This window comes from Thermobia domestica, chromosome 13 (assembly GCF_964235325.1).
Source record: "Thermobia domestica chromosome 13, izTheDome1.hap1.1, whole genome shotgun sequence".
Lineage (NCBI taxonomy): Eukaryota > Metazoa > Arthropoda > Insecta > Zygentoma > Lepismatidae > Thermobia > Thermobia domestica.
The window spans coordinates 69,590,518-69,662,606 of record NC_137466.1 but is presented as its reverse complement, the minus strand read 5'-3'; the positions used below and the strand labels follow the sequence as shown (position 1 = coordinate 69,662,606).

At 35.4% G+C, this 72,089-nt stretch overlaps 1 protein-coding gene across 1 annotated transcript; it reads left to right on the top strand.

Moving 5' to 3' along the window:
* The first annotated feature begins 38,624 nt into the window (after positions 1 to 38,624).
* On the top strand, positions 38,625 to 59,569 carry LOC145668217 (degenerin del-1-like). Its single transcript, XM_081735867.1, has 5 exons — positions 38,625 to 38,755; positions 40,394 to 40,450; positions 48,299 to 48,434; positions 56,302 to 56,411; positions 59,301 to 59,569. The coding sequence occupies exons 2-5, from the start codon at positions 40,426 to 40,428 to the stop codon at positions 59,567 to 59,569; spliced, it is 540 nt and encodes a 179-aa protein (XP_081591993.1). The 5' UTR covers positions 38,625 to 38,755; positions 40,394 to 40,425.
* Positions 59,570 to 72,089: the final 12,520 nt, after the last annotated feature.

Below are 72,089 nucleotides of genomic sequence, written 5' to 3'. Positions count from 1 at the left end.
GGAGTACCAACCTCCATTTTTTAAATATCTTGATGAAAATTTTACCACATATTCTTGAAAGACTGGAAAATTCGATAAAATGATCTCCGGAAAAAGGGCATATAGCAATATATGCCCTTTTTCCATATACCGCCTCAATTATAGAATTGTTTATAGTGAAAGCACATATGCGAAATCTATGTCTTTAATCATCGGAACGCAAAGTCGCGGTAATTTTTGACCCATATATATTCTTCGTAAGAAATGAGTTTTCTTTTCCAGAATAGGTGCCCCTTATATCGAGCGACTCGACATACATATAGTGTGCATGTTGTGCTATCTAAAATCTTATGAGTTGTATAGTTTTAGCATCTATCCAGGAAGACAACCTCATTTATTTACGATAAACATACATAGATCACAAATGACCTGATCCTGACGTTTCCAGTGTTAAACAATATTTTTAGTGTTTCACTCTATGAACGTAAAATTAAGATGTTTGTACTGTGTATTGATTTGTTTCATTGCTAATTCAAAGGTGATGCCCAGATGTGAGGATCTGTTCTCGCATTGCTTTTGGAAAGGACAAGAATTTAACTGTTGCGGACTTCTTCATCGTCAACGAACGGAGGAGGGATTTTGTTATTGCTTCAACTGTCAGTTTACAGAAGATTGTTCCGATAGGTAGGCCATCTCTTTTGTGTTTATTAAAACTATTTGCGAGCAAGTTCATTTCTGCATTTAACGTATGACAACTTCTTAATATTCGTTTGTCAAAGCATGGAGGCAAACAATATTGTCTCTTTACTTATATCATGTATCTTCTTTGTAAAGCTTTCACATTGGATAAAAGATATATATATATATATATATATATATATATATATATATATATATATATATATATATAGAGAGAGAGAGAGAGAGAGAGAGAGATTGGATAATTTATATTATGTTGAGTTTCAGATAACAAGTTACAAAATATATTGAACGCCATATACTTGTGCTTTTATTGAATATGACGTTCCTTCAGTTGTGAGCACAACTGCTTAGCTACATGAGGTTTCAATGACGATGAAAGGAAGTAATTGTTTCAGTTACAAAGATATGGAATCAATAACTATGTTCTATAAATTTCTTATACTAAACATAAATTAAACATAACTTTTTTACAAGGCTGTCTATATTCTTTATTATAAATTAACGAGAAATGTAACAGTTTCGGAAGTATACCACTTCCTTCTTCAGACTACTATTTCAACTGAAATCATAGATAACATAACATAATTTGTTATCTCTACCAATCAAGAATCATCTTTTTCATTAAAATTCAAAATATATGCCCATTGTTGTGACAATTTTAAACTCTTAACAGAAATAATACATTGTTATCCAATCTTTATATTTCTTTTAATATATATTAACTAAATTAAATACTAATTAACTATCTAAATATAGAAATTTTCTACCTAATATTGAATACTAAATTTTCTACCTGAATTAAGATGGACACAAGGCCTTTTTATAAAAATATTCTTATACTAATTAAATTTCTATAATTGATTTTCCAAATTTTCAACAAGTACTATAAAAGACTTTAAAACAATGAAAACAAGACATCTGTATGATTGTTCGATCATCTGAAAGTACAATTTCTAAAATGTAAACTATGTAAATATTTCATTTCAAGGATTTAATCGTTGCCAAGATTGTCAGATAATTTTTAGATAGTGGAGTTTGTCAATAACTTAGCATAATTTAAATTCAAGTGGCTAATAGTTACCATATACTGTCTTTCAATACTGGGAATATAGAAAAAAAAATAATATATCTATTTGCGTATACTATGTGTTCAAATGATATCACATGAACACTTCATAAGTGTTGGAATTTTTTCAGTCGCATTATAAGCCAGGAACAACTTTTTCATTCTGTTGAATTGGAAAATATGGAATGGATGAAACTGTAATATTTTCATTCAACATTTCTCCTATCTTTTTCATTCTTTTTCTTGTATACTGCTTGTCTTCTACGAGAGTGATTCAAAAAGTAATGCCTCCAAGGTGATGCCTTTATTTGTGTTTGACAGATAGCACCGATGCAGGTATCAGTGGAAAGCTTGCAATGTCAGCTACAAATGGTGGAATCATTATCTAACATAGTCCCCATTACGGGCAACTCACTTGCGCCAACGAGAAACAAGGTTTTTCATGTTGTCGGCGAAGATTTGTAGTGGAGCTGGTGACACCATTGCCGAAGTACTGCTTCCACCTCCGCGTCACAACTTTAGCGTTGGCCCTTAAGGTGATCCTCAAGTTCGAGGAAGAGCCAAAAGTCGCAGGGCGCAAGATACGGACTATAGACAAGATGAGGCAGAATGTCAAAAACACTTTGCCAGCAGATGGGACAGCTTTGAATGTTTTCGGCGGAGGAGAGGGTGTGTAACGGTACTCCGTCGACTGACGCTTCGTTTCCGGGTCGTAATTGGGTATCCACGACTCGTCGCTGGCGATAAATGTTCCTGGGCGCACAACGTTCCACAGTTAAAAATGCAATGACATCCTGCCGTTTCAACCGGACGTCACGGATTACTCCATTACTCTGCAACGAGAAGAGATAGGAAGGTGAAACAAATGACATTCTATAACTTAAACATCATTGCATTAATGATAAACAGTTCAAAATATTTGCAGTATTATTGGCCAAGTAGTGAGCTTGGAGGCATTACTTTCTGAATCATCCTCGTACTATATCCTTTCTTCTTGGTCCTGTGCAGTGTAAAATTGAAACTTGTTTATTGTATCCAGCCGAAGATTACAAATACAATACTATGTGTGTCAGTGTTGGTAGTATGTGTTTTACTGTTACGAGTATGTGCACTATAATTAGGAAAAAAAGTAGCTGCTATTATTAATAATGTGTTCTCTACATATGCAATAGATAAATGAATAAACAATCTGCTCTGGTACGGTAAAAATTATTAATTTATTATTGGCAATGAATGAAAAACATTTTACCTCCATAAAATATTGTTACATCGATTTTTTCAAAAACTACGCTTGAAAATTTCCCCTCTCAAGCATCGAATTTTGTTCGCCTAGATGTCACCTATTGATTGATTTTAACGTTTTACCTTTGGGCAATATTATAGTTAAACAAAAATTGAAGTTTCAGAGTTAATCAAAATTTTGGGCTATATTTCATTAAAATTTAAACGTTAATCATAATTTTGAACTATGTCTTATTAAAGTTTAAGAGTTAATCATAATTATGGGCTATATATCATTAAAGTTTAAGAGTTAATCATAATTTTGGGCTATATCTAATTAAAGTTTAAGAGTTAATCATAATTTTGAGCTATATCTCATTAAAGTTTAAGAGTTAATAATAATTTTGAGCTATATCTCATTAAAGTTTAAGAGTTAATCATAATTTTGTTCTATATCTAATTAACTATACAGTATACTTCATCCTAGTAGAGGCATAATGAAAACCTTATTTAGTGTATACTTCAGTGTCAGTTCAACTTCATAAGTGACGTGGATATTGTACAGCATTAATTTTTAGGTATTTTGTATCATTTTGTTCATATCGATGATATCTATCGATTGGTATAACTCATATCTGAGCAATTTTCTTCCCACTAAAAGCTAATAATATTATAGAATTTGTGCCAGTAATATTAGTTATATAGGCTGCTACCCAAAACTTTGTTAGTTTCTCAGTTTCTTAGAGAAGACCCGGTGTTAAGTAGTGGATATATCTTTTAAGAGAATCCTGAATTCACAATAGGCCAATAGGTATAACTAGAGGGAGTAGGGACGGACAAGCCTCTTTTGAGCAGCATTTGGCTTTCCGTTTTTTTTTTTTTTTTTTTAACAGGAACATAATGATGCAACAAGTTTACCTTAGTTTACATAATGCCATTTTGAGTTGCATTTACATTTAGCATATGTAATATAAAGTGACGTAATCTATATTAATATTTAAAAGAGCTTGTGTATGTGTGTCTATCATAAGATTTTCACATAGAAACGAGTCAGCTAGAGACACTAAATTTTGTACAGAGGCAGATCTAATCGCGTACCAAGCCGTTTATTTCGATTTTCGACTCCAGGGGAAATTGAAGTCATACGTTCTGGAGGTTCAAAAAGGATAGAGTACTGTACTTCAAAAGCACTTCGAGTTAAACAATTCAAACTACTCTACCGTATTACAGGTTGCATACTGTTAAAACAGTACGAATAACGGACACTTCTACTAGTATAAATCTAAATGTAATGTAAGAAAGAATTAAGATGATCATAACAAGTTCTGATAGTTCTTGCAGCTCTTAGAAATACAGAATCACATCCCTTCTCTTCTAACAAAACATTCTAGTTAGGACTGCTACATGTATACACTATGAGATAAATCCTAGGAAATATCTTAGGAAAAATGTTATGACATATCTCGTACGAAATTCTATCCTTTTGTGCCATACACGTGAAGAGTTTTCCTGTCTGACCGAATGACGTTGCACATTGTAACGGCACTGGTAGGTACGTAAAGTATTGCAGGCCTAATGGTTAGGTTTAATCTCACCTGGAAGTTGTTTGTTGCAGGAACCGGAAATGTAAAGTTTAAAGTCACCTTTCGATGCAGTAACAATTTATTTTAACAATTAACGAAATTAATTCCAAAACACTTAAACGTTCAACAAAACAGAAATACTATCATTTCGAAAGGAAACATTAGCTTTTCTTAATGCACGCAATATCTCTATTTTGACGTTGCTAGTAGTGATTACATTACAAATTTCGATTCACATTGACTATTTAAATTTAGAACAGGTTATGCTAAATTGATATTCTTCAAATAGCCAACAATCTAATACTACAAGGTAACTAATCGGCAATAAGAATATGACCCTATGTTGAAACAACTTAAGAGTCTAAAAGGAAACAATACGCAACAGGAAAAAAAAGGGCAAAATAAAGTAATAATTAAGAAACAAATGTTCTACATACGGTCAGATCCTCATCTCTATTACACCTTTTACAGACCCTTATATCACACTTGTCACTTTCATCTCGAAATTATGTAACTCACATCGACTGAATGTGCTAGTGATATTGATACCAAGCGCTATATTGCTATATTGTTAAATTGCACGTCTCTAAAAAAAAAAAAAAAAAAAAAAAAAAAAAAAGCATAAAAATCAGAAGATAAATTAGCAAAACATACCTCATCCGTCCCTGCACCACTCTTCATTTTCTCAATTATATTTGCTCTTTCACCCACATACCATCGCCAAAGATGATTAAACTTCTGTTTGACATCCTCCGAAGTGGTGCGAGGTCTCACAATGCATACTCGGCCAGCAATCTTTTCCTGAATTTGTTTTCACTTTCTCTCACCTGGTGTTGTTAAAATCGAAATCTTACGGACTCTCTTTCGGAAGTAGAGCATGCTCTAAACACAAGAAATCTCATAGGATCGTTCAGATAATAGCAAAATGACATGCGATCTGATACCATATACGTTGAGATTTTGACTCTAGAAAAAAAAATCGTAAGAAATTTCCTAGGATCTATCCTATAGTGTATGGCAGGTCTTGCGGGGGAGAGCAGGGGGAAATTGTTCTCCTGACTATCAAAAATACACCTTTCTTAAATTATATACTGATATACTAATATAATACAGTATACTGATATGTTGATATAATAATGCGACTGACATCAATGATTGCAGAAACGAGCAATAGCGAACATTGCTATTCCATGTTTGCTGTATTTTCTACTTATGCATTTTTTTTCTCTTATATATATCTTCATGGAAATAATGAAGAGATGAGACAGTGCTTTATCGTAACAATGCTGCTGGAACAACCACAGGCCTAGAACTATTTATGAAAAACTTATCAGCGGAGTTCTTAAGAAACGACACGACTACAAGAGGATGGAATGTAAGTAAACATCATAATAATACACATATATTTTTCTTTGCTTAATTTATATGTTAGAGTTAATGCCTTTAAAATTGTATAATATTTTGTAATAAAGATCAAATTATATTTTTTTTTAAATAATTTTCTTCATTAAAGTGGTAGCTCGAAGTTGTAAAGGAAATTTACTGTCAATGATTTTAAAATAAATTTGATTGCGAAAAAGAAAAACTAGTTTCTAAACCTCACTTAATCACTATAGTTTTACTATATCAAGGGATATCAACTAGATACAATGAGAAGATTCAGGACCACCCAATCTGTAACATTTTATACAAAAATCCATAATACAGATTACACATTCGCATGTCAAAACTAAGAATAATGTTATTTCTGTGATGAAATGAAATGATACTACAGATAAACACGTAGGCAGAATTTGTGTTTCCTGTATCTTAAGTTCTAAGGCTGGGTAGCTAACGCGAACAGGGTAATCAATAGATTCGGGTGGTTCATTTGTTAACATGCTGATCAATGGATTCGAGTGATTCATTCGTTAACATGCTGATTAGTGAATTCGAGTAATTCATTTGTTAATATGCTAATCAGTGGATTCGAGTGATTTATTCGTCAACATCCTGATCAGTGGATTCGAGTAATTCATTTATTAACATGCTAATCAGTAGATTCGAGTAATTTATTTGTTAACATACTAATTATTGTTTTCGAACGATTCTTTCATTAACATGCTAATCAGTGGATTCGAGTGATTCATTTGTTAACATAATAATCAGCGGATTCGAGTGATTCATTCGTTAACATGCTAATCAGTGGATTCGAGTGATTCATTTCTTAACATGCTAATAAGTGATTCATTCGTTAACATGTAATCAGTGGATTCGAGTGATTCATTCGTCAACATGCTAATCAGTGGATTCAAGTGATTCATTCATTAACGTGTTAATCAGTGAATTCGAATGATTCATTCATTAAGGGGTTTATGAGTGAATTCAAGAAATTCTTTCGTTAGTTAGCATTGTAATCAGTGGTTCCGAGTATGACTCTTCGTACTCCTTTGTGCTAAGAGTGTAACGTTTGTACTTTTCGTATCATGAATTCTGATCACATCTTCTATGGGGGAAGTAGTCTCAGGTACAAATTTCAGTAATGCACCGGGTCCCACTTTAAGCAGTAGTCACTGTCTCATACAACCTATTTGTAAAAATTGAACTCTTATCTCCAACCAATCAAGGAGTCAATCAAGTTACTCCTTTTTTGAGCAACAATATATACACCGACTGAAATTCGACTTATTCCTTGAATAGGGTTATTTTACTACTAATTTGAAACAAATTTTCCCCATGAATTGGGGTTCGTAAATCAGTGTTTTGGTGTAATTTGCATGTTTGTGCTACTTTTTGAAATTTGCCGATTTACAATCAAAAAATGCATATTGTGAAAGAACGACTCCACTCTGATCACTAAATTGATATTTTTCTAATAGTTTATAAATTAGGTACTACTGTAAAAAATAAGAAAAAAGAAAAAAGAACACCCAAAATTACCTTAAAGTAAATTACTAAAATTACCATAAATGAATCAAAGATCACAAATCGTGTTATTATTTCTTTTTAACCTTTTATATCGCACTGAGTAACTCAATAAGAAATTACGACAATTGGCATACAAATTGCTAGAATGATAACCTCAGTTCACAAGCTTTCCACAAATGACGGCAATGACGGAGGCTTGAATTCTCAAATCGTCATTAATAATAATTAATAATAAACTTCATTTTACGTGCTGAAAACAGTTGTAATGCAGTACTTTGTCATATTCCACAACATTATTTTAACACTATAATATAGTAAAAATGATAAACAATCACTAATTTTTTAACGTAAATTGATAAGGTAAACACCGACAGTGTAGTTTATGACAATTCCTAAAACACTGAGACATCAAAAATTAAAAGTAAAGATAAAAACAACTACTAAGTTATACTAAAAAATTATAAAATGAAGTCACAGTTTAAAATATGCATCTATCATAGTTTCTTAAAAGTCTAGAGATTGAAGTATGTTTCCTATTATGTGGTTAGAATAAAATTTTACCTTTGTACCGTATATTGGAACTTTAAAATCCACATTGTTTAAAATATAGTCCGAGTTACATCGGTTGTCAAATATCTTTTCTACAAATACAGAGTCAATTAATTTTCTCCTGTCAGCCAGTGGTTCCAATTTAAAGAATGTTTTCCAGTATTCATACATGTTAGAGTAATAACCCAGTCCTAACTTAAAACAAAGTATTCTAAGAAAACATTTTTGGACCATTTCAAGTTCGTTCACGAGAGTATTTCTTAGGCTATTCCAAATTACCGATAGTTGTTCTAGTTTTGATCTTACCAGTAATTTATATGAGAGTACATAAGTATCTGACTGACTGGTTCATTAGTCAGGTAACCAATTATTTTTCTTGCTTCATTACATATGTTCCGTATATGGCACTCGGTCGAAAAGGTGTAAAAAGCTTTTTCAGTCCAGCCATCCTGAATGAGATTTTCCTGATTCACACCAGGCAAATGCCGGGGTAGTACCTGACTTGTAGGTCCAAGGCCGTTTCCTTCCTTCCCTTTCCTAGGATAGTGTGCTCGCCGAGGGACGTCATCCCTCACACGCAACGTGCTAAATGGCCTTAGATGTCGACAGCCCGGAAGTCTGAAATCTAAAATGCGATGCAAAATGAACTCTTGCTTTTAGTGCAACTTGCCACTCGCTGTCTGTGTCTCTTCTCGGGGAACCGACCTTGGCATTACTAATCCGCATACAATTGCTATTGCAGTAAGGTTGTTGTCCTTCCACCTAAGTTGTATCCTGAGATGGTTTGTTTACAATTTCAGCATATGTTGCATTTATTATTTTAGTGAATTTTTCTAACAATTGGACTAACTTCAAGTTTTCATCTGCAGAGGCGCATATTTGGATGGTTTTATTGATAATTGTGCCCCTTTTTATCTATTTCTCGTATTGCGATATGCAAGGTTATTATGAATAAAGTTGTCGACAGCCCGTCTCCATGTTTTACTCCCTTTTTGTACTCGAATTCTTCTCCTACTCTGTGTCCTACTTTTACTTTTGCTGTAGTTTGTTCCAGGATTATTTTAACTAAGTTGCTCAGTTTTGGGGGATCTTGAAGTGTTCTAGTCCCTGTAGAAAACCATTTCTATGTATACTGTCGAATGCTTGTTTGTAGACTATGAACAGAATATGTATATCTATCCCATGTTCATAGCATTTTTCTATTGCCTGTTTCATCACAAATAGCTGATCTGTTGTTTTTCTGTTTATTCTAAATCTACTCTGGTACTCTCCGATTATTCCTTCTGTAAATCTCTTTATTCTGTTATTAAGTATGCTTGTGAATATTTTATAGACTGTGTTCAGTAGCACTATTCCTCTGTAATTTAAGCAATCTGTTTTGTCTCATTTGTTGTGTATTGGATGTAGTATCCCCAGTTTCCAGTCTGATGGTATTGTTTCTTCTTCCCAGATTCGTCTGATCATGTTGCCTATTTCCTTCATCATCTCTGTGTCTGCATATTTTATTAGCTCCGCCGTTATATTGTCTTTTCGGGGGGCTTTGTTGTTTTTAAGTTTTCTGATAGCATTCTCTACTTCTTCATCGCTTGGTATTTTTATCTTGATGCTCTATGATATTTCCTCTCTCCATTAGTTCCAATTGTAGTATTTCTCTTTCTTCTGTTTCTGATGTTGGAATTAGCTGCTTTTTAAAGTATTCCGTCCATCTTTGTATGATACCCTGTTCATCGGATAGTATGTTTCCTTTTTCGTCTTTATACAATCGGTTGTGCCTGGAATACTTTATTCATGTTTTTGACTGCTATGTATAATTTCCTTGTTTCACTTCTTCCACTCATCTCTTCAATTTCTTCTATTCGTCGTTTTACCATGTCTCGTTTCTTCTTTCTACATATTTTGTTTGCCTGTCTTCTCATTTCTTTATATGTTTCTATGCTTGCTCTCGTTGATCTCTGTATCATTCTCTTTCTTTTCGATTGCCTCTTCACATTCCTCGTCGAACCAATGTCTTTTTGGTTCTCTCCGTCGTCTTAGCGTTTCTCCTGCTGTTACTGTTATTATTTCTTGGATTTTATTCAATTGTTCTTGCACTGTTGGTATTCTTTCTTCTCTTGATTTATGTGCCAATTTTATCCTTATCCTGCGTTTATATTCCTCTTCCTTTTCCTTGGTTTTTTAGTTGGTTGTTGTTTTCGTATTTTTCCTATGTACCAATTTCCTACTGATCTCTCTAAGTTTAGCTTTGGCCAGATAATGATCTGTGTCTCAGTTGTATCCTCTGTAGCTTCTTGTGTCTATTATAGATTAGGAATGTTTATTGTTAATGAGAACATGGTCTATCTGATTGACCGTCGTGCCATCCGGTGACGCCCACGTTCCTAGATGTACTCTCTTGTAAAGGAAGCATGTACTTTTAATTGTGAGATTGTTCTCTATTGTAAACTGAATAAATAGGTTGCCATTGTCGTTACTTTCTTCGTGCAGTGAATTTTGTCCTGTAACTTTGATTCGTGCATAATTTCTTCCCCCTTTTGCATTGAAGTCTCCGATTACTATTACTATGTCGTATCTGGGAATCCTGTTACCCGTCTCTTTTAGTTTCTCGTAGAAGTCTTCCTTTACTGCCATGTCTTTTTCTTCTGTTGCGGCATGTGCTGTTACGATGGTGATGCTTCTGAGTCTTCTTTTCATCCTTAGTTTACTTATTCTCTCGTTTATGGGTGTAAATTGCAGTACGTTATTTCTGACATGCTTAGCTATCAGCCTGTACCAAATTGACCGTTTTTTCCTTGTGTTCCGCTTTAGTAGATAGTGTAATTTCCTTTATTAATTTTTCCCGTGTCTGCCCATCTTATCTCTTGAAGTGTAATAACATTTATGTCCGTCATGACTGTTTCTCGTGCTATTTCTTCTGCTTTACCTGGTATTAACATTGATTGGACGTTCCACGTCGCTATACTCAGATCCTTCTGCCGTTTTCTAGTCCTATCTATTGTATCCTTCCCATTTTTCCTAGGCTCTGGTTTCTGTTTCTGAACGAATTATATTTTTCTGTGATTGGGTCGTTAGTCCTATGCACAACCCCCAACCTGGAGGACCAGGAGTTTTCTGTCGGGGTTGTTTTCCCCTAGCCTTTGTGGATCTATCCACTAACTGCAAGGCAGCAGTGCTGGTTTTGCTCCACCCCGGAAATTTCCGGTACCCACCATATCTGGTGGGCTTTTCCCTATCCGTCACCTGGGGAGGTGCCTGGTGGAAGTCCAGCAACTTCCCCAGGCTATTAATGTTGTTTAAAACTTCAGATACTTTTGTTGTTTTGACAATACTTGTGGTCACTACTGTGTTGTCATCCCTCTTCCTGATACAATCATGACATTTATATGTTTAATTGCCTTTTCTCATATATATTTCATACTCAACACGTCTATTTCATACTCAACACGTTCAAACAAATTTTAACATGAAATCGGTTTTTGCATATGGAACAAGATAAGTTCAACTATTTGCCAAATATTGGCTTCCTACATAAAGCACATGGATCCTCGGCCGGCGCCATGTTGGCCAATAATAATAATAATAATAATAATAATAATAATAATAATAATAATAATAATAATAATAATAATAATAATAATAATAACCCATATCATCACCAATTTATGTTTAGAAGAAGTGCAGGCAATGTGGATTTCTATTTTCAGTTTAAAAGACAAACTAATATCTGTCCAACTCTGTAGAACATATCTGTTGTAAAACCACTTTTTCTTTATTTGTCATTTTTCAATAAAAATTTCGCTTACATTGCATTCATTTTTGAGTCATTCCTTATTACATCGGAAGTGTAAAGTGGTAAGGTAAACTAGACCTCTGGAGTACTTCTTCCATCCATAACTGCTATTTCTCCTGTCACTTTAAATATGCTTTGTCAAACACTTCAGTCACATTGTAGTGAGTGATAGATCGACTTATAGCTCGGTCTGAGTTACGTTCCGATTTACTTACTATAGAAATGTTTCACAATTTTAATGAATTTCTTGTTTAATAACTGCGGTTTGCAGCTAGAATGAGGTGGCAAACATATCACAACTGTATATGTGTATCCAAGTTCTATACTGCAAATTAATTTCTACATTTTAAGTTAGTATATGTCAGTCATAAATCTACTGAGAAAGTTAGAAAAGAGACAGTTGAAAGCTCGCCAGAAGTAAATCCTGTTCCATTTTAGGCGACATCTAGGGGCCCACTTTAGCTGTCATCGGTGATTACCCATTTTTGCTTAATAATTTTGGTGTTATTCAATGCAAGATTATGCAAAGACGCTATAATATACAGCAATACGTTCTTCTTGATAGCGCATTGCATACACAATCCTACATGGACCAAGTACAGCATAAAAACTGTTAACAAATTTACCTGTCCAAGATTTCAGAATCTTCTACAGACGTACTCGTGTACTTGCATATTCTGACTCAATGGTTTCCTTACTGGTTTTCCCAAACAATTGCCACTCACTGAGATAAAGTCCACCAGAGAAAAAAAAAAGAAAAAAAACTGGCTCCACTTTACCCGACCGAGTCCACAACAACCGAACTTCCTCTATATTTATTACGTTTTAAATTAATTACATAGACATCTTGAATAAGAATAAGAAAAACAAAATTTCAAACATATACCATTCATGAAGCTCGGTAAAGCTAAATGGTAAATGGTTATTACAAGTAGGGCATTTATTTAAAATTTCACAGTTAATTTCTGTCAATAGCCCTTCAACCTCCCAGGTTGGAAAACACTGGCGTAGAAAAATACATTTAAAAAAATGTAAAGTAATCAAGTTTAATGAAACAAATCGAAAGTACACTTACAAATTACAAGCGTTGTTTTGCATTGCCTCCTTTGGCTCCCTTGCTGGTACTTCAGTCAAGACAGAAAATGATCAATCTGCTGGAGAAATGCTGCTACACACAAGAAGAGACATGGTTTTCCAGCATGAATGGCTAACCAGACCACTTTTACCGTGGCGTGCGATATTGGCCTGGCAAGGATTATCCACTCAGATAGATCGATCGAGGTTGTCCGATAGAATGGCCGGCGCGAAGTCAGGTTTTAACGTCATATGACTTCTACATTTGAGATCACATGAAAAGATCTGATATAGAGAACACCGCAATGAAACTATATCTAGCATCTTGGTGCTAAATGTAGCATGATTCGCACACACTTAGCATCTAGTATCTTGCCCATAATTTCATTCTTTCCTCTGGAGAGCAGGAGAAAAGCTTGTGATGGTTCGATTACGTCAGCAACTATCCCTTTTGGATAATAGCGACGCTCGGAGTATTAAATCCGGTCCGTATTTCCCTTGTGTTCTTAAATTTACAGAAATGTTCAGAAATAAATTAAGGAAGTTAAGCGTGATCCTACAAACGACTGTTTACTAATGCACTAATTTATTATTTTCAATTGAAAAGATGGTGCGCGGTTATATACCGTCTCACCTTGTAACCTGAAGAGAGAACAGACGGGGAGCATCAGGTTAGACATAGTAATATACAGTACAGCTAAAAGAAATGTTTCAGCACTATGACGGAATCGGCATTATTGTATATATTGCATACAATGTTCTCTTCATAAAACATAAATCACCTTTCTCCCTCTTTCCGTATTTCCCTTTTCATGTAAATATGAAGGGATCACAAGCTCTAAACTTGAGAGGAAAAAAAAGGTAGATGGGAAGCCGAGTTGGAAACCAGCTATTTATAGGCAAAACTATAAAATGAAGTGAGAAAATGAACCGGTGTTTAAGGTGTAATTGCGGCAATTAAAGATAGTCTTGCAATACATGCTAAACGAAGTGTGTTCGAGAAACACAATGAAACTGAAAGACTAAAAATAATGCTCAGTCTTCAAAAACTCAGTGTACTTTGAGTTCGCATAAAGTTATTTTCATTCTACCTCTAATATTAATTTATCATAGTTGGTTAGGAAATCCGGGGAAGAATCCTCCTAAAATATGCTTAGAAGAAGTAAGTGAAAACATAAAACGGATTTGATGGCCAAATTTACAATGCAACCTGGATAAGTCAGTATTTTTTTAAAAAAAATATTTAGTAGCTCTAATGTTAAATTAGAACAGAGTTTAGCATCACTTTCAGCAGCAAGGCTATATGAGACACGAACATGCAGTTTAACGTGGTACCCAAACTACATGAGCTTCTACTGGGAATCGAACCCGGGTTTCCTACCCCAAAGATGCGTAATCATATACCCAAAAGAAAGCTCAATATTTAGTAATAAGTACACAGAATTGTAAAATTGAATTTTTATAATGAAATACTACTCGTTTTACTAAGATAATCTTCGCAATGTAAAGTCTCAGCTGAATACGTTATATTGTTTAAAAAGAGAATGCTTCTTAATGCTACCTTTCAGCTGCGGGTTCGACTGTGGGATGAAAGAAATCCAAATGAATCTTGTTAGATCTTAGTCTACGTAGTAGTCCCGTTCCTTCATAATCTCGACGTTTGATAAGAATAGCTATAAACTACAAAGGTGCAAATAGAAATTTAAGACACATTCAAGATTTAAACTGCAATTAAATAGATAGAATGTGCTATCTATTAAATTTATTTCATTATCGTTCGTGACAGCCATGTTACACGATTACAGTTACTCTTTAGTACATGAATATAGTTACATAATGTTAAATGAGGGCGAATCTTCAAGATTAGTGCAGAAAGATAACTTGAAAGTCTGGCATAATTCAGGTTTGTGTTAAACATCATGGCAAGTCTCGAGTGTGGCAACCCTGATATACTGGTAGCATCCGCAAAAGAGTTGAGATAGAGGATCTTGGCAGGCATCCAGCAAAACACACGCTCTCCAACGCGAATGACAGTGACCGAAATAATAAAAACGTCGTAGAGTTTATTAATTGTGTTTTTTTTCTTTTCTGTCTTTCGAAAGTTGGCAATGTTTATACTTTTGTGGAAAGCTTATGAACTGAGGTTATCATTTTAGCTATTTGTACGCCAATTGTCATTAGCACCACGTGTATGTTTATAATTTTCTTTAGGTCCAGAACAATACTTTGGATATGAAACTTAATAAAACAAACAAACATAATAAATGAAGAATCAAATAATTATTCTGCATACTGGAAATTATAATTTTGCATACTGGAAATCCTACTATAAGTTTAAAAGTCCAGTTATTTCTTTCTCGGTTTTTCTCTTTCCGATATGGCAGTTGCTTTGATTTTCACAGCGTAAACAGCGTCTATCCTAAGCTTAACTCTTCGGACGGCATGTAATACAGCAACTCTAACGTAATGGTGAAAAATCAATTATAAACATGTGAATTATTATTATTATTTGTTATTTATCATATTCAGTTTCAATTTTATGTTACACTAATTGTTTCTCTAAGCCTTCGGCTCGCTGTAGGCTATAGGTTAAAATCGTGGTCAAATAAAGTTCTAATTGTTTACTTTTAACTTTCGTTTAGTTTTCCCATCAACTAACTTGCGGTTACAGAAATGTTAATGCTTAAGTCTAAACATAGTTTTGGCCTGTTAATGATAATATGATTCATGTGGATTGGCAGTAAAGCTTGTTAAAAATATTGCACTGTCCTAAAAGTAAACGGTAACAACTGTCTGTAGTTTATATACTGTGGTCATGTTGCTTAGTTAATAAATTATATTGTGCTCATTGTGCTTGGCATGAAATAAATACTTGCGGGTTTCATATAAGTAATTACAACCTTATTTATATTTAAAATAGCTCTTGTTTTAATAATAACTGCAAAACATATTCATGTTCAGCATAATCATTATATATTTTCAAATAAAGATAGGCAGTGAACGAAGCCTAGCAATGTATGTTAGCTATTGGATGATTCTGCATTATAAATATTTTTTTCACAACTTCTTCACTAATGTTGCAATGCAAGGTAATAACCATGTTTCGTATTTTATTATTTGTAAACGTATAGTTAATTATACTGTACTTCATTAAGTGTTTAAGGAAGCTTTGTAATAATTAGTATATTGAATAATAATAATAATAATAATAATAATAATAATAAAGAACATCGGATAAGTTAGTTTTTTTAAAAAAAAATCACGATCACAATTGCAAAAATAAGACCAACTTATATTTTCCTCAGATGCTTAGTGAAAAAAACCCTATTTATAGAAACCGTTAACAACACGAAACTTAACTAATACATCATAACATTTGCAATGTCTCTTGTTTTATAGGTATATGTTCATGAACCAGATAAATACCCAGACGTCCAAGCAGGGATCTTCGTTGAATCTCGTTCTGCCTATGTAATGCATATGGAAGTTGAGCCACTAGTCACCCTTAGCACAGATGACATCAAACTCATCAACATAGATAAAAGGAACTGTGTTTTTAAAGATGAAGTGAAGTTGACAACACTACCAGTGTACACATTAGCCAATTGCTACGTGGAATGTAGGATGAAACATATAGAAAATGCTTGTAACTGCTCGCCATATTATTACCCTAGATCAAGTAAGAATTTCCTTCATTCTCATAATCCAATGTCCAAATCATTATCACACATGATTCAGATATTCAAAGTTATTTGGGTACTAATATAAAGTTTTCACGTGTTTGATAGAGGTGTCCTATAGGTGGGCACTAGTTTTCAAATAATATTATACTAAGAAAAAATGTCACAACTTTAGATTTTGTAACTATACTTAAAATATATTGGAGCAATTAAGTTTTCCTTATTTTAAATAAAATATTTAGTCCATTGCCCTAATTACTACCTATTGTTGGCTTGCTTTTATACTAATGCCACCAGTGTGACAATTATATAAATTATTGAAAGTTTACCTTCCTGTCCAAACAGCTGTTCTTACATTGGTGCTGCTTTCCATGTTGCCTGCAAGGAGTGTCTAAGGGGAGTATTGACATACCCATGTGTATATACATTGGTTAAGAGCGAGTCGATTTTTAACTTGCTGTGTATTAGCGCTAGTTAGAAGTTGTAGATTATTTCTGCTAACTTATGTACTAGGTATACACACACACACTCATTCCTCGTTTTAACGAGTAAAAGTGAGAGACAATCGGTCTGATATTCACAATCAGCCGTAAGTTCCGTCAATAAGTTTAGTGGTTAAGATCTACAATTATATTACGAGAGAAGAGTAACACAGTACTAGTATTAACCATGCTCATTATCTAACCTGACAGTGTAAAATACTCCCCACTGAACAACAATATTTTTAGCGCCATAAAAATGAATCTTTCTCCGATTACTGGAAAACTACTACGCATTGGAACTTATCCTCGAGTATATTGTTTTATTAAATAAAATTTAAAGTTTGAGAGTTAATGAACTATATCTAATTAACCATATACTGTCATCGCCCTACCCAAGTAGCAAAAAAATTACGGCCAGTTGGCGTGTGCTTGGCTGTTGGCTTTCTACGCTTGCACTTTCAACGCGTGCTTTCATACAATCTATCTTTTGTTATACTTGCAAACGATGTTTTAGACCCTTCGCAGAGCGTTATAGCATCACTGGCCGTTCATTGCCCATTAACTTGACTTGACTTGTAAAACGCTTGCGTCAAGCTTGAATGGAATACTGAAGTTGCCCCCATGTAACTTCGTTACTGGAGTACAGCTTGCGGCATGCTTGAACGTTTTCCAATCAAACGGGATGCAAGCTTGGCCGACTTGCAATTCAAGTTTACAGCAATCGGTTTGCAAGTTGTCTCTGTTACTAAGCTAGTGTCATAATGAAAAGCTATTTTAGTATCAGTTTTTGTCAATAACTATACATGAGGATTTACACTTACCAATATTATTTTGTTTAGCTTTAGTAAATATATCGACTTGTGTGTGTGTGTTTTCTGTCAATATATTTCTTTTCATGTTATTAATATTGTATAGAATTTTATTTTTTGTGCTAGTATACAGTTCAAATTTCATGCAAAGATAATTTATTTCAATATTGTTTATTTTTCTACTTAACGTCCTACGTTTATACTCATTAGGCTAAGGGAGAACAATATTGTTTGTTAAGAATCTTACATGCCTAACTTTCTACTATCCTAAAAGAAACATTTATTTATTTCATTAGTTTCTTGATATTTGATTTTGATTTTACGTTTTTGTATGCAATGCATACTTTGATTTTTTTTAAAAAAAAGAAAAAAAATATTACACGATTAAAAATATAGACAAATAAAAAGTCTAGAACATCTCAAATTTAGATTAGAAAGATATTGTCCTTTTCCTTTAACTTTTAACATCTGTTGGGCACTTCCAGGCAAGAGCGCCGATCCTGGGGGGACCGCCCCCCACAGCTCATGTGGGCCCCCGATTGTATTTATGAATATACAATATTTGGCATAATTTGAATGCAATTTGTCTTAAAATGCTCATATATATATACCTTCTTCATCTGAATGGGCCTCCCAAATTTACAGAGAAATCGGCGCCCTTGTTTCCAGGCTGCACAAATACACTGTTGGGTATTATCTAAATCAGTGATTCTCAATCTAATTCCTATCACGAACCCCATTTTATCACATCCTCTTGTCAACGACCCCCTTATAATTTCTGGTTTGTAATAATCTTGAGTGGGATTTTTAATATACCTATTGCGGAGATCTCATGATATACATCTATTTCTATAATAGTAGATTCTATTTCTTGTATAAATCGGATACAGTAACTTTCCTGAAAGGAATTAGATTAAGACCAAATTTGGTTAGTTCATTCATATTACAAATAACAAATCCGATCCGTCATACTATTTCAAAATGAAGGTCGTTTGAAAATTTTAAAACTTCATAACTCTTTTAATTTTCTATTTATTTATTTCTATTTATTTCTATTTATTTAACGGCAGAGTTAAGGCTATATTTGCCTTTTCTTACACTCAACCAACTAAAATGTATACAAGATATACGTACTACTATTGTCGTCTAATCCATAAAAATTAGAGTTGAGTTGAGTTGATTTTAGTTTAGCGTCCCTTGCAGCAGCGAGGCTATATGAGACGTGGACCTACTGATTAATAGGGATGCGCACGAGTCGAGTCGAGACAGAATTTTCCTGAGAAAATTCGAGTCGAGACACAGCTCTTCCAATAGAAAAATATACGTTTTTCGAGTCGAGACATCACTTTTACAGCACATTTTCGAGACGAGACAGCCTCAAATCTTGTCTCGTGCGCATCCCTACTGATTAACGTGGAATCCGAACCACATGAGCTTCCGCCGGGAATCCCATATAAATTAGAATTACTACATTAATGCATATGTACACCTTGTCTCAAAAAGGTTGAGCGCATTCTTTATTGCTGTTTCGAGGCAAAAATTTTCTAAGTCAAACTTCGGGTATCTTCGGGAAAAAGTAAACCAGGTTCGAACCTCAAAGCCAACCTTTGCAATCGGGAAAAATCTTGCAGATGTGTTTTTCTTCTTTTAAATATAATAAGACTTGTTACCAATTATATGTAAAAAGCAACACTGATTGAAATACTTAATCATACAATATTTCGAAACTTTGTATTATGTCAGCACATGCTTGTTCGTCATTTTGCTCTCCATACTTAATGGAACATTTAGATACGTAAACGAATCTTTCCATATGTAAAAGAATGGTGAAAGTTAAGATATAGAACATTATTCTCTCCTGAGTACTAAAATAAAAGTTAAAGTAGAACAAAAGCAGCATTTGCAGTGGATATGAATGTAATTATTATCTTAAATACCCCTATATACTGCTAGAACTATTTTTCGAAAAGCGCTTGTGTTAGCTCAGTGGTACGCCGATGGATTATGAATCGTAAGGCTGAGGGTTCGATTCCCATGTGGGCCAATGCTTCTTTTTATGAAATTCTATTTTCTGCAATGCATGAAAAATTATATAAAATAATTACATTAAAATACGTCAGTTGTATATATATAATATATAATCATTGCAGAACATAGTGATTATTATGTTTAAAATATAACAGGTGTTCACAGTACGTTGGTGTTCTATGATATATGTGAATGTTAAATACAAATTAAGAAAATAATATCATCGCAATGAATAAATTATGTAGTGTATTTATTTGCTGCTATTTGTCATCGGAAGTTACTTCTGAATTTTCTCTTTACAGCAAGTGATTTACGCTTTCTGAAAGGTAAAGAGACTATTCGGGTATAAACAGAAATTATTATACAAACTCCAATCTTCGTTACAGACACAAAACTCCCGATCCCCAAACCATGTAAACAGGAAATTTACGAACATGAAGTCATGTCTAAGAGACTTATTTATACTCGAGAAAGAAGGCAGAATAGGATTTCTTTCCAAAGGATTTCAGTTCAATAATCTGCAAGGCTTTTGTATATGGATGTGGTTCCTGTCTCTCCGCCTCTTTTATATATATATATATATATATATATATATATATATATATATATATATATATATATATATATATATATATATAGTAAAAGCGATCGATATTAGTGTCGAATCCATAGTTCTCGTTGTTGCAGAAATTAATAATTACAACTCCAAAAGCAACTTACAGTCCAAATTTAACTCTCATCGTAAAGCTTCTTTGTGGTTAAGCGTATAGCGCACACGCTTTCGGTGTGGGAGACCCAGATTCGGCCCCCAGCGAGAGCTCATGTAGTTCGGATTCTACGTTAATTAGTAAGTCTACGGCTCATATAGCCTCACTGCTGACGGGACGTTAAACTCAAAATCAATTCAATCGATTCAACACCCATTATTATGGCGGACGATAAAGGATGAAAAATAAAATGTCTCTAGTGTCAAATCCATAGTTTGAGTTCGTGACACTATTACAAACAATATGTTATTGAATGCCACGTTTTGGTATGAGCGACTATGCCACCTGGATTTTGAATTTACAGGAGCAACATCGAAAGCATTGCTCACACAGCTCCAAATGTTTTGATGTATGTATACGTGTATATTCCAGCGAAACTCCGGAATGTCTGGAGCAACTTTTACCTAACATGGGAGACATATTACTTTCAATCGAAGAAAAAAAATATTGTGGAATTCAGATACCTCAAGGGATGGAAGTTGGGAGGAGTGACATGTAAAAATAGTGTAAAATGACTGATTGTAGAGTGTTATCCATTGTTTTCTGGGTCGTTGAGATGAGTAGTGAGGCACTCAATGGCGTTATATCCAAAGTCATAACCATCTTCACAGGATGAGGGGCTTGGAGATATGATTAATAAAATATAAAAACTTACTTAAATATTTGTCGAAGTAATAGTTTTCTGGGGTCGCGAAAGCGTTTCTAATAACTTTGGAATGTAGTTTGTAACCACTTCAAGATGGGCTCTTTAATCATATCAATTTCTCACCTTAAGAAGAAATTACCATCTCAACTCGTATATTTTTATCAAGGCTATTCGCAATCGAGAAAAAAATGTGTAGATGTGTGTTTCGTCTTTTAAATGATATACTAAATGTAAAATCAGAGATTGAGTTGGTCGGTGGGTCAAATGGGTCAAGATTTGTGAGTGGGTCAGTGGATCGTAGATCAACAAGGTGTGACCCACTGCGAAACACCATCACTGTGACTCACACTAACCCATTGACCCACCAACCCATTCTGCTCAGTGCCTTCTAGATAGCATTTTCTGAACACTGGCAAGTTTGTCTGCGTTTTACTTTCAAGATCTCTATTTTTCTTCTTTTTTTCATTTGGTTATAATGAAGAAAGAAGTTCAGGCTCTTTCGGATTTTGATATTTCCAGTTGTAACAATGGCAATAGGATTTACTACTTGGCTTTTGGGATGCAAGCTATGAGTTTTTAGAGGAGCTAACTACTGGAAAAAATTGGTTTAGTACAAATATAACCTCTTAAGTCAGTAAAGAGGATGGTGTGGATAATGGATCAAATTTAATGACGATGCATTTTAGTGGGTCGGAGTTCGTCACAATGGTTCAGAGTTTTTTATAGTTGGTGGTTTGTTCAGAGTGGGTCATGGTGGGTGAATGGTTCACGTTGGGTGTTGAGTCATTGTGGGTCACGATGTGTGCTGGGTCAGTATGTTGTGGATCAAGGCTTCATTGACCCACACCATCTCTGGTCAACATTGCACTCAAGAGGAGAGTTTCCGAAGGTGCGCGTCGGCGATTTTCTCAAATTTTGCACATAGATAGTACCCCACCAGAAAGCAATAAATCTCGAAACGGTTCACAGTACCATCTCACAGAACTCGAGATAGAGGGATTTGTTTGATTGGCTAAATTAAGACCTCAATAATTTATCCTTCTACAAGCGAGATTTTCTTCATCGTTTCCGTGGCAAAGTCAGAAGAATATGCGGCAAGTAAACTTAAGGTTGAAGGTTCGCGCACACCTTGGGATACTTGCTTTTTCCCCTAGTGTTTTTTGCACTCACCTGAATATAAACAAATCAAGCATATGGGCGATTTAACATATTTTGGGGGAGGAATTTTGTGGTTCGTTGGCGTTTCGTCGAGTCTCTGCCGCTGGTGGTATAATTTTTAAAACCGAAGTGGGGCCACCACGGATCGTAGCTGCGGGATCCAACTTTTGGCTAAAGGCCGCCAGTTGCGCATCGGTGGTCCACTGACGCTTACGGCATGGGGGCTTGTATCTGAAAACTAAGAGAATAAAGAAGCATGGTATCCATGAAGTCCGTTGACACTAATAAAAGTCTAAAACGATGAAACAGATTTCAACACCGGAAAACATGTATTTTATAATTTGAAAGGTACCCCGTGTCGAGGAAAAAGATTTGCCCCAAGGTTCCCCGGAGGGTCTCAGGAGGGGTGCAACTCAAAATTTGAAAATGGCAAGGGGAATCAAGTAGTATGTCATTTAAGAGTATTACTAATTTTTTTTTAAAATGGTAGGAGTCTCGAGTCTTTATGCTAACTTGTGCAAAATAGCGAGCGTTCAAGATGGTAATAAATCCTTCATTGAAAACTCCGTGACCACCTCTACAAATGTGAAACTGTGAAACTACCCAGAAGAGGTAAAAACTTGTCTTACCATTGCAAAAGTATAATGCACCAAGGTAAAACAAGAAGCGACCCATTATGGGCTTATTACATCACTAATATTAAATTCTACGTTCCACGATTGTGTCTTTAAGCTAAAGGACAGGGTGATTTCGAATTATGAAATTAATGTTAGAATACAGAATGGACCCACCACCAACTATGAACCACTCTGAACCATTGTGACCAACTCCGACCCACCAACATAATCAACTCTGACCCATGATCCACGTCCTTCTCCCCATTGACTAAAGAGGTTACACTTGAAATAAAACAAGACTGTGAAATTTTCACTTATCGGAGTTTGAATTCCTACCGTCAATCGCTCAAGCACCGCTCTGTTACAATACCGGTGAATCTGACCTTTACGATATACAATGGTAAAGTGTTTCTCATCTTTCAAATTAAGATGAATTTAAATTTATCATATATAATTATTTCTTTCTTGGCTTACATATACATTTCAGTAGAAAAGATAAAATAGACCAACGTAAGAAAAAAAGAAAGAAAAACTAGTTTTCCATATAATTAAGCATGCCGTACTAATTTAAAATGCCCATGAAATTAGGCTTGGAATACAAATGTTATGTCTATTTTTCTCACAACTTTGTGGTTTGATTGCCTTATGCTCTGAACGATCCATATATTAAACACCAGCTTCAGCAATTATTATAATAGAAAGCAGTGGGTATAAAATGCAAAGGACTGTAGTTTTCATTCCTCAATTAGTTCCTCAACTAATATCAATCGTTTTCGATAATTTTTACAACAAATCAACCCACTACCAATTTCCAATATATAGAAAATCCCCCCCTCCTTCGCTCATAAAACACATTTTTAAAAATGCCAGGACACGTTCTGTTTATTTTTATTAAAGAGTTATATACTGAATTTCAGCTCTTTAAGTTGAACGACTTGTAAGATACTCAGTTTCTCGCAAAAATTCGGACACCTACTCCCTACTAAGTATATGTGTTATAATGAAAGTGATACGCGTATGATAACTTCCCAGTTGGGATTGGGGCCTGATTATATACCAAATGTCGTTTCATTTGACTTTGCAATTTGACCGTGATAATCACGCAGACATAGTTACTTTCAGTTTTTTATACTAGGTATAATAATTCATATATTACAGGTGATTCAATTTTTTTTCCAGCAGTTAGCTCCTCTAAAAGCTCACAAGCTGTATCTCAAAATTGAACTCCTATTGCTATTGCCACTCTTACAATTGCAAATATCAAAATCCAAAAATGCCTGAGCTTTTTTCATTAGAAACAAATGAAAAAAGAAGAAAAATGGAGATCTTGAAAGTAAAATGTAGACAAGCTCACCAGTGTTCAGAAGATGCTGTCTACAATGCGCTGAACAGAATGGGGCGGTGGGTAGTTGGGGGTCGTTTCGTCCAAAGATATTTCGTCCAAAGGATTTTCGTCCGGAGACATTTAGTGCACACACTTTTGGTCCAGGGACATTTGGTCCAAAGGTCAATTTGTCCAAAGAACATTTTGTCCAAAAGACAATTGGTCCAAAGGACATTTCGTCCAAAAGACAATTGATCCAAAGGACATTTGGTCCAAAAGACATTTGGTCCAAAGGACATTTCGTCCAAAACACAATTGGTTCAAAGAACATTTCGCCCAAAAGACATTTCGTCCAAAGGACATTTCGTCCAAAAGATAATCGGTCCAAAGGACATTTCGTCCAAAACACAATTGGTCCAAAAGACAATTGGTCCAAAGGACATTTCGTCCAAAACACAATTGGTCCAAAAGATATTTGGTCCAAAGGACATTTCGTCCAAAAGATATTTGGTCCAAAGGACATTTCGTCCAAAAGACAATTGATCCAAGGGACATTGCGTCCAGGGATGTTTAGTTCAAAGCACATTTCGTCCAAAGAACATTTAGTCCGGTAACGCTTGGGGGTCAAGGGTTTGCTTCTCTTAGAAGAGTAAAAGTGATGCATATAACATTATGACTCACAAGTAATACCTCCCAAGTGTAACACTCCAATTTTGAAAAAAATAGGCAGGTAGATACTACACATAAAATAAACGAATACGTGTTTTTCTGCGGAAAAATGGTTTTAGGGGGGGGGCAAAAACCCCTACTCAAAATTTTGAAAGTTGACGCCCGAAAGGCAAGAAGAAGTGGACCGAAGTGAACGAAATTGTGCACAGATATTGCAGACATAAAATGAGGGAATACGTGTTTCGTATTTTCCTGGAAAAAATGGTTACGTGGGGCACAGACCCCTCCAAACCTTTGATCACGAAATATCAAAAGTACTTATAATTGTATGTCAGATGTGTGTAAAGAACATGAAGAATTGCAACGAAACTTTGAGTAGGGACAATACGCAAAAAATAAATAAATACGTTTTTTATTTTCTGTGGAAGAACGGTTTTAGGGGGCAAAAGCCCCCATCCAAAAGTTTGAAACTTGAGGCCCGAAAGGTCACAAGAAGTGAACCAAAGTGAATGAAATTGTGCAGAGATATTGTAGACATAAAATAAGGGAATACTGGTTTCGTATTTTCCTGAAAAAAGAAAAAGGTTTGGGTGGGACACAGACCCCTACAAAACTTTGATCGTGAAATATCAAAAGTGCGAATAACAGTATGTCAGAAGTGCTTAAAGGACATGAAGAATTGGAACGACACATTGGAACGACATTACGCAAAAAATAAACGAATGCGAGTTTATTTTCTGAGGAAAAACGGTTTTAAGGACAAAATCCCCCACCCAAAATTTTGAAATTTGAGGCCTAAAAGGCAAGAAGTGTACAGAGTTGAATGGAACTGTGAACAGATATTGTAGACGTAAATTAAGGTAATTGGGTTTCGTATTTTCCTTAAAAAAAAAAAAAAAAAAAAAAAAAAAAAAAAAAAAAAAAAAAAAAAAAAAAGCGGTTGCGTATATCACGGACCTTTTAAACTGTTGATTACGAAATGTCAAAAGTGCAAATAATTATACGTCAGAGGTTCTTAAAGAGTATGGAGAATTGCAACGAAACCTCGTATAGGGACAATTCGCAAAACAATAAACGAAACGTGTTTTAATTTGTGCGGAAACCACTGTTGGGGCCTAGGCCTCCTCCGAAAAAAAAGTAAATATTACCGTAATAGCGCAGGAAGTAGTGGACCAAAGCAAATGAAATTGTGGGTAGACATTTTAGAGACCCTATGTAAAGTAAGGTCTTTCGTGTAAGAATATATTTCACACATGTGTATTTTTCTATTCTCAGTATTTCTTCAAAGATACTTGACACATAATTTTTCACTTTTCTAACACAAGGGTTTGAATAACTAATATTTAGCTTATTCAAATTTAAACTCCATTAATTTTAGTTACCGGTACTATTTTAGAACTATTTTATTCACAACATGAAAATTTTAGATGTCATGTTAGCAGTTATTACAGCAACATACTTCACACTGCAACCTTTCCCTCACTCCTGTTGTTCGGCCATATTGTTTTCAGGCGTTTACATTTTTCTGAATATCTCAGCATTATTTGTTCTATCGAAATGAAAATTGCGGAATAAATCTCTATTTCAAATTTCCTTTAGAAATAAGAAGCTACTGAGTTATAATGTTATATGAATCACTTTTACTCTTCTAATAGAAAAAAACCCTTGACCCCAAAGCGTTACTGGACCAAATGTTCTTTGGACGAAATGTGCTTTCAACTAAACATCCCTGGACGAAATGTCCTTTGGACCAATTGTCTTTTGGACGAAATGTCCTTTGGACCAATTGTATTTTGGACGAAATGCAATTTGAACCAATTCTCCTTTGGACGAAATGTCCTTTAGACCAATTGTCTTTTGGACGAAATGTCATTTGGACAAATTGTCTTTTGGACCAAATGTCTTTGGATTAAATGTCTCTGGACGAAATGTTCTTTGGACGAAATATTTTTGGACTAAAAGGATGGCCACCCGGTGCGCCCGTGTGAGTCACGGTGAGTGGTGTTTCGCAGAAGGTCACGTCCTTTTGACCCACGATCCACTGACCCACTCACAAATCTTGACCCATTTCACCCACTTACCAACCGACCCAGTGACCCACTCCATCTTTGATTTTAACATGTCTTGTTTCATTTAAAAGACGAGACTCGGGTTCGATTCCCGGCGGGAGCTCATGTGGTTCAGATTCCACGTTAATCAGTAGGTCCACGTCTCATATAGCCTCGCTGCTGAACGGGACACTAAACTAAAGTCAACTCAACAACTCAACTCTCCTTATTAGATGTGCTGGGGAATCTCACTCCTACTGGAAGTTGAACTTAAACTTAAAGGTCATCAGAACTGCTCCCAATGAACTTGGCGGCCACGAAAGATATGGGTTGTACTGTATACTAACATTGGTCATTTTCAATTATTTCTACATGTCGCAAATTTCACAAACTCCTTCATTGTGTTAATGAGGGCTTAACTTACATGGCATCTGAAGTGCCACTCTTTATGTAAGAGACCTCCAAAATTATAGATTCGACACTAATGTAGGTCTTTTTTTATAATTTTGATGTCAGCCTCTTTCATTCCTCCTAGGACAGCAAACGGATACCGCCACCACTAGGACTAAATTTGGTCTTAAATCGCATTAAAATTTCTACCAATTAATTTAGCGAACAGTGCTGCATTTAGAAGCTCGGCGTGCCTACGCACTTTTGCTCTCGGCGCCCCCAATAACTACATATTTCTCCGCCCCTTGATCCCTAACTTACAAATAAAACTTAATTCGAATATGCTTAATTAGTGAATTTATTGCAGTTAAATACCACTCACTATATGCTACAGTTACAACTACGTAACAAAAAATAAATGGGAAATATGTTCTGAATTTTTTTCAGATTTCTTACGCTATCATTAAATATATTAGAATAGTAAAAGAGGATTGCTCATGAAATAGTATATTTGCTCTCGATTTTTAAAACTTTTTCATACGAAAAAAATTAAAATTTTAAACTTTGCGCTTTTCAAATATGTTGCCCTCTAGGCACTGGCCTAGTTGGACTAATGGGAAATGCGGCACTGAAAACTTACCCTTCAACTCTAATATCGGTTGATTTCGATTTTTTTTTTGTCGCTATGTAACCACCCTGGATGCTAATGGGAGCTTAATTGGACTTGAATTGAAAGTAGAACTGTTTACCTAAGCGACCACGAAACTATGGATTCGATACTAATATCGATCCTTTTCTAGCATTTTTAATATGTATGCCGACAGTATTCTTTTCCAGATTGTAAGAAATATGGTTAAAATTGCTCTAGACATATCAGAATTATGTCGAAACACACACATACATCCACTTTCATATATATAAATACAGAGTGAGCGAGCGAGAAAGTGAGAGAGAGTGACCAAAGGCATCACCACTTCCACATTGCAAAAGCATATCTCAGGTATTGAATTGAAAATCTATGTAAAGACCTTCTGCTGTGGCATGCTTCATAAGGACAATTCCAGTCTGCTCACGTGACCTTTGGGGTTCATGAATTTCTTGCATGCGTTCCGACTTTGGATTCTCTGTTTATACCCTCTTTTTATGCCTCGGATAATTTTTCAAGAATATCAATGACATGCTGTAATACGAATGTTGAGAAGTAACCTCTATATGACAAATACCTGCAAATAAATACACTACATAATTTATTTATTGCGATGTTATTATTTTCTTAATTTGTATTTAACATTCACATATATCATAGAATACCAACGTACTGTGAACACCTGTTATATTTTAAACATAATAATCACTATGTTCTGCAATGATTATATGTTATATATATACAACTGACGTATTTTAATGTAATTATTTTATATAATTTTTCATGCATTGCAGAAAATAGAATTTCATAAAAAGAAGCATTGGCCCACATGGGAATCGAACCCTCAGCCTTACGATTCATAATCCATCGGCGTACCACTGAGCTAACACAAGCGCTTTTCGAAAAATAGTTCTAGCAGTATATAGGGGTATTTAAGATAATAATTACATTCATATCCACTGCAAATGCTGCTTTTGTTCTACTTTAACTTTTATTTTAGTACTCAGGAGAGAATAATGTTCTATATCTTAACTTTCACCATTCTTTTACATATGGAAAGATTCGTTTACGTATCTAAATGTTCCATTAAGTATGGAGAGCAAAATGACGAACAAGCATGTGCTGACATAATACAAAGTTTCGAAATATTGTATGAATAAGTATTTCAATCAGTGTTGCTTTTTACATATAATTGGTAACAAGTCTTATTATATTTAAAAGAAGAAAAACACATCTGCAAGATTTTTCCCGATTGCAAAGGTTGGCTTTGAGGTTCGAACCTGGTTTACTTTTTCCCGAAGATACCCGAAGTTTGACTTAGAAAATTTTTGCCTCGAAACAGCAATAAAGAATGCGCTCAACCTTTTTGAGACAAGGTGTACATACACACATATATACCCCTACACACGAATATGCTCCCTTACATACCCCCTCCCCCACCATACTCTCATACTATTAATCATAAAAACAAGAAAACTATACATACAGCGTACACAGATCGATATATGTATTCTTAAAATATACTACCTTACATTCCCCCCTCCCCCATACCTTCCCACAAACCTAGTATTATAGATACATACCTCAAGTTTCTGTTTACATTTGGTTGCTACTGCTCATCTTTGTGAAGAAAGAAAAAAAAAATCATTCCCGAGATTGGTGTACATTGGCTAAGGCTATCAGATATTGCTTCAAATTTCTTTTGAATGTCGCAATTGAGGGTGAATTCCTTACATCTGGTGGAAGTCTGTTCCATTCTCTAATACCAGAGATTGTTAATGAATTAGCCATTTGATTCGTATTATGACGAGGTATCGACAACAGTGTTGATCTGCTAGAGCGAGTATCACGATTGTGGCTATCTCTAACATACTGTAGTTTATTGTAAAGATATATAGGCACACCAAATGTCAAAACTTTAAATAAAATTATCATTGATTGGTATATGTAGCGAGCTTGGATATTTAGCCAGCCCAATTCATTAAAAAATGACGTCAAGTGATCAGAACGTTTAAGATTAAAAACAAACCGAACGCATGCATTATGAACCCTCTGTAACTTTCTTAGCGCTTCTTTATTTACATTACCATAAGCTCCAATGCAATAATCAATATGTGATAGTACGAGGCTTTGTACTATAGATGCCTTAATTGGATACGGCAACATATTTTTCAAACGGTATAGAGAGTGCAGTGCAATTTTGGTTCATATGATTAAAAAAATAAAGTGGTTTCTAATTTTGGTTAAAAAATAGACGGTCGGTTGTTAAAAAGGTTGAGTATTTTAAATGACTTGATAATGTATTAAGACATTCCTCATTTTGAGGTTTAAAAATAATAATATAGAAGTACACAGTTAACGGATCAACTCTAAGTTTCTAGAACAATATAGCAGAGTGAAAACATTTTTAAATAGAACTAACAGCACGTTTGTAGGTAACGCGGACGAATTTAGAAAAGTGAAAACAAAAACAATTCCAGTTCCGTGAAATGAAGTATTATAAAAACCGTAGACAATTCAGTCTAGGTGTGCAGAAGAATCTATCAACCTACTAGTTACCACTCTTGCTTCGTAGAAAAGTGACATTGGGAAGGAGTAGTTCTGTTACTGATGGCAATGGACGTAAAGACATTGTAAGTACGCTCGCATAGAGCTCTGTTAGTGACTCTGGTGAAAAATACACATAGACAGTCCTGACATGTAAGACGAGAATGTGAACCCTTCAATTATCTTGTAAATATCATTCATTTAATAAGCTCTTTTGGTAATGGTTTATCTTATATGCACTTTGTTATATATTGTTGTAATAAATTAGTTTTCTTCATGTAAAGCCTATAAAAGTGAATTTCTAACTCTATACCACCTCTCTCAATCTTAGTCAATCATTCAATCAATCATATTATTTTTTAAAGATTTGTTATGGCTCCCCCCGAGGAATTTAAGCTCTCGTTGCTAAGACTGTCTTGTGTACATTTCACATACTTGTAAGGCAAGACTTTTATTTTCATATTTCATTATACTTATATTTTCTGTTATGATATGCCTATAACTCGTAGACAAGCATCTTTCATACCTCTCACCATGAATTCCACTTCAGACAACAATATCAATAATACTTCTGGTACAGTTTCTATCATTCCCGACATATATGATCCAAGTACGCACCCATCCGCGGAATTATTCTTAAAGAATTTTCTCAAAATCGCATTAGTGAATAATTGGTCAGACTCAAAATGTGTGCAGATTTTTGAGAAATCCTTAGTTGGACCCGCTCATTTCTGGTTTTCCACCCAGAACCTCTCATCCCAACCTTGGGCGACCATCCAATCAAAATTCTTACGTCAGTTTGGTCAAGATCAGGTCCCCCGTTCCCGTATTCACCAATACCGCTCACGCGTTCAGCTCCCCAACGAACCTCTCTCTCATTATGTCTTTTCCAAAAAGCATTTAGCAGACCAAGCTTATACCCAGCTAGACTTTCAGGAATTTTTGTTAGAATGTGTTTCTAATATGTTACCTGAATATATTCGTTGGTTCGGGACACGCTCAATTCCTGACTATTCTACCCTCCTAGATGAAGTAACCTTACTGGAACGGACCAACCACCTTGTTCACAAACGGGAAAACGAAACAAAGACACATTCCACAACCACGACCGATACCACAGCGCAGGCTATTTCCTTACTAACAGATCAAATATCTCAACTCCGTCTCCATGTTAATACTCTTTCAAATTCCCAATCCGCTTCTGTCCATTTTGCTCCCTCCCGTTCCCGTTCTCCAAGTCCTCATAACCGCTTCTACTCCTCCAAACCATCCCGACCTTCCTCCCCGAACCCAACTAACTCACCTTCCTCTTCCTTCCTCCCACATTCCCATTCCACCAATTCTCTCACAACCTATCAACACCATTCTTCGCCGACTCCTCCACCTTTTCATTCCACTGCTTCCACCTCTACCTCATGTGCACCTTGCACTACGCACTCCGCTCCCCTCCCACATTCCCATCCCACCAATTCTCTCACAACCTCCTATCAACACTGCTCTTCACCGACTCCTCCACATTTTCATTCCACTGCTTCCACCTCTACCTCATGTGCAGCTTGCGCTATGCACTCCATTTCCCTCCCACATTCCCATACCACCAATCCCAGTACACCCTCCTGCACTAACTGTATCACACAGCAACATCAATGTTGCCAACACGTTTCTTCAACCCCTTCCCATCCTTCTCATAACTTCACAAACGAACCTTCATCTACAAACAATACCAAACGAAAGAACTCCAAGAAACAGTGGCGTTCCAGTCAGAACAAACAACCTCCATCCCAGAATATTTTTTCCACACAATCTACCCAAATACCTATTCCTCCCTACCCGTTTTATCATCCTTTTTTCCAGTATCCCCCACCTCCGTTCCCTCCTTCTGCCCCTGGGACCACACTAAACACTCCTAAGAATTCAAAAAACGGCCAAAATTAGCGCGGGAGTCACCTCACCGCGCGTTAACCACCCAATCTTCGCTCCCCCCTTCCTCTTCATCTCCCACAGCGACTAGCCAGGACTACCATACCCTTCCCTTGCAATTTAAAGGAAATTCTCCGTATATACAGGGCACGTACGCAAACAAAGAATTACTTTTCTGCCTCGATAGTGGTGCAGACGTAGGATTATTTCCAATTGAATTATTGGAACCGAATGCTCATACTTTCCATCTCCCGTCCCTTCTTCACGGTTTGTCAGACAAACCCGTCCAATTAAATCGCGCTACCATTCTCACAATTAACTTTAATGGTCGTAATTACTCCATTCTTTTTCGGTTAGTTCCCTTCAAAAATTTCCCACCCCTTCTTTCATCACGTTTTTTGCAAGATCACCAATCAATTTTGGATTACTCACAAGGCACTTTGTCCTTGAAACATTTTGGAAAAATGCCACATACTGTAAAGGATAAAAACCCAGTTAGTATTAACATCTCGCATTTCTTTCAAAAACACTCCAAACCTCAGGTTGTATTTTTTTGCGCGGCGCACTACCGTTATTCCCCCTCATTCTGTTAGATTCATACCACTGGCTACTAATGGTTATTTCCCTGATGCACAGTTTCGCCTACATACACCGATTTCTCGGAATTTAAGTAAATGTTATATGGCACATACTGTAGTCTCCACACAAAACCTTGTTCTCCCGTTAGCTAATCTCACAAACAAAAAGCAAACGATTCAGGCTCATAATCCGCTAGTTATAGGTTCTCTCTTTTCCCAACAAGACAATGACCACAATATCCTGACTGTTAGGCAAATATATTTTCCTACAGACGAAGATGCGGCACGCAACAAAGAAAAGCGTCTTAAAGAAATTGGTCATCTCATAGATATTAGTAAATTTAAGCTGTCTCCAGACATGAATGAGGAACAACAAGCTCAAATGCGGGAATTACTCTCCGAATATGCCTTTTTATTTCAATGGGCAAGTGACCATTTTACCAAGATAGATTCTTTTGTGGCAACATTAGATTTAGAAGACAAAACTCCATTTCAGTGTAACTCTTTTGTCATTCCGCACAAATTACGTCCCAAAGCGAGAGAGTTAGTTATACAACTTTTGAACCAAGGGATTTTTGAAAAATCGGATTCCCCCTATAAAAACAACATCCTATTTGTTTTAAAACCGAATTCTGAATCTCTTAGAGCCGTATTTGATTTGAGGGTTTTAAATGGGAAATGCCGGACTTTAGCTTCTCCATTAGAGGACATACAGGACGTTATAGATTCGCTTAGTGATTCTACCTTTTTTTCGAGTTTCGATCTCCATTCCTCTTTTCATCAGTTATCCCTTCATCCTGATGATCGCCCTGCAACAGCCTTTAGTTTAAAGGGCCTCTCTTTGCCCTTCAATCATATGCAACTCACTTCAATTCCACAGGGTTTCAAAAATTCATCTATTTTATTACAACAGGTACTGCAAACTATCTTTCGGGACTTATATACCAATAACATCACTTCGTTCGTAGATGACATGTATGTTCATGCTGATTCTTTTGATCACATGATGACAGTTTTACGCGCATTTTTTCATACAGCTGCAAAACATTCTTTGCTGTTCAATATCAACAAATCAGTATTTGGCGCTAGACGGATTAAATGCTTAGGTCATATTGTGGAAAATCATACAGTCAAACCTGATCCCGAGAAAACCGCTGCCCTCGCCAATGCACCCAAACCAACCACCATCAAAGGGTTAAAAAGTTGGTTGGCTTCGGCTAATTACTTTAGGAAATTTTTCCATCACATTTCTCTCATATTAGCCCCACTTTATGAAGCTATTTCGAATGGAAATCGCAAATTGATATGGACACTTGAAAGAGACCGTGCCTTCGACCAGATGAAGCACCTCCTCACTTCCCCACCAGTGCTTGCTTTGTACTCAACAAAGAACACAGAACATATTTTAATGTGCGATTCCTCAGCCCTAGGCGTTGGCGCCGTATTGTTACAAAAAGACCTTAGCTCTAATGTCATTCAGCCCGTCTGTTATGTTTCTTCCAGGCATCCAAAAACTGTCAACCCACTCCCGATTTTTCATCAGGAATTATATGCAATTTTCTTTTCGCTTAAGAAATTAGAAAAATACCTTCTGGGAAAACATTTTACTTTGATCACTGATAACATTTCCCTTCTCGCTATTAGGAAAACTGTTATCCCAAACGCAAAAATTCTCCGGTGGATCACTTATATCAACACTTTCACTTTTACAATCAAACACGTAAAAAGTCAGTCTAATGCAGTTGCCGACCTACTTAGCCGTTTTCCTCTGGACGTCTCACCAGACGCCATTGCCTTAGAACAGGATGACACTCCCGATGCCGTCCTCTTTACCAATACGACCGATACTGACCAGACCCACCTATCCTTGGAGGACACTCCTCCTACTGTTCTAACTACAATAGGTGACAACACTGACCTACCAAATCTCCAGCTTCAGGACCGTTTTTTTGGCAAAATTATTACGACTCTAAATACCAAAAATGAATCAGACCCGGCCTTTCAACGTCTCACGAAACAGTACGTTCTTAAGAACAACATCTTGTACAGAAAAATGTATCGTGCCTCGCAAACCCGTTTGCTTGTCTGTATTCCGGACGCGCTAAAACCTGCTTTATTTCAGGAATACCACGGTGAACTTACTCATGTAGGCTTTAACAAACTTTACTGGATGATACGTTATAAATATTACGTACCACGCTTGAAATCTTGGTTAGCGAGTGAACTCAAATCTTGCAAACAGTGTGCAATTTTCAAACGCAATTATTTGCCCAACAACCCTAACATACAACGTTTTCCCCAAGCTCCCCTATTTTCGGTTTATAGCTTGGACTTAGCAGGGAAATTCATAGCCAGTGACCCAGAGAAATACCAATATTTCTATGCCGCAACCGAACATTGCACAGGCTTTACCATTACACAACCCATCACTACCCCAAATACTGACAATTTCATTTCCTTCATTACTAATCAAATAATCATTCCCTTTGGTGTTCCTTCCTGTATTTATACTGACCGTCAGTCAAGCCACACTTCCACTTTATCCCTGAGCTTTCTCAAATCCCTCAACATTACAGTTAAGTATGGATTACCATATCAGCATTTCACACTAGGAAAAGTTGAACAACGTCTGGGCACATTGCAAACCAGTCTTAAATTTCTGTGTCAATCTAACCAAAAACTGGCCAAAATATTTGCCTCACGCCACTTCCGCACTTAACAAGACTCCATTAACATCTTTAGGTGTCTCATCTCATGAATTGTTATATGGAGTACCTCCTCGCCTACCCATAGATAACTTGCTACATGTTGAGAAAGAACATCTAGATTTACAGGACCGCCTTTTGGCACTGAAAGACATGAGGGATTTAGTTGAATATAGGAAGCATCAAGCATTTCTTGACTTCAAGAAAAAAGTCGAATCAAGCAAACCACCCACAGAGTTCCTACCGGACTCTCAAGTTATGATTTTGGACACATCTTCTCAGCCTGGTACTTGTAAACCACTGTCCAGAATTTATAAAGGACCTTATAGGCTCATATCAACTGTTTCTCCAAACGAAGTCCTCGTTGACATAGAGGGTAAACCCACCCTTATAGGAAAGACTCGTTTGAAACATTACGTACCACCAACAACACCTAATTCAGAGTTCGAAATGAAATATAAGCGTTTTTTGAAATCACCTAATTAAAGTTTAAGCTGGCAAAACTTCCGACTTTGTCTCTCGTTCTGCCATGACTCATATTTCAAAAGGAACTTTATTTTCAAATTCCCTGTTAGGTAGGCAACACACTTCACACAAATCTTTCTCCCGTGCAATCATTTTCGGCCATACAATGCATTCATATCTCACCTCCCAAATCCTGATTTCATATTGAGGCATTGGTTCACTGCCCGACATACCACCTTAACCTCTTAACCCTTTTCCCCTTCCTTCCCTTCACGTACGTAACACGCCACTTAAACAATAGCGACACTGAATGTTCTCAACACACCTTTTCCTAAGCATGCAAGGAAAAGTACTTGTTTATATTCACGTATTTCCTTCCTGTATCTTAATCTTGAACAGCTGGTTCTGTTCAAAAACTTGAGCGCTCTAAGGATACATGAACGAAATCTGTTGAATACTTCATACAACTCACGCTCAATAGACATTGTTTATATCAGAATAGACACACCCACCCTTTACCATTTTCATAGCATCTTAATACAAAGCGACTAAAATCCGTTTCTTTCGATTCAAATATACGGTTACGTCGTGACCCACCCCCACGAAATACTACTCCGCCACTATGTCCTTTCCTTTCCTACGACCCCTTTGCCTTCGATACATCTGATCACTCACTAATTCAGCGTAACATACTGTTTATCTTTAAACTTAGGTGTTTACTTTATTTCCACAACAACAACAACAAAATAAATAAATAAAAATAAAAAGAGAATTTCTAGGTAATACGTACCAAATTTCTTCTTCCGGACGGTCATAATAACATCCTGTTTATGTCCTACTCACATACACATTAAACTTTCACCCTTGAACCTTCCTTCTACTCGCACAAAATTACGGTACAAATCACCAAGAAAACACTTTCGCACAGGTCATTTACCCTGAATTCTCTATGATGCAGTATGACCTACTTATGCTAGTGGACAAAACCGCCTCTCCATACCGTTACTCTTCTACCAAAATATTTTGTTTCTGTTGAGGACCACAACAAAAGAACTACACCAGATTATAGGGACTACCATAATAATAATAATAATAATAATAATAATAATAATAATAATAATAATAATAATAATAATAATAATAATAATAATAATAATAATAATAATAATAATAATAATAATAATAATAATTCACTCCTACTTTCATCCCTTTTCCTCCTTGCAGTTTATTGTGTTGTCCCTCGTTCCACAAATTCCTGCCTTCGACTCCCGATTAGCTCCAATACTTGCAATAATTATTGCCTCCTACAAACATCTTGCACTATTTTCTGTCTGTCGCCGGTTACATTTTTTTCAAACGTGACCTTTGTCAACAGTAATTTTGTGGTGCATACATGGTATCAGACATGTCTTCTCATTATTTTTCTTTTCACCTTTCTTTCCATTTTTTTTCTTCTTTTCATATACTGAAATTTGATTATAAACAGCCTTGCCTACAACCTAACAGAGATACTCGTACACAGCCGTACTTTCATTTTTTTTTTTGATCCACGTCCTTTTTTTGAGTTCCTTTCATTTACGTCCTACTTCCTGGACCCGTGCTCCACCCGCCCTGGGACAGCCATTTCCAGAACCCAGAGGGATGCAGCCAGCAATGTCTCCAGAGATTTCCTGTTCCTGAGAGATACAAACAGCCCTGTTCCTGAGAAATGCAGCCAGCAATGTCTCCAGAGATTTCCTGTTCCTGAGAGATGCAAACAGTCTTGTTCCTGAGAAATGAAGCCAGCAATGTCTCCAGAGATTTCCTGTTCCTGAGAGATCCAAACAGCCCTGTCTCCAGAGACTTCTAGCTTCAGAGCGACGCAGCCAGCCCTGCTCCTAGTGCTCCGGTACGATATGCAACCAGCACTTCTCCACGGCATTCCAGTTTGCAGCCTTCTGCATTTTCACATGGACCTTCTTCGCATGTCAGTGTTTTTTTTTTCATCCCATGTGTTCACACCCTTTAGTGTTTTATTTTGAGGTTTAAAAGTCACTAGTTCATAAGAACAGATGACAGACATTTTTTTGAGCCGAGGATTAAGACATTCCTCATTTTGAGGTTTAAAAATAATAATATAGAAGTACACAGTTAACGGATCAACTCTAAGTTTCTAGAACAATATAGCAGAGTGAAAACATTTTTAAATAGAACTAACAGCACGTTTGTAGGTAACGCGGACGAATTTAGAAAAGTGAAAACAAAAACAATTCCAGTTCCGTGAAATGAAGTATTATAAAAACCGTAGACAATTCAGTCTAGGTGTGCAGAAGAATCTATCAACCTACTAGTTACCACTCTTGCTTCGTAGAAAAGTGACATTGGGAAGGAGTAGTTCTGTTACTGATGGCAATGGACGTAAAGACATTGTAAGTACGCTCGCATAGAGCTCTGTTAGTGACTCTGGTGAAAAATACACATAGACAGTCCTGACATGTAAGACGAGAATGTGAACCCTTCAATTATCTTGTAAATATCATTCATTTAATAAGCTCTTTTGGTAATGGTTTATCTTATATGCACTTTGTTATATATTGTTGTAATAAATTAGTTTTCTTCATGTAAAGCCTATAAAAGTGAATTTCTAACTCTATACCACCTCTCTCAATCTTAGTCAATCATTCAATCAATCATATTATTTTTTAAAGATTTGTTAGTATATAACGAAGATTGAACCGAACATTGCCGTACTAGTGAAACCACGCCATGCTCAGGTGCTCATTAGCTTTTAATTTTAATTGTATTTCAATATGCAGGTTTTGTTGCAGTTGTATTTTTCTAGAATTTTAATATGCAGTTCTCATTAGTTTCCTATCTTACCTCTTTCATTTAAATTGATTTTTAAACAGCTCTGACCTGTTGAAACTCTTTAGTAGATCTATTTTTTGTTGTTCTTAACAGTACGTATAAACATAAAAATATGCGTATCAGAACAAAATTCAAAATAATATTTAAAAATATTTTCTGGTATTAGATTCTAATTATGTTGATCTCTTCCGTTTATCTTCGCGATCTCCCTAAGGGTAGCGACCCCAATTCTCGCGACTTGGAAAAACCCTGATCTATATCATGCCATGTCCCAGATAAGAATAACTCAGATAGTAAGAGTATTTTGATAGTATTGCTGAAATAACTCTAGCAGATGTGCCAGCATTGTTAACATTACAGTCCTTATTATTTCTTCCTAATTGAAATTATTTAATAATTTCATAATTCAGGAAAAATGTTGTTTTACGTGTTTGTGAATCTCTTCCTCATAGAGAAGTTGATTCTCTTCTGTCCACGTCGTGACTCTCTTTGTCGAAAAGACACTCTGAATCATATATTTGTCATACACTCATTATTCAGTCATAGATCATTTATATTGTCAGTCATTCATTAGATTTAAGTTGAGTTATGCATTAAACATTGTTAGGGTCATCAAGTCTAGGAGGCTCAGGTGGGCAGGTGATGTAGCCAGAATGGAAGAAAGTAGAAACGCTTTCAAAGTCTTAACTGAGAGTCCAATCGGCAAATGACCATTAGGAAGATCTAGGCGTGGATGGGAGGACAATATTAAGATGAATCTGGAAGAGATAGGAATACAAAGTAGAAACTGGATCCAGTTGGCTAAGAATAGAAGTCAGTGGAAAGCTTTTGTGAAGTCACTGACCCTCCGGGTTCCATACGCCATAGAGTTAGTTTAGTTACGCATTAAATTTGGTTTACAATGACTTGCAACGTATGAGTATGTTACTTTATTTTTCTTTGGTATTATAGAAAGTTTTTGTGCAACATTAGTTGACGAGTGTGCAACTAGAAATGTGTAAAGTGGAATAACGCTATTATTATATCCTAATTACTTGAATTTGAGCGTAAAGAAATATATTTCAATGTTAAATGTCAATTCATTGTTATGTTACCTTAGTTTCCATTCTAAATTTTAGGCTGTAAATATAGGATGCTTAAAGAGTATTTTCTAAATCTCACTGTAATACATTAATTTCCTATTTTATTTTGATTTCTAGGTGTACGAGAATGTAACCCAACGTTTGAAGATATGAAGTGCCTGCGTGATATTGATAGTAAGTAGTATATAGATAAATATAAATTTAATTGTACAGAACAGACGGTCGGCATTCTGCTTATGAATTCCGCACACATCACCATCAAGCAAAGATTTAATCATTGCTATTCATTATATTCCGTCGTTTTTTTTCTGGTTAAAGGGGATTTAATGTTTTCTTTTAATTTTGTTTTTAATAGTATGGTTTGGTATAAGGAGTAGTATATAAACGAAATGGCTAAATTCATTAATTAATATGAAATTTTCTCTTACAACAGATATACATATATATATTATTTAATTTGTTTCCAATCATAGTGTTATCGTTACGTAATGTGTTTTATGAAATATTTTTAGTGTTTATTTTTTTAACTTTACGTATATTAGTAAGTATAGTAGTAAGTATATAACTAGTTTATAACAATTGTATATATACTGTTCAAATTAAATTGTAATAGTTGTACAGATACGGGAATAGATTGTAATATGATGTGCTTTTCTCTTTGCGTTTTGTTACTATTTGCGTTCTATTACAGATCCCAAGGGACGCCACTCTGGCTCTCATGAGTAATTTTCAGTATGACAACATCTGTAACATCCCTTAATTATTGGATTGGTACAATTGAAATGTCCAATTTTACGTCTGGCGGGAATCTACCCTTTGTAAGGCAATCAATGAATAGACGGAGGTAACACGTACAACTTCACAAACTATGTACATATTCAGAAGATAATCTGGGCTGCCCAATCTGTCAGAAAGTTGTGTATTATGGAACAAAGTGGTGTGTAAGTGCACTATGGAGAATAAACAATTATGAGTGTTTTTTTTCCTTTACGAGTTCAAATTGAGACATCCTGAATATCTCTATCATAACATTGTCTTTAGGTGGGTCCGCTCAATCGAAAAGATGAAAAAAAATTAGACTTTTGGGAGACATGAATTGGCACCAGCCAACAAGTACCACCATCTGTGAATTTGCAGTTCTGGGTGTACGTAATGAGCGAGAAGGTTTCCTGTATCGAATTGCCATTTCTAGGAAAAAGTGGATCTAGCAAACAATCATAAACAGTTAGGGCAGCGGTTGTATCGTTATCAATGTTCAGTGCGGTTTTCAAACAGTGCCGTAACACAACTCTTCGGGGCCCCGGTGCAAGAGGATATCTGCCCCTCCCCCCCTCACAAGTGAACGTATTTTTCAATATAATAGTAAAAGCAGCAAACACAATATTATATAAACACACACACAGAAATACTTTCCTCCAAAGTAATCTTAAATAATGTAATAACATAAGATAGAAACGGTATGTTTACACACTACAGCATTTCACAATTTACAGAGCTTTTAAAAATCACAGTACCATATCCATCGTGCAAAGTAAGTGAAATGTCTTTTCAATATTAGTCAAAATGGAAAAGTTATTAATCACATACATTTTAAAGAGAAAACAAAAAATATAAGAAATGATGTTATTCATAGTGTACCATAGTTATACACTCTTCAAAGTTTCTGAAATGCTCAATTTCAAACACACCTTTTGTGGATTTTACAAGCTCATCATACTTTTCTCAAAGATCTTTCATTTGCTGAAATTATTTCTTCAGATTTGTCTCTGCCATTGCAGATCAATTTCAGAAGACTGCAAATTTTTGGAAGTTACATACATGGACATTAGGATCTTTTCCCAAATGACTAGCATCAACACAAATTGAAATGTCTCTATCTTCTTTAATGCCTCAGCTGCTTGCAACTCATCTGGTTTCTTACTTGTCAGACAAATCGCAAAGACTTTTGCAGCATCGGCAATAACACGATTCATATTATGCTCACAGCAATGAACGTACGGAGCGTTTGAAGTAGTATTACTAACTCTTCCTTCTAAACTACTATAAACTCTGCTCATTACTGATGATCCATCCCTGCCAGTGGCGTAGGGAAGGGGGGACCCAGGGGGGCCGGGCCCCCCCAAAGAGGTCCGACAATGTACTTTGGTACTTTTATGTTCGTAGTTTTTTATATATTTTTATGTTTATATATTTTTTTGTTTGTAATTTTTCTATGTGTACTTATAACAGCACTTGGGCCCCCCCCAAACACACATCCTGGCTACGCTACTGATCCCTGCCCTCTGTACGTTTGTATGTTGATTTGGTTGCTGAGTAAAATCTCACGAACGAGATGTTCATAGTTCTCGGCACCATGCGTATTTAACGCATAAGATCATACGAAACTTTCTTTTAATTTCTAATGTCGCTTCTTCATAGTTCACAACAACATAGCGAAGAATGACATTCACCTGATCAGTTTTTATGTCCAATGTTGAATCCACGATTATTTAAAAAAAAAAAGAAAAAGATTTTCAAACATCTTCAAAAATTGTTTCTCAAATTCCTAGATAGAATGTCAATGAGTTTGTTCTGAATTGCGCGATTCAGATATTTAACTTCCTGTTTTTGTAGCAGCGTGTTCAAAACCGGATCAAACTCTGCGAATAACTTCAATGTTCGTAGAAAATTCCCTTCTGTAAACTCGTTTTCACATTTTTTTACTTTCATTTCCTCTCAAAGCTATGTTTCCAGATGTTAAAGAAAGTATTGTTTTAATGAGACGCACCAAAACTTTTTTCCAAAAAGCACTTTCTTCTGAAATTTGATGCTGCTTATCAATTGTTTCATTTTTCATCCAACTAACTCTGACCGTAGCATCCATGTGAATAACACTTCTTTCATGAACAGTTATTTTCTGAGAAAGATGACCCCAATCATCAATAGCATCAATCCACTCTGTCTTAAAATGATTTATACTTCTATCGCCAAACGACCAACAAGTTTCAGACTACACTTTATCCATGAGAGGAGAATAACTCAATCACAATCGAGAAATTTTAGCCCCTGATTTTGTTTTCATAAAATAAAAATCTTCAGAAAACTTGTGTTTTGTAATTTCATTGACAGGAAAGTTAATGTATAGTCGGCAAGGCCCATAGGACAAAATGCTCCGCTTCAATCTGTCGGAAACGTTTTTCTACCTGTTGGGGAGAAAAAGGAGAAGGGGGTGCGTGGAAGGAGAAGAAGATCTCAGTCAGTGTTTACAACCAGCTATTACGATATTTTCCGCTATATCATGAACACAATGCAAATAAGCGAAATCAGTTTTACTTTCCAACATCACTTGCAACTTGACATAGAAAGGGATCCCAAAACAAACAAATAAAAAAGCTGTTATATCAAAGTTGCAATAGTAACCTAAAATTCTACAATGATTATTTCTGCTACGTAAGAAATAAACAACAGAATATAAGTATTCAGTAATAAACGGATTAGGAGGGAACACTGGCCTTGGGGGGCCCCAAGACAGATAAGAATGCTACAAAATTGCTAGTAATCTAGAAATTCACAATGTTTATTTCTCATACGTAAGAAATGAATAACAGAATATAAGTACCTATTCAGTACTGAGTATCAAACTGGTTCACTGGGTCCCTAGGGTTGGCGAACCCAAAAACAGAAAAAGTGTCACCAAAATTATTCATAATCTAAAATTTCACAATTATAACTTCTTTCACATAAGAAATAAATAACAGAATATAGGTATTCAGTACCGAGTAATAAACGGGTTCAGTGGGGCCCCCTGGGCTTGGGGACCTCCCAAAACGAAAAAGAAATGTTACAAAAGTTACTAGTAATCTAGAATTTCACCACAATGATTATTTCACACACATAAGAAATGGCCCTATAAGCTTGGGGGGAGAAAACAAAAATAAAGTTACTAAAATTGCTGGCAATTTTAATATTGACAATGATTTTTTCCCACACATAAAAAGTGAATAACAATATAAGTATTCAGTACTGAGTAATAAACGGGTTCAGCGAGGCCTCTAGGCTTGGGGGTCCCAAAAACAGAAAAAAAAAATACTAAAATTGCTGGCAATTTTAAATTGACAATGCAATTTTCCCTCACATAAGAAATGAATAATAACATTTCATGGATAATATTCAGTAGCCTACTGAGTATTTAACGGCCTCGATGGGGCCCTCTAGGCTTGGGGGCCCCGGTGCGGTGCACCGCCCATTGTTACGGCACTGTTTTCATAGCCACCATTCTACCCGTAGAAATTATTGTTGCTGATATGATAGTTTCTGGTAAAAGTGATCCATCATTTCCTTTCTCCGTTGAGTTAAAACTATCACTGTGGACCGATATAATGTTGAATTCGATTAAATGCATAGCAAACTAGTCCGCAAGATTCCAGCAAGGCCAGCAAACCTCATTTTGGATGAAAATATATGCCAAACAGACGTGTAGAATTTACACGAGTTTCAGTATCAAACCCTTCCTCAGACGCTGCATTCTTCTGATTTCTTCTCATTGACTATCAATCTCTTCCTTCATCTCGATCACTTCTAGATGATTGGCCAGTGCAATCCACGGTTGAGAACTTCTTCGCATAGCAACTTCATACTGCTTTAGTTATGGAATCCAGTTGTTAACTAAGCGATGTCTACAGCTGGATTACTAATTAGATATCATGATTTACTTTTTTTTTTGCCTTTGTCAGTGACACAAGTAAAAAAAAAGGACATTTCAATCGCACCTACAAAATAAAACTTTATTTTATGTATTGCTTGTCAGAATCATCCGCAAGTTCTGAAGTAAAAGCCGATTTTCATTCCTTAATTACAGTCTTGAAGATTTCAGGTCTATTTAAACATGACATTTATTAAACGATCTTAACTTGATATACATAGCTTGGGAAGAATACGTGTTCAACATATGAACATTGTTCATACTACATGCAGTGAAGGCATGTTTTGTTATTTAAAAAACAAAACGTAAAGTTACTTTTGTATACTATATATTAACCATTAATAGTTTTTAAAGCACTCTTGCATCCAGTTCTATAGTAAAACCACTTCTCAAAAGCATGGTCTTAGGTTCGATTTCTAGTACAACAGGGTTCACCTAGCCTCTTGACGATAATTGGTAAATTCATATACGATAATTAGTAGTGGAAGAACTGAATACTGATTAAGAAAGGCAGAGAAATACGACGAAAAGGAAAACTGAAATCTCAATATATGAAGGAAAATCATTTTCTTCTTTTGTGTTATAACTAATTCTTTAAGCGATAGTTTGTATGGTTTCTCAGTAACTTAAGATTCTTTTTGCAAAGTTTGCCCATGTCCTCAGTAAAGAAAGTGGTCAGATTTTTATTAACATATTTTGAAAATTTTGCAATCATATTTCTCTATCCAATAGTCATACCATTTTTTATATTTCCAGTATCGTCTACTATGTTCAGTATTTCGTTGAACAACTCTATTCACTTCAATAATCAGCGACTGAATCTATTGAAAAAATGAGTTTTATATTTTATATGATGATGAACATGGTTCCTTACAAGTATTGATTGTAATTTGTGAAACGTTCTTTTTTTTTTTTAAAAAAAAAAAAGAAAAAAGAAAGAAACGTAGCACGTATATTGAGAGGAAACTTGCTTTTCAGACATGATGAGAAAAGATCCATCTAATAACTCATTAAAAGAGACATTTCAGTAAGGCGTCGTTTTGCTTTTCCGGCATTCACATTTTCCGGCTTTTCCGGCATTCGTGAACATTTTACTGAGTATTTCAGCTGGTCGAATGATTTTCGATAAGTATCTCGCATATGATAAATAATACACAATAGCAGCTACGTGAGAACAGCAGCCAACAGTTCTGTTCACGGAAACCAAAATTGTTCCAGTAGTGGACGAAAATAGTGTTGAGTATTAATTTCTTTTAATTCATTCTTTATTTGATCATATTAAACACACATATACAGTAAAACCATCGAAACAAATTAAACACATAATTACCTATTAACAACAGGCATATTATTAATTAACTGTTATAAAACAAGAACAATTACTATACAAAGATCTATATATATCACAGAACATTGATTATATGCAAAATTAACACAAAATGCGGGAATGTATAATTTCAGTTGATGTACAGCAGTGGTGTAGCCAATGGAGGTGAGAACAGGGTCGAGAACCCCCTTCATTCTCAGAGACGAATTACCATTAAGACTAAAATACTTGTTATCATAAGATTTCAATGTTATAACAACTTCATCCCTTCCATTCAAAGGTATTGGTTATCCTAGTGGTGTACAGTGTATCATACGTATACCACATAGATGCTGACCTATGTCCATTTGCCTTTTTTTACTATGAGGTACACTTGCAAACAAAGTGAAAAAAATATATGTTGTTAGGGACCCTTTCAAGACAAAACTGGCAAAAAATTGTGGGTGTCCCAGTTAGTCTTCCACTATTTTTTTTTTTTGAAAATTTCAATTTTTTTTTTACTTTAATTTTCAACCCCCAAAAATATTTTCCGACTTTTCTCTTGTTGAGAACACCTAACATCTTGTTTTCATACAAATCGGTTCAGCCGTTTAGGAGAAAAAAATCATTTCAATTTTCCTTCCCCCCTCCTAGCATCCCTCCAAAAGCACTTGGGGGACTGAAAATTTTGGAAACTGAGTTTCTCATAAATGTTAATCGATACTGTAAATTTGGTGCAGATATGCTTGGGGGCAGTTTTCACATGCTTATTTCGCTGGGTCCTTTGTATTTGGTTAAATGAGGATATCACAATAAGAGATGAAATTGCTACAATACTTCCAAAGCGTTTTCTTTCAGAAAACATCCTATAGCTCCATTGCTCAGCATGCGTGTATGTACGTGTACATCATACTAAACTAGTAATAATGTAGCGCCAGAGCTTAGTGTCTCATTATAATTTTCATAATAACTGCATATTTGTTTGTTTACATTGCTAAGAGTGAACGCGGAAATTTGTGATAACTTCTTGTGCACAATGTGTTGTGATAACATCAAAGAGAAGCAGTAGAATATCCGTGTGAGGTCCGAATGAATAGCGTATTGGAGCAGGCATACTATCTTCTTGATTTGAGAATTCATTAACGTAGTGAGTTTAGTGTCTTATTAAATTAACTATTAATAGGTCGATAGCCGGATAATAACCAATCGACGATCCACCAATCAATGCTTTAGGCATTGATCACTTACATTAGTTAATCAATGAAATATATTATATACGTAGATGCAATAAAATATTATTTTGGACACAGAGGTAAATTGACTTAACGGATGGTGGATAATGTTAAATGTTTGCGAGAAGTTAAACTTTTGGAATAAGATTCCAGGCCTGTCCAAAGTTTCTTAATTCATTTTCTTCTCCGGAATAATAGGGGAGTAAGAATTTCAAGTGATGGACTTCAGAATGCAACTTTAAATGATGATAATAGTATTTGTTATTATTAATATAAATTAATACAATAATAAGTCAAATAATAGTTGTCAATTTGCACGCCTCGCTGGTCTAGTGCCAGTGTAACTAATACTATCGGGTATTCGGCCTGCAGTCACGAGGCGCACTCCCATCTGAAGACCATAGAAGTTTTTAACTGTCTTCGATATTTCTGTGTTCATGTCCTGGTCGTGTTGGATTAAGTAAAACACTAAAAAGAAAAAAAAACACACACACATACACAAAATGACTACGGAAAGAACTGTCCCGGTTCGGGTGAATTAAGAAAAAATTCTAGCTAGCGTGCGGGATTTTGGTGGATGGCGTCCCGGATTCAATTTTCAGTGGGAGAGCCTTGAAATTTAAATGCATTACTGTGGTTCGGATTCCACTTTAAACTGTAGATTCATGTCTTATATACGGTAGCCTTTGTGATGAGAATAAATGCTAAATCAAGAATAGTTCTTAATTTGTTTCAGATATTGATTCAGATTGGAAGTACGTTTAGATTTCTGTCCTTTATCATTAAATTTTATTTCTTCCCAGGTCAGTTACGGAAACACAAGCCTCCGGATAATATACCTGGTTTCAATCATAGTAGCGATGACAATGCACTAAATTGCAGTTGTTTAGAAGTTTGTGAACATGTCAGATATAACGTGCGAAGTGAACATACAGCGACGTAAGTAAAGCATTAACCCGTTGTATTATTTTTATTGTAACCCGTTGTAACCCGTTGTTGTATTATTTTTATTCATACATTACGGCAACGATGTAGCCAAAATTCATTTTAGGAATTTACTAGTAAATTTCTCTATTGTAGAAAAAAAGTCCTTAATTTTTAAAAACAATTCTTTAATATAAGTACACAACACATTAATAATATTCTTAATCAATTGTCTCATCATTTACTTTTTTAACGTTTAGCAGATATGCTACAAATATTTTTGTTCCAAACAGCAATCAGATATACCTATATTTACACTGACTTTCTATTATCAAAATATCAAAAAAAAAAAAAAATTGTAAATTCGTACAATTCGATGTTTTCTCTCTCTAACTTTAACATTTCACGCTATTTGAACTGTAGATTCCTAATGTCAACATCTAAGAAAGACTCAGAAATGCCAAAGTCATGTTACAAATTCTTTCCACAAATTCATTATCACTGTAAATAATGATAACTCATATTATACATATGTTAAAATTATAAGTTACTAGAGTTACTGAAAATTTCAGAGAACTGTCCCGGACACTAAAATTCTGATTACAGATTTGTATTTACCACTGTAAATGCCTTACTATCCATTCACATTATTGATATGTTCAATTACAATATAATTACAGGAAATAGCTGGAAAGAACAATCCCTGGCAGCGAAATTCTGATTTCAGATTTGTATTTACCAGAATTAGTGGTATTCATCGCAGGAACATAACCTTTTAACATAGCGTAACCTATTAGATTGACCCTTTTGTTATTTTATAAATGTTAACTATTATATAGGAAACCATGTTAAAGAATGTAATGGAGGCTATAATAAAAGAAGAATATACAAGTATTAAAATAAATTAAAATATGTTTTAATCATTTTCATGTCTATGGCGAACAGTGTTTGAGATCAGAATAAATGGAAATAATGAATACAGAAAGCTAAATATACAAAACTGCTAGAAACCAACAACACGTCCCAGCCTACCAGAAAGATTCAAAGTGAATGAGAATATGTATCATGCAATACTTGATACTGCAGTTAATAAAGCCAAGGAAACTGAATTTGTCATTCCTCTTATTGGGTGGGAATGGACGATTATAACAAGCCAGCTCCTCCATGGGATCGTAGTAGGGAATTCATGCTCTGATCTCCCAGAATACCGTCCTAGGTTGTCTTTTTACCATCTTCTGTCACAAACTATATACTAATATAAGCAGCTCTAAAAAATCCAAAATGTGCTTGTTCAGCTTGAAGACCAATTAATCCTGCCAATCTCCTGTGACGAAGGTATCTTTCGTATGGTCTCTGAGACTGTATGAACAATTCAGACGTATTTACTGATCTTGATCCAATGATGACGCTTTCTACATGACAAAGCCTTGCGGTGAGCAGAAAGTAATGTAAATGGATATGGCGTAAGGCATGCACTCACTGAGACAAATATTCGGAAGCAAAACTGTTCTGTCCATATTGAGGGGAACTCATTATGTTCGATCTTTGCAGGGTATAATAATCATCTTTGAGGCTATAGAAACATTGGATAACCTCCTGGAACAAAGTTGACAAATTAGGTTTCGTAGATATGGAAGGATTGTGCAGGGTACAGGATACTTTATTCAAAGGACATAATGCAAATCCAGGGAACATTAAATACAGTTTGTTTAATGTTACAAACTTTGAAAACCAAGTTTGAAGAGTTCTTCTAAGGATGTGAGGATATGTCAGGGTTTTGCAAGTACTCGGAAAATGTTGTATAATGGGTCTAGAGAAAATCTTAGTCGATACTGATCGGAAAGGGACTAGGAGCTGCACATGAAGTCACTGATTTCTATGTTTCAGGAATTCGATTATATAAACGAAGTGAGGTTGGATCTTGGTATTTCGAAAGAGTAAAAAAAAAAAAAACTACTGTAGAAGTAGAAAACAAGTATGTCTCCAGCAAATTCACCCAAAGGCATTTTGTGTCTGAAGACAAAGAAAGACGGTTCAGTGCTGTGCTCCCAATACGAAATTAGAATAAACCATTCAGATCACAAAATGCTTAAAAGTGACTACGTTAAAGAATAGCAGTTAATTTATAAGTGTTTTTTCTATTTACCTTGTTTTCAGAGAGGAGACTAATTCTAAATTAATAGATACCATGAAACGGTTCTTCTTCATGAACTTACTGGAAAGAAAGGGAATTGTTTTACTAGAAGTGTTGAGAGCCTTGTTCTTTTTTTTTTTTTTTTTTTTTTTTTTTTTTTTGCAGCAACAAGTAAATCCGATTGAAAAGACTGAACCTATGCATAACTTTGTCACAAAATAAGATTTGTGTAAAGACACGTCTACTAGATATATTTCCACATGGATCAGAGTTACACACACAGCTGAACGGGAGAGTTCTGCATTAAAAGTAAAATTCTTATTTGATGTAATCAACAAAGCTAATTTTTCATGCTTTAATTGGAGTAATGTCATACAGTTAGCAACCAAAAGAGCTCCACTAATGGTTTCAAGTAAAATTCCTTCCCAAGGCCGCAGAGACATAGATGTGGCATAAGAAAGGAGGAATCTATCAAAGACATTTTGTTGTTCCATGATCTTCTTCCAATAATCACGTTATTAAATGAAGATGCTGCAACGAAACCAGTGAAACACATGCTCGTTCAAGGATTGGGAAAGAAATTTTCACCTGACGATTGTTTCAAAAAAAAAACGTTAACTAAAGCTACTGTTGCTTTAGATTACATGTCCCAATTGCAAATTGGTCAATCTATCATCTATTGAGAATTTTTGGAGAAATTGCGCACAAAGTTCCTCAAACATTAAAGACCGTATGCACTCTGCAAGAACTGCACGTTGTGTTTGACAGTTATATTCGAATTGAAATGATATACGATAGTTGGAAGACAAGTTTGACAAAAAGTTTGTCATTATTTATTATCTAGAAGAGTAAAGAAGAAGTTTGAGTAGGAAACAGGTTAGTTTGATAAGAACTAGAAGGAATAGGATATTTACTTTTAGTAGATAAACCTGTCGTTGCGGAAAATGAATCAAAAGTTAACATAATGTTAGTAAAGACAAAGTATGAAAATAAATTGAGATTAAAATAAATATGAAAAATATTCAAGTGGTAGAGCGTTGGCTTCCCACTCGGGAGATCGTGGGTTCGAATCCCGCTGCCGACCATCCTGACTGAGGTTTTCCAGGGTTTCTCTCAGTTCTACCAGGCAAATGTCGGGATGGAACCTACTAAAAAGGCCTTGGCCGATACCTTCGCAAATCCTTTCCATTGTGATTGTTGTTGTTGGATATCCAGTGTAAAATGGCCTCTGAGCTGTATCTGGTGATTGTTAAATAAATAATAAATAAATAAATAAATTAGCTGGGATGACTGAGGCTACGACACTTGTATAAATTTGGGTAAAGACTGTAGAATAGATAGATTGATTTTGAGTTTAACGTCCCCTTTAGCAGCGAGGCTATATGAGACGTGGACCTACTGATTAAAATGGAATGCGAACCACATGAGCTCCAGCCGGGAATCGAGATTGTAGAATAGGTTACTAGTTTTCAATACTAAGTAGTACGAGAGATATTAATATAAGAGGTATATTCTATACCTCATGTTATTAATGAATATATGAAATACAAACTAAAAATAAAAGCAATGTGAGAAATGGTGAAATATGATAACGATTCTGGCGAAACACATTGCATGAGTCACTGAATGATGAGTTACAAAGGGGAGTTGAAAGCTGATATTGCATTGTGCGAAGAAGGAACGTGGACATCACAAAAAAGACAACAAATATTGTACTCCAATTCTCCGAAATTAGTATGTTGAGGAGAATGAAAAAAAAACTTAGCTGATTGTCACGATAAAACAATAAAGGACAATAGAAATAACAGAGGTAAAAGAATATAATGTGAATTTATAATAATATAAAAAAGTGTTATTACCAATCCCACTAACTCACGTAACTTCCCATTTAATTCTGGGTTTTGAAGTATTATAAATTTAATTGGGTTTATAAGAATTCCTTAATCTAGTCATCTGCTAGAGATTCCCATTAATGTGGCTTCAAAGACGTGAAAAAATATTTTGTGCGCGCGTAAATAACGAAGTGTAATGTTGACACTTTTGATGAACTTCAGTACAGTGAATTCAAGAGGTCAGTCACGCAAAGTTAAATTCCGCCAACATCATTATCTGTTCATGGACACGCTAAATGAGAGTTTTACTTGGTTAGAAAATGTGTAAATGTTTCGAATCTTGCGCATGTATATAAGAAAAAGAATTAATGTGAGTTTGAATGCGAAAACATTGAGGATGTTCTTGAAACTTATGCAATTTTTAAAGTCTCTTCTTAGTGAAACTACACGAACATATATCTGCTAAACGTTTGCTACGAAAAGATGCTGCTATCGATTCGCTCCTCTAAAATATTCGACATTCTGCAAATGTAATGCGAGTGTCTGTAAAAACACATAATTGAAAATAACATAATTGATCCAGGTTCCATTATATACCTCGCAAGAAAAAATCGTGAACTACAGAATTAAATTTTTGATTTGGATCATTATTCAATTAATTTACCATACATATTTCATCCATACTTAAATCATACAAATGTGTATTTTTGATTTCATGATTTCTATTGTGTTTTCTTTACATGTGCATACTTATACATGTATTTGTATCTGTATACTTTTGTATTATTTGTGTCCCTGTATTAATTACTTCTATTTATTCTGATCTCAAACAGTATTTTCCCTATACATTAACGTATTAAAACCTACTTTAACTTCGTTTGATACATGCCTATTCTTCCATTACATAGCTTCCATAACTACATCCTGTATTATAGTTTCATATACGGTATAAGAGTCATCATTTTCTAAATGACAGAGTAATTGCATTGATAGGTTATTTTCTACGGAGAGACTACTTTACTTCGAAAACTTATGTTTTGATACCAGAATATTGAATGTAGGTGTCATGATTCATGAATTATTAAGTCACTATTAAAAACAGCAAACAAAAAGTCATCTGCCAGAATTAGAAATGTCCACCCTACCCATACTAATTCAATAATAATCCAAAATTATATATTATAAAGTTAATCAAGAAAGTTCTGTCGCTCTTTCACCCACTACCTTCGAACATCGATATGTCACCTAAGACGTACCAGGAAGATCAAAAATAGTCCCCAACAGTATCGACTGCCTTCTGCCAACGTTCTGGAAGGCCATGGATTCCATCGCGGTAAAACTTGGTGGGCCGTGAAGCGAAGAAGGTATCAAGTGTATTTTGCACCTCTACTAACAAGGATTTAATTTGGCGTCCTCTAAGATGATTGTCCAAGGAATGGAACAGTGATAATCGGATGTTGCAATGTCCGGGAAGTATGGCGGGTGCAATAGTGTTTCACATACAAGGCGTATAATGGTGTCCCAGGTCATCCTAGCGACGTGAGGCTTAGGTTGTCCTGTAACAGGAGGAAACCTTTGCGATTTAAAAATGCTGGCTCCAGAATTTTGAGTTTTTCTTTAACACGGCTCAACTGCTGACAGTACGCAGTTGCATTGATGCTCTGACCAGCTGGTAGCAGTTCCCGATGCACGATGCCGCGAGCAGTCCACCAAACACACAGGAGGACCTCTTCTAGTGCAATGTTGGTTTCGGCTGTTTTGGAACCGGCTCATGGAATGCTAACCAATGATGATGGCACCGTGGAGCTTCCTACAAGACCCACTTCTCATCTCATGTCAACACCCTGTCCAGATATGGCTCCTTCCTCAGACAAGACAGCAAAGAAACACAGGTGTTTGATCTCGTTGCCTTCTGGTCCGAAGTCAAATCATGTGGGACCCATCGACCCAATTTATATTGTTTCTCAAGTTAATGGAGGTGCTGCTGAATGGTTTCTTCACTCACACTGAATTATAGTCCCAGTTCCACACATGTCTGGCCACTGTTCGCCTCAATTGCTGCCTGAAAATCTTCATTTTGTACATGTGTTGGTCTTCCGGCATGTGGTGCGTCTTCGATTGTTTCGTCACCGTCCTTAAACTTGTTAAACCACCGCTGCATTGTCCGCGTAGTCACGACACCCTCACGAAAGGCCTGGCATATCTTCCCCCGTTGCAGAGGCGTTTGGCCCCAGTTTGAAGTTACACAACATACACGCCGTTATGATGCTCTGTGGAGGGCCCATATTCACTCTGACCTTACGCAAGTTCACGCTGTAGCTGATCAGCCACAACCAGGTAGTATGTTGGATATACCCACACGAACAACTGACCTTCGCCTTATCTCCATTCGCATTCAACTCACGATGTGAGGGCCAATTAAACACATACCTCCACTAAAAGCGACAGAACTTTCTTGGTTATCTTTATAAGAATGAAATTCTGTGAGCCACGATTTTTTTTATGGGACCTAGACTAAAACAACCTTGAAGTGATAAACTGTGATCAAATGATGTGTTCGAGAAATTTTGCAAAAGCCATAACCCCATAAACTTAAATTTTACTTTATCACTGAGCTAGGTTTCAACTTGGAAAATCTCATCTGTTTACAGAGATGGCTTTATTTTGAGCTATAGTTTAAACTAGTTTGAATTTTATAAAATTATCACAGATCAATTTATATCTGTGGCGATGAACATTTTGTGTAAGTAAAAACTTGAACTCTAATTTATGAGTGACATGGAAACTGTGACTGACACAAAATATAGCCATTCTTTTTTATCCTGGAAATTTTATGAAGTTTTATACCCTGACTTTTGTTGAGGTTGTTAGAATAAATGGTCGTGGTTATGACGCATAGCTACGTGTTTTAAGAGCTAGATCCAGAAATCTGGGATTATGTATAGGTTGGAATTTGATAAGACGATGGAAATCTATTTAATGCAAGCTTCACGTAATGAAAACAAAATATATATGCAAGTTAAGCTGTCTTCAGCACTTAGACAAAATTCACAGAAGAGATTATATAACAATTTTTAACATTTTATAATGGATTTTTGACACTGAATTATGATGTACAGTAATGTTTCACTTTTAAAAAAAATAAGGCCGGTAATTCCGGAAATTTATACATATTACATAAATTTTTAGATTTTATAGTGGCATACTTACTGTTAGATCTAATTCGCTCGAAACATGTGCAGATAAATAGCTGTTAACTTTTCTTGTAATTTAATCTAACTGTATAACACCAAAGTAAATGCAGAATTGAAAGCTTGACTGGACCGTTCCGTCTTTTATGAGAACAAATAGGTCGAAGATTTATAAGGTGTTAGGATGGAAATTAAATTTGGTGTGAGTGCTTCATAATATTTTAGGAATATTTCGAGTATTAGTGGGCCAGTAAGTAGCTGTTTAGCGATAATGTTGAGTCTGATCATATATTTTCTACATATATTATGTCAGGTATAACCGAGAAAGCATGACTTTAAGCTTTTCTATTCACAAAGTAAACTCAAGTACTTGTATATTGTTGTTATCCATATGAAGATTATAGATCTGCTTGTAATCAAAATAGTTGTGAATCCTAACATGCTCGCCTTTGACGCGAGAGGCCTTGATTAAATTCCTTGTTGGAACTTACATAATTTGGATTCTATGTTAAGTTGGTGCACATCTCATATAGTCTCGGTGTTGGAAGTGATATTGAACTTCAAATTAAAAAAAAAACTACTATGAAAAAAAAATGATGATGTGCATGTATTATTGCAATAGGTTTTGTTATGTCCATGATAAGGGGTTTTCCATTTTAGTGATAATGTCCATACATTTTTTGCTAGTTTTCGATGAAGAATAAAATTATTTATTTTAATTTCAGAAACAACGCACTTAGCAGAAACTCTGCTGCATATATTGACGTATATTATAAATATTTAGGTGTAGTAAAGTATCAACATATGCCATCATTTGATTGGATTGGACTTATGTGTAAGTATAATACGGTGTAATTAGAATATTTGCCTGTGATTAAATGCTTCTGTAAGATTAGTACATATGATGTGCCTTGGTATTTCCTGAAACAATAAACTAGCACAAAAATGCGAAAAAGTTAATTCTTTCCGTAACAAATTACAATAATATATACCTGAATAAATTACCAGTACAACTTTGTTATGGAACATCTTGGAACTGTACGAAATCTGATTATGCGGACATTACAATTGCATGAAACTTTGAAGCCAGAAACAAAAAATAAAATATACATAAATTTCAGTGGTAGTACTTAGAGTAAAATTAGTAATATGTCTCCTTTATACTAAGGGGGTCAACTATTAAGAGGCCTCATCACTGCGAAATTAAAATACCGCTAAGTTTACAATAATTATGTGATATCTTCAAATAGATAAAAGATAATCAAAAAGTGGAACAAGACCTCCCTAGACAATATTATTTTGCGTGAGATACAGTTATTATGACTCATTTATCTGCTTTCGATTTCAAGCCATTTAGAAAATGGGCATTTATTTTCGCGTTTCTAAATACATGCAAACGGAAAGCTACTAGGTGACTCGTGATAACGGTACCTCATGCAAAATAACATCGTCTAGGGAGGTCTTGATCCACTTTTCGATTATCTTTTATCTATTTGTAGATAACACATAATTAGTGTAAAATTAGTAGTATTTTAATTTCGCAGTGATAGGGACTCTTAAACATGAAACTCAAAGTAAATAAATAAATAAAAATCCACACTGATTTATCGTTGAAGTAAATCATTAAATGAGTCTTTTCAATATTCAGACTAACGCGTGTACCACCTAATCCAACTATAAGAAGCAAATTAAAGCAGATACTTCAACTTTGTAAATGTACATCGTGAATGATAGTTATTTTTTATTAACCATATATTTCTATAGTTATGACATGAGAAAGAATAACGAATGTATAAATATAAAGAGATGAAACAACAGAAAAGTATTGAAATGGTGCTTTGCGAGTGATTTTTCTTTGAGTTTAAGCTGGAATCGGACATTCTACAAATCTGGCTATCGAAAACAAACACCAACAGTGTATTAGCCAGGAGTGGCGAATAAGCACACTAAGTATACATGAAATTTCAAACAAGTTATCCATATACCGTAACTCTGTCGTTCAGCGCTTCCGCGCAACACATAATTTGAAAAAGTTTAACTCATGCGTGCTATATAAGTTGTCACTGGAAAACAATGGTCGTCATCTGGAGATGTGACAGTTCCAGAAAACCAGTGGCTAAGTTTACGAAATAATCAGGAATCAGGTTTCCTGCATCGGATTGTCACTGCTGATGAATAAAATGTCCCCCTATGTCAATCGTAAACAGTTAAGAAATGGTTGAATCGTGATTAATGTCGAAACTACCCTTCCATCCGCAAAAGTTATTGTTGCTACTATGGTGATTTATGATATGTGTTTCTCTGTCGAGACGAAACCATCACTCAAGATCGTTACAACCCTGAACACCATGAAATTAACGTAAACTTACCCAGAAGCACCCACAAATAGTCGATATACAGGGCGTCTTAATTTTTTAGTTTAACGTCCTACTATTATAGCGTACCCTGAGGATAAGGGAGATGATGATGATAATGAATAAAATGGTAGAATGAGTAAGGTAATGGGGAAACAGGGCAACCCATGCACACAATACTTGTCCACCATTTGGCGCGAGCTGATATTGAACCAGGGATTCCATGCTCGATCACCGTGAAGCCGTATGACGTCTTCATATTGCACGAGAATTCGCGCCTTCATGTCACTCAAACGATAGTATAATATCTCTGTATGCTGCATGAAATCCTTTCTCACCTGCCTTATTCTTGTGACGTCTCTCTCACCACAAACCACCTCTTTCGGCATAAGGAAAAAGAACAAAAGTATGCACCATTGCGTTTTGAGATAATTTTCATATTGAACTCATAAAAAATTAAATGATGTGTAATATTGCTATGGGAAAGGAAGGAAGATATATATATATATATATATATATATATATCATGTTGTACAACATTAAATTACATGTTGTAGTGCCAATTAATACGGTAATTAGAGAAAGATAAAATGTTGTAGATAGCTTAATGTGTCCGTAGCTACTAAGAATAGTTTTACGTTAAGATATTTCATGATAAGATGTTTAGATTTTATTTATTAAGATAATATATTTGAACTTCGCATTAATGGAATATGATTGACAGTGTAACAGATTTGGAATAGACGTTATAAGGGTATAGAATATATAAGAGGTTAATATGGAAAATTAATGGAATACGAGTTTGGCATTTTAGCAAGCTGATCGTGTTCTCTTGGGCATATGCATATTGCTATCTTCAAAGAACTAACTTCACGCCACTGATTAAAAGAGTACTCACGTTTGGATACAATTTTAATTTGCATTTTATACTAATTTGAGGATGCTGGATCCAATAAAACTAGTTTTCAATATACCCATCTATCGGATTGCAAGAAAAATGATCTCAAATTTGGTATATAAATATCTCAAATTTGAGGTTATTTTCTCGTGAGTCTACCGGAAATTAGTAAAAAAAAATGCAATTATAGCTTTATCCAGACGTGAGCACTTTTTGCCAGTGGCAAGAACGTTAGTTCTTTCGTTTGAGAAACCATCAATCATCGCTACACCTAAAGATTTATTTAAAAAAAATGTTTTATCAATCTATCAACACCTAGACAGTAATTATCTATTGCGGTAGAAGTGTGTACATTATAACCTATAATACTTTTTGCTTTCAAAGTGTTTCCTGTTATGTAAGCAAATTTTCGATAGAAATAATGGTTATCTAAGTAGACAAATCTTACTGTGTTTATGTTCTATATTTACAGCTTCTTTAGGTGGAATTGCAGGCCTCTTCTTAGGCTGTAGCATGATTAGTGCAGCGGAAGTAGCCTATTGGATAATATTTCAACTGGTTACCTATTTTCTCCCTCTGAAGAGAAGGACACAGTGTTCAAGTAAACAACGGAAAATAGAACCAACGATATCTGTTAGATCCAGTAGTACTCGGTCAAGGCATGGACCTTCGTCCCTAAAGCATCAAGTTTCAATCAACCAAATTACTTGTGAACCTGGGAATCTTACTTATCTCGAGTAAACATAATCATACTGCACATTTGAAGATTAACGTAATTACCATTTTTGGAGGCATTACTCTGTAGAAAACTCGAATTGTATTGAACTTTTGAAGCTTTTTTGTAAGGAGAAACTGTTTCTATTTTATGCACTTATATATATATATATATATATATATATATATATATATATATATATATATTGTATAAATAGTTTTAACTATGTTGGTGCGAATAAGTATTCAAAATGGCAACATCGGATTTTTTTTTGGTAGATAGGAAAGAGCATATACCTTGTGGACAGTGGCGTATTTAGGGGGGCTTCCGGGCTTAAGCCCCCCGGAAATCTTTCTTACTATAGTAAAGTATATGAAATATCTTGCAGAATTTTCACATTTTTAGGCAAAGCCCCCCCCCCCCGAAACAAAATCGTAAATACGCCACTGCTTGTGTACAAACCATAATAGGTTTTCACACAATGAATATCCAGAGCAATGTTGTTTTCTGAATAAGGCACAAAATAGAATTAGGTTGAATAAGGTTTTAATCATGTTCCAATCAATGTACACATCTTTCCCCATATACGAGGGAGGATCAAATGAAAACCTTAAAAGTACAATAAACGTTAGAATGTGACAATGAAAAGGAAATCTTACCTCTTATTTTTCAACGTAGTTCCCTTGACCTTCAATGCAAGTATTACATCGTTTCGGAAGTGCATGGATACCTCGGTGGAAGAATTCTTTTGATCGAGATTGTAGCCACACGTGCACCGCATTTTCCACCTCTTCATCACTATTGAAATGTTTGCCGCCCATCGCTTCTTTGAGTGATCCAAACAAATGAAAGTCACTGGAGGCAAGATCTGGTGAATAGGATGGATGAATGACACTCAGATTTGGTGTCATAGATAGTCTCAACGGTCAAACGGGCAGTATGCGGTCCGGCGTTGTTATGCTGTAGGAGTACTCCTGAAGACAAAAGTTCTCGCCGTTTACGCCTGATCCCAGGGCGAAGTTGATTTTTCACCATGTTTGAATACGAGGCACTGGTTACTGTCGCTCCTTTTCCATGTACTGTTCCAAAATCATTCCATTAGAATCCCAGAAGAGAGTGAGCATGACATTTCCTGCTGATGGTTGAGTGCGGAATTCTTTTGGTTTTGGCGAAGAGCTATGCCGCCATTCCTTGCTTGCTTTCTTGGTTTCTGGTTGATGATAGTGAACCCAGGTCTCATTGCCTGTAACAATCCTGTCCAGAAATGCATCACTTTCGGCGTTGAAACGACGCAAAAGTTCTTCACAGGCGTCGACGTGACGATCTTTCAATTCAACAGTCAACTGACGTGGGACCCATCTTGCTGATACCTTATTGAAGTGCAGAACATTATGCACAATGTGTTGAGCTGAACCAAAGCTAATCTTCATTATTGTTGCGATTTTTTTCAGGGTAATACGCCTGTTGTCCTTTACAAGCTGTTCCACTAGCGCAATGTTGTCGTCGGTCACTACGCGGTGAGCCTGTCCCGGTCGAGGAGCATCCTCCACAGATGTTACGCCACTTTTAAACTTCCTAAACCACTCGTATACTTGCTGCAGGGACAAACACGAATCACCATACTTTGCTGTCATCCCGCGATGAATTTCAATTGGTTTCGCACTTTCATTACTCAAAAACCGGATCACCGAACGCTGTTCTAATGCAGTGCATGTGGACGGTGGGGCCGCCATCTTGAAATTGCTCCTGTGCTGGCGCTTGTTTGGCTAGACTCTTCTGCCACCTACTGAAGAAAGAGAAACAATATTGCCAACTTTCAAAGCAATAGCACAACATTCGAAATTTATATTAAATAATAAACTTTTAAGGTTTTAATTTGATCCTCCCTCGTATATGCCAAAATTATAGGCATAATACCAATAATAAAATTTAGTAAAAAAAATGCTCTGAATACTCTCAGTCGAATCTAATTGCAGACTCATCAGCAATAGAAACACAACGCTACACTAATAACAATTACTTCTAAACTTCTTTGTGATTAAGTACAACTATACAGGCTCTTGCTGTTCAGAAAACAGGTGTTCTCAGCCCAATCGTTGACTCATACTGGAATTTGGAATTAAAAATTCGAAGCAGTATTATCAGAATTATTATTTTTAGTATCCCTATTAAACCTTATGAGCACTACTGCACACTGAAATAAGATTTCCTCTGTCTTCTTTTTGAACATTTTGCATATATTTATTGAAGAACGTTATATTTAGCTAAACCAATCCCATAGTTATCCATCATTCCAAGTCCATTAGTTCACTGTTCCTAATAATTTATTTATATAACAACACTACAATTATTAAATAATTTCTAAATTGGTAAATCGTCCTGTCTCAGATCATATCAATGCGAAATCCAATGCCAGTATAAGATTTATATTTTTAACCCAACTTCATTTAAATTTTGTATTTTCAAATATATTTTTTCTGCAGTACCAGAATTACAGATGTAGTTCAATAAACAGCAACAGAAGTTCCCATTATAACATAAATTCTAATGTAATATACAGATTCTATCGCAACTTAAAATTCAACCTCTGTGGCTTCAAAAAGAGCAAATAAAAGACGTCATGGTTCACTATCAATGAGGAGGGCTCTTTTAAATAATCGTTTCCGAACCATCAGCAATGAATCAGGAGTAGGCCTTTAGGAGTAGTTTCATTTTTTTTAGATTAAATAATAATACATATTTAGGAAATTTGTCGTATGAAACAAATATATCCTTCTAAGAATTATTATTGAACCTCAAGAAAACTTACACGCAAATCATGAATAAGATTGACTAATTGAAAAATTGAAAAGTCTTAACGACCATTTTCAGCGTTGTGACTATATAGGACGGGATCTACTGTTTCTAATGAGATCTGAACTCTACTCTGATTTGGTGTCCCTTAATAAGTATTCCCACTAGGAGTCGAACCAGGAACTACACGCTCGAAAAAGCACGCGTTAATCATTTGGCCACAAAGAAGCATTGACTCATGAAATAGCAGTAGGGTGGGGACACTTGGGTCTATGTTTTTCCTACTGCGCACGCGCAAACAAGCCACGCCCCCTTCACGGTGATTGGCTGGCGCCGGTCACGTGACCCCACCCATTTGGCCAAGCCCCCTGGCCCCGCCCACATGTTGCCCCGCCCACGGCCACGCCCACTGGCCCCGCCCACTTTGTCAGCACCCACGGCCACGCTCACGTGGGGCAAATCGGACACCTTGAACCGTCCACCCACGGTCTTTTACGACCTCCATTTTAGGAGTGTATTTGTTCCCTTTTATGACCTACTGCGCACCTATGTCAAACTTGGGATATGGGGGTTTTCGAACATGCCACATAGCAGTGGAGACTACGAACACATAGCAAAGCAGATAATACCTAAGACTACGTAACATAGCAGGGGTGTATTCGTTCAACCCCTATCTTAACATAGCAGAAATCACAGAGAGTACAAACATAGCAGATCGATAACATTTTCCAACCGCCTATTTAACATAGCACATACTACATAAGACTATGTAACATAGCAGAGCTAATGAAAGAGTATGGCAGAAATTACATAAGAGTACGAACACCCTGAACCGTCCAGCCATGGCCATTCTTTTTTCAACCCCTATTTTAACATAGCAAAGACTACTCGTTCCATTTTATCAACCCCTGTGTAACATAACATTCGTCAATTACTGCAAGTCCCAAAATTACTGAGCATCGTGGTCAAAACCAGAATAACTGGTAAACGGGGTCACATATCGAGGTGGTGTTTCCAGATTTAGTAATGTCATCAACTACTACAAGTTCCAAAAGCACTGAAAAACGAGGTCAAAGGTCAAATATTCATAAGCGCATAACTGTAAACAAGGCAACTTTTGAGATGCTGTTCTCACATTTATTAATAGGACACCAACTACTACACGTAATAAAAGTTCAAATCCGAATAACTCGTAAACGGGGCAACATATTTAGGTTCTAATAAGTCATCAACTACTACATGTTCCAAAACTACTTACCATGGAGATCAAAAATCAAACTCCTAAACGAAGCAACATATTGAGGTGCCGTTTCCACAATTAGTAACAAGCCATCCACTACTACATGTCCCAAAAAGGCCAAATATTTAAACCCAAATAATTCGTAAACGGAGCGACCGAGAAATTTTGTACCAAGCAGAAAAAGTGAAGGAGGAATAAATTTGAGTGGCATATTTACTTTTGTATTAACGAGAAAAATCAAAACAACGCCATTTTTACTAGCTCAGAATTTCTGTACCTGTTGGGGCTATTCAAGATAAACGAAAAAATTAATTTGGATGGAGTGTGTATTTTTATACTAACGAAAAAGAAAGCGAAGATATGCCATTTTAACTAGCTGAGAATTTTATATCATCTTGTAGTATTTAAAGGAACAAAGGGAACCTACTCAATTTTCTACCAACGAGAAATGCCATTTCAACTAGCTCAGAATTTATGTGCCTTTTTGTGCTAAAGGCTGTTTTAACTCTTCTTGTACTAATTAAATATATTTGAGTCGTCTATTCAATGTTGTGCCAATGAGAAATGCCATTTTTAACTTGTCTAGATTTTCTAGACCACGTTCTAATATTTAAACAAACGAAGGGGTGAATTTGAGTGACCTATTCAATTTTGCACCAACGAGAAATGTCATTATAACTAACTGCGTATTTTAAACCATTTTGTACTATTTAAATAAACAAACAATCAGATAAATTTGTACTAACCAGAAAGGACCATTTAACTGGCTCAGAAGTTCAATACTATTTTGTACTATTTAAACAAACGAAGGTCTCTTGAGTGAGCTTTCCAATTTTGAAGCAAGAAGAAAAAAGCGAAGAAGGACTATTTTCTAACTAGCTCAGAATTTCATTTCATTTTGTAATACTCAAATTTGGATGGAGTGTTTAGTTTTGTACGAACCAGAAAAAGGTTATGAATAGATAAAATTTGATTGGATTATTTCCTTATGTACCAACTGGAAAAAGTGAAGGGTCATTATAGCTTTTATATTATTCAAATAAACGAAGGAATAAATTTTTACTTACCAGCAAAGGCGAGGAAGGTTCATTTTAACTAACTCAGCATTTTATACTTTTTGGTGCTATTCAAATAAACGAAGAAATATATTTGAATGGTTTATTTACTTTTGTACCAAGCAGAAAAAGGAAAGAATTATTCAAGTAAACAAAGGTATAAATTTGCACTGACCAGAAAAGTGAAGAAGGATCAGCATTCTATACTTTTTTGTGCCATTTAAAAACGGGTATCCTATTTCCTTTTGTACCAACAAAAAAAACCAAGAAGGACCATTTTTAACTGGCTTAGAATTGTATTCCTTTTTGTAGTATTTGTATCAAACAAAAAAGTAAAGAAATACCATTTAACTAACTAATAATTTTTGTGCTACACAAATAAAGAAATAAAAAGCGAAGAAATACCATTTTAACTAGCTCAACATGTTATAACTTTTTGTGCTACTCAAACAAAACGAAGCTACATATTTGAGTGGTTATTCAATTTTGTACCAACGAGAAATGCCTTTTTAACTAGCTCAGAATTTCTTGACCATGTTGTACTATTTAAAGAAGCGAAGGGATAAATTTGGGTGACCAATTCAATTTTTCGCCAACGAGAAATGCCATTTTAACTAGCTCAGAATGTCTATACCTTTTTGTACTATTTAAACAAACAAAGGAATAAATTTGTACTAACCAGACTCAAAATTTTATATCAGTTTGTAATACTCAAATGGACGAAGGAATAAATTTGTGTGACCTATTCGTTTGACCAACCACGAAAAAAGCGAAGAAGGTCCATTCTTTAACTAGCTCAACATTTCAGTACCATTGTAACTAGCTCAAACAAACGAAACAAGCCGAAAAAGTGAAGAAGAAATAAATTTGAGCGGCTTATTTACTTTCGTATTAACGAGAAAAATCAAAGGAACTCCATTTTAACTAGCTCAGAATTTCTGTACCTTTTTGGGTTATTGAAACAAATGAAAACATGAATTTGGATGGAGTATTTATTTTTATACTAACGAAAAAGAAAGGAAAGATATGCCATTTTAACTAGCTAAGAACTTTATATCATCATGTAGTATTTAAACAAACTAAGGGATAAATTTGATTGACCTATTCAATTTTCTAAAGACTACAATTGTCATTTTAACTAGCTCAAAATTTATTGTGCTAACCAAAAAAAGGCAAAGAAGGTCGATTTTAAGTTCTGAAAATTTTATGTCGTCTTGTACTATTTAAATAAACGAAGAAATATATTTGAATGGTCTATTCAGTTTTCTACTAATAAGCTGAGTATTTTAATCCATTTTGTACTATTTAAATAAAAAACGGATAAATTTGTACTAACCGGGAAAAGCGAAGAACTCAAAATTTATGTATAACTTTTGTACTGCTGAAATAAACGAACGCATAAATTTGGGTGTCCTACTTTTATACCAACGAGAAAAAAATGAACGTCCATTTTAACTAGATGAGTATTTTATACCATTTTGTACTATTTAAATAAACAAAGGAATAAATTTGTACTAACCAGAAAGGACCATTATAACTGGCTCAGAAGTTCAATACCATTTTGTACTATTTAAACAAAGGAAGAGATAAGTTCGAGTGGTTATTCAATTTTGCAGCAAGAAGAAAAAAGTGAAGAAAGACCATTTTAACTAACTCAGAATTTTATATAATTTTGAAATACTCAAATTTGGATGGAGTATTAGGTTCTGTGCCGAGCAGAAAAAGGAAAGAATTATTCAAGTAAACAAAGGAATAAATTTGTACTGACCAGAAAAGGCGAAGAAGGATCATTTTAACTAAATCAGCATTTTATACCTTTTTGTGCTATTCAAATAATCGAAGGAATAGATTTGAGTGGCATATTTTATTTTTGTACCAATCAAAAGAAAAACAAAGAAGGTTCATTGTATACCTTTTTGTGCCATTTAAAGTTCTAAGGTACTCACGGGACAATTTTTATAGAGGGGCGACTCTAAAGTCCAAAGTTCCCCGATCACTAACTACATATTTGAATGTAAGATTTGACCAACCAGAACTGCCCTTGGTTACAGACGAAAGTTGCGTCATAATTCAATTTTAACTTAATTGTGTAGAACAGACTACATAGCAATTAGCGTTCTAAACAAAACTATGAACGACGACGAATCATGGCAATTAATAAAGAAAGAAGAAACAGCATACTTGACCATTTTGATAGAGGAAAAGGCAGAAGGAAAACTAGACGAAGAAGGGATCATATCAAAGTAAAAATCAGATCACCAAGGAAAAGAAAAGTTTTGAAAGTTCCATGTTGCACACCATCTATAGAAAAGTGCTGAATTATTAGAAGAAAGAATTATAGTTTTTGAGTTGAATAAAACTGTTCACAGCTAATAATTCAGCTCGCTAAAATGGCGTTTCTTTGATTTTTTCTCGTTAATACGAAAGTAAATAAGCAGCTCAAATTTATTTCTTCTTCACTTTTTCGGCTTGTTTCGTTTGTTTGAGCTAGTTACAATGGTACTGAAATGTTGAGCTAGTTAAAGAATGGACCTTCTTCGCTTTTTTCGTGGTTGGTCAAACGAATAGGTCACACAAATTTATTCCTTCGTCCATTTGAGTATTACAAAATGATATAAAATTTTGAGTCTGGTTAGTACAAGTTTATTCCTTTGTTTGTTTAAATAGTACAAAAAGGTATAGATATTCTGAGCTAGTTAAAATGGCATTTCTCGTTGGTGAAAAATTGAATTGGTCACCCAAATTTATCCCTTCGCTTCTTTATATAGTACAACATGGTCAAGAAATTCTGAGCTAGTTAAAAAGGCATTTCTCGTTGGTACAAAATTGAATAACCACTCAAATATGTAGCTTCGTTGTGTTCGAGTAGCACAAAAAGTTATAACATGTTGAGCTAGTTAAAATGGTATTTCTTCGCTTTTTATTTCTTTATTTGTGTAGCACAAAAAATATTAGTTAGTTAAATGGTATTTCCTTACTTTTTTGTTTGATACAAATATTACAAAAAGGAATACAATTCTAAGCCAGTTAAAAATGGTCCTTCTTGGCTTCTTTTCTTGTTGGTACAAAAGGAAATAGGATACCCGTTTTTAAATGGAACAAAAAGTATAGAATGCTGATCCTTCTTCACTTTTCTGGTCAGTGCAAATTTATACCTTTGTTTACTTGAATAATTCTTTCCTTTTTCTGCTTGGTACAAAAGTAAATAAACCATTCAAATATATTTCTTCGTTTATTTGAATAGCACCAAAAAGTATAAAATGCTGAGTTAGTTAAAATGAACCTTCCTCGCCTTTGCTGGTAAGTAAAAATTTATTCCTTCGTTTATTTGAATAATATAAAAGCTATAATGACCCTTCACTTTTTCCAGTTGGTACATAAGGAAATAATCCAATCAAATTTTATCTATTCATCACCTTTTTCTGGTTCGTACAAAACTAAACACTCCATCCAAATTTGAGTATTACAAAATGAAATGAAATTCTGAGCTAGTTAGAAAATAGTCCTTCTTCGCTTTTTTCTTCTTGCTTCAAAATTGGAAAGCTCACTCAAGAGACCTTCGTTTGTTTAAATAGTACAAAATAGTATTGAACTTCTGAGCCAGTTAAATGGTCCTTTCTGGTTAGTACAAATTTATCTGATTGTTTGTTTATTTAAATAGTACAAAATGGTTTAAAATACGCAGTTAGTTATAATGACATTTCTCGTTGGTGCAAAATTGAATAGGTCACTCAAATTCACCCCTTCGTTTGTTTAAATATTAGAACGTGGTCTAGAAAATCTAGACAAGTTAAAAATGGCATTTCTCATTGGCACAACATTGAATAGACGACTCAAATATATTTAATTAGTACAAGAAGAGTTAAAACAGCCTTTAGCACAAAAGGCACATAAATTCTGAGCTAGTTGAAATGGTATTTCTCGTTGGTAGAAAATTGAGTAGGTTCAATTTTTTCTTTAAATACTACAAGATGATATAAAATTCTCAGCTAGTTAAAATGGTATATCTTCGTTTTCTTTTTCGTTAGTATAAAAATACATACTCCATCCAAATTAATTTTTTCGTTTATTTTGAATAACCCAAACAGGTACAGAAATGCTGAGCTAGTTAAAATGGCGTTGTTTTGATTTTTTACTCGTTAATACAAAAGTAAATATGCCACTCAAATTTATTCCTCCTTCACTTTTTCTGCTTGGTACAAAATTTCTCGGTCGCTCCGTTTACGAATTATTTGGGTTTAAATATTTGGCCTTTTTGGGACATGTACTTGGCTTGTTACTAATTGTGGAAACGGCATTTCAATAGGTGTTGATAATAAGCCATGCTCTTTTATTAGCTCTGCTATGTTAAATAGGCGGTTGCTCTGTTCATATGTTAAAATATGGGTTGAGAAAATTGCTCATAAAAGGGAACGAGTCCACCCCTAAACTGGAGGTCGTTGGACGGTTCAGGGTTGGAAACGAATACATCCCTGCTCTGCTATGGTAAAATAGGGGTTGATAGTAAACCATGTTAAATAGGCGGTTGGAGAATGTGTTATCGATCTGCTATGTTCATAGTCTCTGTGTAATTTCTGCTATGTTAAAATATGGGTTGAGAAAAGTGCTCATAAAGGGGAACGAATCCATCCCTGCTATGTTTCTTACTCTTATGTATTATCTGCTCTACTATGTGTTCGTAGTCTCCACTGCTATGCGGCATGTTCGAAAACCCCCATATCCCGAGTTTGACATAGGTGCGCAGTAGGTCATAAAAGGGAATGAATCTTGTGTATTCTCTGCTCTGCTATGTGTTCGTAGTCTTATGTAATTTCTGCTGTGTTAAATAGGCGGTTGGAGAATCTGTTATCGATCTGCTATGTTAAAATATGGGTTGAGAAAAGTGCTCATAAAAGGGGACGAATACATCTCTGCTCTGCTACATGTTCGTAGTCTCTACTGTTATGTGGCAAGTTCAAAAACCCCCATATCCCGAGTTTGACATAGGTGCGCAGTAGGTCATAAAAGGGAATGAGTCTTATGTATTCTCTGCTCTGCTATGTGTTCGTAGTCTTAGGTAATTTCTGCTATGTTAAATAGGCGGTTGGAGAATATGTTATCGATCTGCTATGTTAAAATATGGGTTGAAAGGAATACATCTCTGCTATGTTTCGTAGTCTTATGTATTATCTGCTCTACTATGTGTTCGTAGTCTCCACTGCTATGTGGCATGTTCGAAAACCCCCATATCCCAAGTTTGACATAGGTGCGCAGTAGGTCATAAAAGGGAACAAATACACTCCTAAAATGGAGGTCGTAAAAGACCGTGGGTGGACGGTTCAAGGTGTTCGATTTCTCACACGTGGGCGTGGCCGGCGCCACGGGCGGGGTCACGTGACCTGCGCCAGCCAATCAGCGTGAAGGGGCCGTGTCTTGTTTGCGCATGCGCAGTAGGAAAAAAACAGCCCCAAGTGTCCCCATCCTAGTATAGTGATAGCATTCAACAAGAGCCTTTTCGAGCTACAAGAAGAGAGTCTACTACTTACTTTCACATTTAAGTATCTTGAATGATACCTCGACCAGGATAATGGATTACATACAAAAAATAGCCTTGTTCGCTGAACTGGAAGAAGATGAATGGTGGGCACTGTGAGAAGAAAATACATCGCAGGTTAAAAGGTGGTGTATATATAAACTTGTATTAAGACCGGCAGAAATGTATCCTTACGATGAAAAATTCCTTACCCCTGCAAAGTATGTGACCAATCTCACATATAAAAAGGCAGGTTGCATAAGGATTTGTAATAGAGTAGTCAACTTGACTAAAGAAGTAAGGAGTAGGTCTATCTAACAAGGCTCATTTTACAGCATCAATGCAATATCATCTCTGAAAAGAATCACATTCTCACTTTGTCCTTTGTTTTCTGGTTCGTTAAGATAAGCACCACAATATGTATCAGAACAATGTAGATATTTTTATTTTTGAAAATCGACTCTGAAGCCTATTTGTCGAAACATTAATGTCCAGAGATAAGGTAGAGAGAGAGAGAGAGAAGAGAAACAATTAGCTTATCGTCTATAGCATCTACTTAACTCAACAAACAAGTACATTTGATTCACGAGACATAAAAGAGAGAACCAAGAAGATCTAAAACTCTTAACCTTTAAAAAAAATGTCATAGAGAGGCGAAAGTATGATTAAAATTGCCAACATAATTTCCCTGACTTTTCTTAATTTTAGTAGTAGCAATAAAGACTTCTTCTCTCCACCACTGTAAAAGACACTTGACACTGTTTGCTCGTGCGTTATCGTGAAGATGACGGTGTTGTTCAAGAGTTCTGGCTGTTTGGTGGGCACTACACAACGCAACAATAACACTACAAATACCTGTAATACTGAAAATTGACAGTGTTCCCCTTACGTACTAAATAACACAAGAATGTCTTCTTAGTCATGCACCAGAATGACATTACCTTTGTTAGTGAAGGATTTTGTTTGAACTTTGTGTTTTTATGGCTACCCAGCATGATGCCATTCACTGGACTGTGGCTCGAGGTCTATTTCATACGTACGTACAGATGTTTTATTTACGGCATTGATGCGATTCAACATGGGATCCTCTTCTTCCAGCAGTCCCTCCAGATCGGTGCTACATGTTCCATAGGAAATCCACTTCTGTACCTCATTTAATTGATGTGCATCCACTTTGCAGAACTTCATACAAGTTCAAGTTTTCTTGTAAAATACGGTGTACTGTCTTTACCGGAATTCATCTTTGCTTTTCTAACCACGCAAGTGGTCAGCACCTACTATTGAGTTAGCAATGTTCCACCACCATCACCCATATACCCTTGTAAGCGGGCACAGGACAACCACTGAGCAGCAGATCAGCAGTCGACACATTGCTCTATTTGAAGGCCTGTACTCACCCATGGTAATCGCAAGAGATTGTGATGGCCTTGCCTTGGCATTGTTCGATAGGTCAAGGGACACGTAACATTGCTTCTCGTAACTCTTTGTGGTATTCATGAGCACTTCTACCACGGAGAAATTCTTACAAACGTTGCTCACTCTTTATGACCTTTATTCCTGACCACTATCATTCACAAACTTAACAAACTATTTCATACTTCAATACAGAAAGAGATGTAATGTCGTTGCAGACTGCAGTGAATGTTAAAGATGTAAGAGTTGCAAACACGTTCATACGCGTTAATAGTTGTAATTTTCGGGATTTATTATTCGACTGCGTAAGTCATATATTAACCCTTTTGGCCCTGGCGGTAACATATGTGTATACTATATCTCCAAGTTAACACAATTACTCTGGAGGATTCAAAATGGCGATTCTTTGAAATTATCTAAATAATTTCCCGCCATTTCTCTAGTGCTCTCATCTATTGTTAGGAAGATACGCACAATACTTGTAACTACTACCACGAAATTCAGCCATAGACGAAATTCAGCCATGAAGACTG

What these genes read in the sequence shown, in the direction of transcription:
- LOC145668217 (XM_081735867.1), top strand. Translation starts at nt 40,426, where the DNA reads ATGAAGTGCCTGCGTGATATTGATA. An exon ending in GTGCCTGCGTGATATTGATA is followed by an intron (nt 40,451 to 48,298) that starts GTAAGTAGTATA and finishes ATTTCTTCCCAG; the next exon opens with GTCAGTTACGGAAACACAAG. An exon ending in CGAAGTGAACATACAGCGAC is followed by an intron (nt 48,435 to 56,301) that starts GTAAGTAAAGCA and finishes TTTTAATTTCAG; the next exon opens with AAACAACGCACTTAGCAGAA.